This window comes from Sminthopsis crassicaudata, chromosome 4 (assembly GCF_048593235.1).
Source record: "Sminthopsis crassicaudata isolate SCR6 chromosome 4, ASM4859323v1, whole genome shotgun sequence".
NCBI lineage: Eukaryota > Metazoa > Chordata > Mammalia > Dasyuromorphia > Dasyuridae > Sminthopsis > Sminthopsis crassicaudata.
Window position 1 is genome coordinate 84,568,614 of NC_133620.1, and position 72,089 is coordinate 84,640,702.

Here is a 72,089-nt window from a genome sequence, read left to right on the forward strand (position 1 = left end):
CCTATCCTTGTCACTTTCAGCAAATTTCTGAGACCCTCTTTGGGCTTGTTTCTTCATCTGTTAAAAAAGAGAGTTAGACTACAAGATCTCTACATTCCTATTTAAGTGTTAGAAGGTCCCCAAGTAGAAAACATAAGAATGAATTTCCCTAAAATTCATGAGATTGCCTTGCAATTTAGATACTTCCCCCTATGTTTTCTTTTTTTACCCTTGCCCTTCCTGAGCACACTACAAGGTGACTCGGGGTGTTCTAACAATGTGAAAAAGGGCAAGAGTGGAGATTGATACTGCAAAATTCTATGACCCAGGAATTTTAGTTTTGGGGGTAAGTCTAGTAACTTCACTATCTGGAAACAACCTAAGGAGGCACATTCTGGCCTAACAATTGGAAATTTATTATATTATTAAGAAAGAATCGGAGAGCTATGTGGAATAGTAGAACACTGGACTTGGAGGAAGGAAGACCTGAGTTTGAATTCTACATGAGATACTTGTTAACTATGTGATCATCAGCAAATTGCTTAATGTCTTTCAGTTTCATTTTGCTCATTTGCATAGCAGGGATAATCCTGATTCCCAGTCCAGTGCTTTTGAAAAAAAAATTATTGTATCAGATGACATATACAAAAGACTTTGTAATTGTTATAATTCTATATCCAAGCCACTTACAAATATTATACACAGTGGTATTATTATAAAGCTAGCCTTGTATTTGGGCTTGAGTTATTGAAAATATTCTTTAAATTAATAATATAGGTACTAAATGAATGTCCTGTAGATGGAAAGACAGCTTTAATTATCTAGAAAAAAGACAAATGTGTAAACTAGAGGTATTTAGTTGTTGTTGTTTGTTGAGACCTTGGATATCTTAGAATCAGCAGGAGTCAGGATAAGCAGAAGTCTTTATTTTTGTTCTTTTTGGGGTGGCTCTCAGGGGATTAGATATAGGAATCTCTCCATCTCCTTCCTCTATCTCTACAGCCAAAGAATGAATCTCCTCCTCCTACTCCACCCACTGATTTCACTTCCCCTTTGTCCACACCCACTGATCGAGCTGGATCATCCTCCAAAAGTGTTAATAGAGAATTGTCCAATTGGTGATTAGCCTCAAGTGCTAAGTTACCTTTCATCTGCTCAATTGTAGCCCTTTACAGTTGTTGTTTTTTTGTAAATCATTTTCACAAGCCATGGGAAAAGCCTTGAATACATTCACTTTGATAGAGATTTAACCAAAAATGAACCTTAAATATTTATTCTAAATTATAGGCAAAATAATATCTGTTTATATGCAAAGCTAAAAGTAATTTTTAGTCTTCTGGGAGAAAAAAGTAAAATATGTGATTCTATGGTAATAGAGATCCAAGGATTGAACTAATTTCACAGACTAGAATTTATGAGATAGATAACAATATTATACTATGAATTCTTATATAAAGAGGTAACCTCTACTAATGTCTATGTGCCCTTATAAGTGAAGAAAAATATACATGGTCAGCCACTTTAGAAAAACTAGAATCTATAATCACTGACTGAAAGCAGATCCCCACATTCTGCATTACACTGTGAACAATGTTATCTACAAGTTATGAAAACATCAGCTGAAGCAGAAAATTCCAATTTATTACTTATATTACAAGAAAGAACATTCTAAAATTTAAAAAAATACATGTAAGGTGGAGGGTTGGTGAATGAAATCAGCTTAATATGTTCTATGAATTTCAAATAATCCTTTGAGTGGTCAACAGAGGTATCCATTTGATGGTACAGCTAATTCTGTACTAAAAACATTTTACCTCAAGACCACAAAAAACATGTTAAAGCAAAAAAAAAAAAAATACTTATAAACATAATGTCTGAATTCTCTTCAAGAAACTTCCCTTAAATTCCTAATCTGTTAGGAGATGAGGGACAGATTATACACACACACACACACACACACACACACACACACACACACACACACACAAGTCACAGTTCTACCATGATGAAACTTGTAATGTAATAGAAAATATAGCACAATCCTTTAATATTTGGGGGGAAAATGATGGGGTGTAAATGACAAAGGAAAAAAGGTATAGAGACTTATACAACAGTCCTCTATTCTTCAGAACCAATGCCCAAAATTAGAACCAGACAGTTTTATTGGTAAGAGTTTATTCTTCTCAGAGTCCAACTTCATTGTTTTTCAGATGAGGAAACATGTTAAATGCCTTGAACAGCCATTGTTCCACACCTATAAAATACTATGTAAGTCTTCTAAGAATCCTGACTCCTAGCCCAGTGCTTTTCCTGTTGGATATTTGCAATTAAAAAAAAAATGTCTATTGAATATATAGAATGCCTTGGTTTTCTACTGAAACACTCATTCCTTAAGTCAGGATTTCATCCCTCTAGGCATGTCTTTCACTGAAAAAGAGAAGGAAGAAATCTGGAGACATAGAAGAGTTACACAGAAGAAAAAGCACTTGAAGTAAACTTTTAAGAAAGTGAGGGATTTGGATAGACTAGGTTGAAGAGAAAAAAGTCCATTGTAAGAAGAAGAGTGCACTAAGTCTTCTCTGATTCTGACCCTTTCTAGCCATATTGGACACCAACTACAAATTTCATATTCCAACCAAAATGGATTATTTACTACTCTTGTCTCCTTCTGTTTCCATTCTATAGCATGTATAGGCATGGGTACCCTTCAACTCATCTCAATATTTCTACTTAGCAAAGTTCCAAAAGGGATCTAGGATAAAGATATGACTTTCAATCTACCTGCAATCCAAACATCCCTAGTAACTATGAAAATTAACAAGCAGAAGATAAAGCAACATCAATAATTACAACAATAGAGAAGAAAAAGTTGATAAACTTTAAACAACTATTCACTAGTGCTCTAAATCACTGTGGCCCTGTACAACTCATATGAGATATTTGAGATAGGAGGAAGTACTAGCATTACAGAGATTGGAAATAGTTTACTTTAATGATAGTACCTTAGGTAAGAAAATCAAAGAATCTAAAAGACTGGGTAAGAAAGTCTATTATCAGTATTCTGAATAGTCTGTCCAAAGACATACAGATAGAAGGTCACATAATAAATTCATGAGATATATAACAGTGAGTTGAAAAAATATTATCTAATGGGAAATAAATTTAAATAAGTCAGGAAAGTTAGGCTAAAGTCAGATTCTGAAGGGATTTAAGTAGCATCCCAAGGAGTCTATATTTTCCTTTACAAGTAATAAGAAGCTTTTGAATATTCTTGAGCAGGGGAATGACATGGGGAATGACATGATAAGATAGATATCTGCCTAAAGATCTTTTTTTTTTTATGTGTGTGGGAAGGATAAAAAAGAAATTAGCTAGGGAAAAATAAAAAAGAACACTAACTCAATAATTTTTATAGGAGATGAAGATGACCTGAATGAAGGTGGTGGTCATGTGAGGAAGTAAAATGGGATAGATGCAAGAAATATTCTTGAGATAGAATTAACAAGAATTGACAACTAACAGAATTTGAAAAGAGAAACTCAGGCACATACACAAAGAGAGACAGAGACAGGGAAAGACACAGAAAGAGACAGAGAGAAACCAAAGATCACTCTGCAGTTGTGAACCTGCATGACTAAAAGCATAGTTGTATCTTTGGCAGAAATAGAAAAGTTTATATATATATACATATGTATATATATATATATATATATATATATATATATATATATGCAGCTGTAAATTGTATACATATGATATAGTAATTGTACCCATGGGATACAATGAGTTAGCTATGAGATGGTGTATATATATATATATATATATATATATATAAAATTGCCCAGAGCACTTAGGAAACACTCCTGTTTAGGTGTTAGGAGATGCAAAATGATCCAATAAAGGAAACTAAAGAAAAACTTGGAGAAATCTGTTTCATGAAAACTGAGAGAAGAAAATGTCCATGCAGGAAGAAATGTGGTCAATAGTGTCACGATCTTCAGTGGTCAAGAAGCATGACTGAAGGTTCAAATGACATATCTATAAAGCATTTAGCATGATTTCTGTCACATAACAGAGGCTTATTAAATACTTACTCCTTTTCCTGTTAATGCAATAGGAGGTAGAGATATTGAGTGGGAAGCTAAAAACTTGGGACTAGGACTCTTTGGGGAAGTCAGGGCTGAAGATACAGATTTGATAGTTATCCTATAGTTCAAAATTTTGATATTCCTATAAACTCATAACTATGTATACTCCCTCAAATTGTTCATATCTCAACCTGAACACACTCCCATCCTATGTGACATTCATGGTCTTTTTCATAACTCTTTCACAGGCAATCCAATTATACTAATCTAATAATAGTCTTTCTCTAGATCTTTTAACATATCATGGATACTAATTACAAATGGTGTCAATTGGCTATACCTTAATTATCTTTTCATGAAAGATCTTTTCTGGTCATTGATCTTTGTGATGAAATATTTTATAATATAGATTGTCTTCAGCATTGATATTTGAAGCCTTGAGAGTAAATACATGTACCAAACAAAATAATGTAGAAAGAAAAGAGAAAAAAGGTTTAAAGACAGAGTCTTGGGATATGCCTAGATTTGGGAGAAAAAGAAAAGAGAAGTAGGAATCAGTAAATCAGTTAATAAATATTTATTAAGTACCCATTGTATGCTCACATTATGCTAAGATTTCATAGAAAGGCAAAAACCAGTCTCAATTCTCAAGAAGTTCACAGTCTAATGAGAGAGACATAATGTAAAGGACTATATATATATATATATATATATATATATATATATATATATATATATATACAAAATACAATTGTACATAATAAATTAGTAAAAGAATCAACAGAGAAAAAAAGGCACTGAACTAAGGGGGATAGAGGAAAGGCATAAGAGATGTGAAAGGTATAAGTACATCATTAGGAGAACCAGGAAAGTTTAGTGTCATGAAATGCCAAAATGGGGAAAGTGTGTTGTAAAAAGCTGAAGAAGAATATCTGAGGCTAAGAAAAGTGGGCTGGAATCTCATTTCAGACCTTTATGTGAACTTGGGAAAGTGATTTGACTCACATTGACTTAAGTTTCCTTATCTGAAAAATGAAGATAGGACCAAAAAACCTCTAAAGTTTCTTATAGATCAATATTTATGGTGCTATCATCCTGTAACTGAAAAAGATCTTTGGATTTTATAAAAGGTCATTAATGACTTTGCAAAGAGCAATGTTAGTTAAATAAAAATGCAATCCAGAGTGCAAAGTATTATTTTTGGAAATTTGTTAGTAAGTGGAGAAGAAAAAGAGCAAGAGTAGTAACAGGGAGAACAGTGGACGTGTTAAGTTCTCCTTTTGCCTATTCTGCTTACTTTATATATGATTCAAGAACAAGACAATAAGATAAGCTTGGAACATGCTGGCTTTTCTTCTCAAGTAATTCTCTCTCAGATATACTATTTCAAAAATAAAGATGAGTTATAAAGCAGATTTATTGCTTTGTTTTTAAAAGGTATATCTCATAAAGTCTTTCTGATTATATATTTATTACTATATCTTGATCTTCAAATAGCATCATGTATTAAGATATGAACCTGTTTGCCACACTTGCTAGTAAGGAGGCATAGTTTATCTTATTATCTTTGATCTTATAAAATATATTTCCAAAATACTTATAATGCTGAGCTAGTTTTGTCATTCTGGGTGACTTTACTTTAGACCTTTTCCAATATAATCTCTATTTTTCTCAGTCACTTATTGAAAAAAATACTTGTAAAATTTTTAACATGAGGTACCATATTTATTTCAGTGTTTAAAAGCATATATCTAAAATGTACACTTTTTTCACTATATCTTTGAGTTTCATTTCATAAATATCTATCTGGTTGGTCCTATTCATTAATTTATTCTACACATAATCATTAATTATTTAGTACATTTTCAGCATCCCGCTGGTAGTGTGGAGAATACAAAAATACAAAAAAAAAATGTATAAAACAGTGCATTTACCCTAGGTACCTATGATATAGTATAGAAAATAATATGTATAAAAACAGCTAGAAATACAAAGCAGTCTATGATAAATAATGCAAACCAAAATGCTATCTGATTCTAAATATGTGGGAGGTCAGTTCTATCTGGGTGATCATGAAAAGTTTCTTGAAAGAGAAAAATATGACCAAGGCATTAAATAATAGGAAAGATTTTTAGAGACAGAAATGGGATTGGGAAAAGATCTTCAGGTTGACATACATAAGCAAAGAGATAAAACCAGAAAAGACTAAATGCTTGGGAAATGGCAATTAATCTTAAAAGTGCCAAAAGCACAGTTCATTAATTGAGAGGGAGATGGAAGACTGATTATTTAAGTTAGAACGATTTTATGAAAGGGTTTGAATGTCACTGGGCAATAAAGTGGTACAATAGATAAAAGTATTGGGTCTATTAGGGAGACCTTAGTTCAACTATGACCTCAAACAATTACTAGGCTAGGAAAGAGAACAACAGAAAAGCAAAGATTTAGGGTTTTATTTTTTAAATGTATTTAACACCTCCCCCTGAAAAATACATAGATTGTCCAAAAGTTAATTGACCAAAAGCTCCCATAAATGACTTTTCAGCTGAGAAGACAAGCTTGAGCATCACTAATCACAAGATTAAAGAGTGAAAGCATTCAAAAATGACAAATTTGAGGAATTTGTTATTTTCACATTCACTGAAGCATTCATACTTGATAACTTCCAGTCTCCTTCAAAATATAGAAAAAGAAAGTTCTACTAGCAATAATTGACAAATGAAGAAAAACTCATTCATGCTGTCAAAAAATTAGATATGTGTTTATTTCTATTGGCTAGCCAGATTTGGAACACAAACTGGCAGGAATAGATAGATGATAGACAGATAGATGGACAGATAGATAGACAGACAGATAGATAGATAGATAGATAGATAGATAGATAGATAGATAGATAGATAGATAGATATTAAGGGATACATATATGTATATATACATAAGTATGTATATATAAACTTGCCTTACTCTTACCCAGACTATAAATCTATATTTCATAAATTTAAAAAAACTATTTCATAAATTTAAAAAATAAGACTAAATAATATGGAAAATGAAGTTTTATTTTCAAGTCCTACTCCTGAAAACATTTTTCTTCTTCAATCAATCAATACCAAGTATTTATTTAGTTCCTGTTATGTACCTAGCAATATTTTAGATGTCTTAAGAGATACAAGAGAAGTACAAGACAGAGTCATGTCCTCAAAGCTTGTAATCTGATTGGGCACAGAAGATTTATGTGCAAGAATTAGAAAGTAATCTAAAGTAGTATAGAACCGAATGTGGTACATACATATATTTGAGGATTTGACATAAAAGAGTTCCAGATGTTAGGGAAAATTAACGTGGAGGTGGATTCTGTGATATATTTTAATGGAGAAAAGATATGTGTGCATATATATATATGGAAAGAGAATAAGATAAACAAAAGCATGAGTTAGAGAATAGCTTTTGCAGATATAATGAAGAAACTGGTCTGGAAAGAGGGAGAAAGAGAAAATAAGATCAAATTTGTTCAATTTGTCCCTAGTTATCTGCAATTTGGGTTTTATCTTGAAAAAATCAACATGTAAATTCATAAACATGTATAATGCCACAGATTACAAAAGTGAGAGTAATGTCAGAAATGCTATGTAATAAATACAATTTAGCCATATCTTGAAAAAATAGGGAAAAAAAAAGAAAAAAATAGAGTTATGGTGGGAGCGTATCTTTAATAAAGAAAATAAACATATTTTAAGATAAAATCTCTTACTTATGAACATTGAGGAGAGTGGACCACATCTTTTTTTTGGCTTTCTTCTTTGCTGGATGATTTAATAAATTTCTTCATAAGTTTAAAAAAAATCACTTTTGGCAAAGAATACTTGAGTTTTTTAACTTCTTTTAAACTTTCTAATACTTGTCTAGTTATTGTCCCCTTCTCCTTCAGTATTTGGTATGCAGTTGTGTGTGTGTGTGTTTATGTGTATGATATATCTTACACTTATAACAAAGAGAGTTTATGGGGAATGGAAAGTATTAGGGTTGCTCATAAATGCTGAAGTAGTCTTAAAATTCAACCAATTTTGTCACTGAAAAGAATATTGGATTTATAGAGTCTCAATGCTCAAAGGCTGATCATACCACTTTACCTGTAGACACAAGCCACTAGCTGCCACAATAGATAGAAAGATGGCCCTAGAGTCACAAAGGTCTGAGTTTGAATTAGGTCTCAGATATTTACTAAGTGTGTGACCCTGGGCAAGTCATTTAATGTTCTCTGTCTCAGTTTCCTCTTTTGTAAAATGGGCTGCATAAGAAAATAGCAAACTACTCTAGCATCTTTGCAAGAAAACCCCATATGAAGTCACTGAGTATCCATTGAAATCTCTCAATCAACAAATGTATAATCAAGGAGACCACTTGACCTTAATGGTCCCCAGTTGTTCCATAGTGAACAAAAAAAAAAAAAAAAAAAAAAAAAAAAAGAATCGTATGACCCCTGAGGCCCCATCAAGTTCTAAATGTAAGGTCCTATGATCTTTTGTAAAATGTATTCATTTCTCTAAATTAAAAATACATTGACATAACTTTTAATAACCAATCAACTAACATTAATTAAACACTTTTTATGTGTCAGGAAGTACTGTGATAACTGCTATAAAAAAAGGAAAAAAATAAATAAATAAAAGTTCTTTCCCTCTAGAAGTTCACATAGACAATGACTTGTCAAAATTAAATAAGAAATATAAATGAGGAAAATCCAGAATAGGAAACTCAAGACCACAAATAAAAATACAGAAAATTGCAAAAGTCTTAGTGAATTTTTGAACTTGTAAAGCTAATGAACTAATACCCAGCATGTAGGCAATTGTATGTGTGTGGGTGGGTGGGGGGGGGTGCATTTACAAATGCCCAGAATGCTCAGCGAGGTTTTCAAGGAATGGATCCTCAATGCTTTAAAAATAAATAAATTAATTAATTAACATTCTAATTGAACAACATCACACCTGCTGTCTTGATCCTGGAGTTGTAAATGTTTATGGAGGACAAATATAGTCTTTCCTACTGCAAAAAGCAATGATTATTTTAGTTGAGTTAGGAGGTCCAAATCTGTTACTATATCAGGTAAAGTTAAATGTAAAGAAAAAGCAGTCTGCTCTACTTGTCACCTTTTCTTCAATGCCATTCATTACTAAACTCCTGGCTTCAAACTCCACATTCAAGTGAAAGTGTAACTTGAAATTTGTTAATAATCTCTTATTTCTAATTTTAATGTTCGTTTAAAGAAATTCTAACTCCAGAATTAACCTTCCATTTTTATCCAACTGCTACCTGTGTTTCTTTCTCCTCCCCCTGATTTTATGACTATTATCTCTTCCTTTAGTATCTATAAAAGAAATTACTTCTTGTCCCATTATACAGTATCAATTTTCTGGTTCCACCCATTAATTATGGATGTTTCTCAAGGCTTAGTCTCATGCTTTCATCTCTCCCTCTTTTTGGTTACCTTATGAGTTCTCATGCCTCTATCACTTTATCATCTCTATCCCATCATTATATTATCTCTATTATCTTATCATTTCTATTCCATTTAAGAACTTGATAAAGTAATTGACTGTGTCAGATACTTAATTGGTGGTGAGACTTTTGGCAATTCTGACTCAGGTTCCTCATCAATAAAATCATTATGATTATGATAGCCCCCACTTCCTAGGATAAATATTTTCAAATCATTTTCCAAACCTAAAGGACTATATAAAGGCATCTTCATCATCATCATTGTCATTGGCATCATCATTATCATCAATACCAAATATTGATATCTAACTCTGTGTCTTTCCTACATCCCTTGCAGTTGCTAAAAGTTGCATCTTAGACTCAAAATTTCTAAAATTTAAATTTTTTTGGCTCCCAATACCAACTCAATTTCTATTTCTGTTAAAAGTACCATCACTCTTTGAATCATATAGATTCAGAAGCTTAGAAATATCATGGACTTTTCCCTCTCACTCCTCATAAACAATCACTGGCCAAATCTGGTTTAATTTTACCTCTACATCTTTTCCATCCATCTTTTTTTTTTTTTTTTTTTTTTTTCCATTCACATGGCACAAAACCTAATTAAGACCATCATCAGCTCACATTTATTGTATCACAAAAGCCTCCTAATTGGACTCCTTGCTTGCAGGTTCTCTTTTCCTCAATCAATCCTCTACACAGTTGCCAAAATAATCTTCATTAATCACAAATTTAACTATGATTTCCTGCTTGAGGAGCTTCAGTAGTTCCATGATAAATTTAGGATAAAATATGGGCTCTGTAGTTTAGCATTAAAAATCCTTCACAACTGCTGTGAGTTTAACTTTTGGAGAACATTTACTATTCTTCCATTTATTATATGATACAGTCAAACTGTCCTACTGGCTGTTCCCCAAATTCAGCATTCTTTTTCCTTCTTTTTCTGCTTTTGGCTAGGATATTCCTCTTGGTTGGAATATACTGCATTTCTATCTCATTTAATTTCTAGCTTCATTCAAAGTTCAACTCAGGCACATCTTTTAAGGCATATGTTCTTAATCTTACTGTTGTCATTGACCCTTTTTTCATCTGATGAATCCAATGGATCCTTCTCATTATACACATACACATATGTGTATATGTATGTATATTTGCATACATACACACATATATTTAAAATTCATAACCAAAGTAAATGCTAAAGGCTTTTTTTTTTTTTTGAGGCCCCATGTATCTTCGACTAAGAATGCCTGTCCTAAGGAAACCTTACTTAATTTCCCTATTGGTTTTAGCTCTCTCTCCACTCTCAAGTGATTATGAACTTAATCTGTGTAAAGGTTGCTACTGTTGAAAAAAACAATTTAATTTTCTTAAAGTTAAGTGCTGTTGTTGTTTTTCTTATTTTGTCTTTTCATGCTAGGACGTTGTGAAGTATCTATTGCATAGTAGGTGTTCCATTATTTGTTTATATAATACATAAAGGACATATGTCTATTTTATTAGATTATTAAATTATTAATATGTTGCTATGCATACATTGTAAACTGAGGACTTTTAGATATGCAAAATCGTGGCAGATTCTAGAACTTAGATTCTATGTTTAATTTACTGAATCAAAAATATACTAAGTGCTAATTCAATTTTCTATATTTTTAAAAAGTTGAGACATCTTTAAAATATATCCTAATCATTTTCAGAAGATTTGGTAAGCACGGGGAAAATCCAACTAATGAAGAATGTCATCAGTTGTCATCGCTGTCCCTTCCCTGTGTTCAAGAAAAAGATGAGTACAGACCTCTAAAAGAACACTGAAGAAAAAGGCATAGGGGTTAAGGAAGCATATGATTGTTGTCTTCAGATTTTTGATGGACTAAACAATTAATCTAGATATCTCCAGAAAGAAGAAATAAGACAAGTGGAGGTTAAGGGTTCAGAACCAGTAGGTAGATTTTGGCTTAATAAATGAAATAAATTACAAATAGTTAAAATTATTCTAAAACAAAATGAATTTCTTACTAAATAGTGAGTTTTCCATTCTCTGAAGGTGTAAAATTATTTCACTGGACTGTTTTAAACTTAAAAGCTTTAGTTGTATATATATAGTTTGAACTTTATAACCTAAAAGATTCCTTTGAGTTCTGCTTTTCCATGATTCTGCAATTCAAATATGGAAGGAAATCATTGATTATTTTCTGGGGTTAAAGTATTAAGAGCTTTGCATTCAAACAACCATAATGTCTTGATGTGAACCTTACCTTTTAAAATATGATTCATTTTTCACTCAAGTTTCCTTCATCTTAATTTTTTGACAGAGAAATTATGAAAAAAAGTATATTAAAAAGTCTGAGATCCATGGTTAAAACAATATGTAAATGTACATGATTATTTCCATGAAAATACCTTTATAGACTATTCAAAATAAAAAATCTCAATACAACTACATGGGAAAGCTTTTACATATATATGTATGTGTGTGTGTGTGTGTGTGTGTGTGTGTGTGTGTGTGTGTGTGTGTGTAATATATAATACATTAAATTAAAGGTAGTTAGTTTAAGCATAAGTTGATAGAAATCATTTGTTCCTCTATCTTTCAAGATCCAAAGGAAAACAAAAATGATCTTGTTAGACTGCTATAGGTGAAAGTGTAAAAACCAAGCTGTGAATATTAAAACTCCAAATGAAATTTTCTGCGATGATTTGACTTCATGTGAAAGTGTATTCAATATAAACTGTATTGTAGAAGCATATTTAAGCTATGTCCTGGAATTTATAGAACTGACTTATTTGTTTACATTGTTATTCTGCTATTCAGAAGGTTGAAATGTGTTGACCAATGAAAAAAATAACCTGTTGAACCTTCTCAAACAGAAACTGAAACAGACCAGAAAAATATGATTTAAGCAATGTTAATTTGTAACCCAGTGACCAAGTATTTGCATACTAATTGATATGTTCCTGCTGTCATGTTACCTTCAGCTTGAAGATCAGTCAAAAAAAGACATTCTGCATCATCTGCGACAGTCAGTCAGTGGAACGAAAAATGCCAGTGAAGTGAGTTGTTTAAAGTTATTTTTATCTTAGATTATGTACAGAATGAAACACTTGACTTTTTGATGAGTCTGGGTGGACATTTTTTTCTTGTTCATGACAAATATGCTAATTATCATCATCTCTCTATTTGTTCTTTCCTGTTTTATTTCCCTATTTTCTTCCTCTTTCTTAAAAAATGCCAGAAATCTTGAGTTAGTTCAAATTTAACAAATCTAGAATCAGATACTTAAGCTCATCATTTCAGCTATATGTTTTCCTTATGGATTTTAACTTAAACAAAAATTATAGAATATATTATATGCATTAGTTATCTATTATGCATAATTATCCAAATTATGCCTTGTAGTATGCATTTTAACTTTGGAATTTTAAAATAAGTATTATCTGTTCAAAAGGAGGGAATGGTCTTCTCCTTAAATACAAGTTATCTCCTAAAAGAGACCTGGATTAGGTTTTTCATTCTCTAGTACAGAGTGAACTGGCAAAGTTGTTAGATATGGCATTTTAACAAAATATCAGCAATCTACAGCTTTGCATATCTATCTATCTATCTAGATAGATAGATAGATAGATAGATATAGATATAGATATATAGATATAGATATAGATACATACATATGTGTGTGTGTGTGTGTGGTTCATAGTACAAGATATTAAATTATATATGTATATAAATTTATGATATTAAATACAAAGATACTAAGATAGGAACTTGACAAAAGAACATATCTATTTAAACTCTGTTGAAAAAGGAGGATAAACTTAATAATATTTGTAAAATACTTAATATGCATGAAATAATTTTATCCTCACTCAACATTTTGAGATAAATACTAATATGATCTCCATTTGCTTAGCATTGAGGAAATTGACTAACAGAATGGTTAAGTAACTTGTCCCTATAGTTATATAGAGAAAACAGGCATGATTCTTTATTGGAGACAAAAGTGGGAATATTGATAGGTTTTGTGGAATTTATAAAAATTAAGAATATTTAAAGGAAATTAATCATGCACTCATAACATATTTCTGGTATGTGTTTGACTCCAGACAGACACCTGAATACAGTGTAAAAATTTGACATTATACTCATATATTTCATTCAACAGGAAATAAGATAGATTTCAAATAATATAAAGAAGGAAGGAGCTAACAAAGTGGGAATTAAGTTTACATGCCATTTACCCACAGAAACTTTGAAGGTTAAATTTTTCAAATTCAGATGTATGCAAATTTTATTAATATATTTGTTATAGAAGTAGTGAGAGAGCTAAACTTTGAAACAAAGTCTTGTTCTCAAAGCTACCCCCCTTCCCAAATTGTATCATGGTATGTATTGATTCTACTTCAAATGAGGGATTCACTGACCTATTTTTACTTATGCATAAACTGATGAAACATAATTATCAAACTACTAAGAAACCAAGGGTAAAATTAGAAACTAAGAATTATTTAGAAATTAATAAATGGTAATAAAATTTATTTCAAACACTGTAAAAATTAAACCACTATATTACTAAGTTACAGGAGAGTTCAATTATATCAGGAGATTATACCAATGATATTATCAATCATATTGCCATGTTAATAATAATTTAATGATCTATGTTGTATCCTATGTTTTCACAGAAATAGAAAATAATATCATGGTTTAAAATACCCACATGTCAAGATAAAACATAGAAACATGCTGAACTTATAAAGAATCAACATCCTATTTGCCTTTATCATGACCTCAAAGAGATGCTACATTCTCATGGCAATAGATTCTAATATCTAGCAGATTGCATCATGCTAGACAAATTGTAAAAATAATCCAAGTTTTGTTTCTTGAGGCCAGAGCATCTAAGTACAAAGAAAATTACAAAAATGTCACTTAATCCTATTTATTCACTTTTCATATAACCCCCCTCTTTCTCTAAATAATACTCTAGACCACTTGGCTGATTTTTGTAATATAGTACACTTTTTGAAATATTATTTTTCTCAACCAAGACAACTATCTAAGATTCTAAATTACAAAATAGTTGCTATTCTGCCTTTTGGGACTCTCTCCTCAAAGAAAAAGGTAGTTCTACATTCTACTATGTATCCCAATGAAATCACAAGTCTGAACAAGGCCCTCCCCTTTATTGCATCCATCAGTTCTCCTTAATGATCATTTCCCCATTGAATCCTCCCTTGCAAGAAAGAAATCCATTTAAGTAAAACTAACAAACCGTGTATAATATTATATATCATATCACCAACTCTCTACAGAAAGGAAAGAGTGCCCACATAGAAGAAATTCAGACTCCCTGAAGCATTAAGCCATTAAAATTGCAGAATGAGAAAATGGAAGGCAGAAAGAGAAATTGGTAACTAGTTAGGTAGATCATCAAAAATATTTCCTTTGTTAATTACCTATGAGAGATAGGGGTATCATTGCTGCTGAGGGCGAGAACTAATTTAATGCCATTTAATTCCATAAAGATATTCTTAAGTCAGAAAACAGAAAGGAAAAACAAACAACTTGGAAACATATTATATGGTTAATTTAAGATATTTCTATGGGAATGATAACAATAGAAATGTGAGTTAATTTCATTTAAAAGCATATTTCAAATTCTTTAATTCTCATTTTGAAAGTTTAAATTGTACAACATCACTGCTTTTCAAAATAAAGTCATCCTGCCAAACAAAGTATCATACTTCTTCCTTGTGGCATATACTTTTTGGTAATGACTGGGAATTCTATATTGGTTAAGGGATAAATGCATGAAAAAGTCCATATCTCAAAATTTCTTGTTCCTAAATACATACATATGTACATATGTACACATATGTACATATGTATGTATATATCAGAAGAGTTCACCCTCTAAAACAAGAGACACAGCTAAATTAGCCCAAAATTTGGAACATACTATATCACTATATATTACTCTTGTCTTAGGGTTGGGGTCCTGAAGAAGAATAGACAGGAATTTTCAGGATACTGGAAACAGACAGGCATTTTCAAGACTATTACTTTCTTGAAACTCTTAATCAAAACCTCATGGAGAAGAAAAATTGTGAAACAAGTCAATTTTTATACTCAAAAATATCGGAAAAAAGTCCATTTATCATTATTGCTATCATGAAAAGCCTTTGGATATTTTTTCTGTGGCAGAATAGCAGTGTCACATAAATTGATGGTTAATCCATTCATAGTTAAGAAGTAATTCAGTACTCCCCTACAGAAGAACAATGAATAATATCTCTCTTGTGCTCTGTTCTAGTTGAACCAATGGAAAACATTATTACTACTGTCTGCTAGATTAATAAAGAAGTTTCCAATGCCAAATTACATTATACTTTTAGGTGCTCTGAGATTAGCTTCACACTGGAAAAGAATGGTTATATAATTTTTATTGACCTTTCACTATTGGATTTATATTGAAATGCTAAAAGTTATTTATCTAAAACTCACTAAGGTTTTCTTTAAAGAAGTATATACAGAGCATCAAGATGACTATAGTTTGTAAAGGCAAAAGATCACAATGCTATTTTCAAGGGTAGATGTTGTTTCCACAGGTCAACGCCCACAAACACAATGGCCTGGTCCGAGTCCATGGATACTTTATTAGCCAACAAAGGTAAGATCAAGTTGTTGATGCACAGTTTTATCTAAATAGAAATAATTCTAGATAGAACAGGCTGCCTTTTGAGCTACATCATCATCATGGTTACTTTATCATATGGGAATCCCCATCATTAAAGCAAATTGCATCCAAAAAGCATATCAAAATTGTCTTGGGTTAGCAGATTTGACCTAAGAAGTCTGAAATCACAAAGCCTGATTTGCCTAGGGTGAGACATCTAGCAGTTGTCAATAGGAAAGATTTAAAGATTTTAAACACAGGCCTTTACCAAAACTAGTTCTCTATATACTACAATATATTGCATCTTCTGTGCAAATTATAAACTCTTAACACTATATATGTGTCCATACATATGTGTGTGTGCATGTTGTGTGTGTGTCTGTCGATGTGTGATGGACACCTTTGATAATATAATGAAGACTTCTTAGAATAATTTTAATGCATAAAGTAAGACATAAGCTATTTTTAAAGGTAGACAGTTACATTGAAGTATAACTATCACAATTTTTTTTTTCAAAAATCAAGTTTATGAATGACAGAATAAGGACAGGTGTAATAGTATATTCAACAAACCAATACTCTGTACTTATGTATAAAAATAGATACACACATATATATATATGTGTGTGTGTGTGTGTGTGCATGTACATATATGCACTGGACTTTGAGTTGGAAGACATGGATTCAAATTCTAGCTATACTATTTAATAGCCATGCCATATGACAAAGCAGGCCTTGATTCATTATTTCATTCTCCAAAGCAATTCCTTCTTCAAACCTTCCATATATTCTCTTCCCCCATCTTTTGCCTTTTATTGTGCTGAGAAAATTAAAGCCATTAGACTTGAGCTTCCTATCCTGTTATTTTCATATTAAAATTCTTTGACATCATCTCCAACTCCTTCCTTCTTTTCCTCAGTCTTTGACAATGAGCTGTCCTTCTCACTGAGACTAATCCCTCTCCCAAGAGCACCTGATTCCATTCAGTTTTTTCCATCATATTGAATTTTCAATCATGCTCCCTCCCAAATATTCCTATCAAAATGTTTCTTTCCTTGCTATCTTTAAATATATTCCAATGTATCTCTCTAAAATCAATCTCCATTAGATCGCACCACTACTTCAGTCCAGTATATCTTTTCTTCCTTTCTCAGGAAAATTACTTGGAAAAATCAATCTACAATTAGCTATTCCACTTCATCTCCTCTACTACTAAATCCTTTTTTAGTCTGACTTCGGAGTTCATAACTCAACTGAAACTTATCTCTCCAAATTATAGTTTGCTCAGTCCTTATCTTTCTTATCTCTTTTCATTGCATTTAATGATGTTGACTATCCTCTCTTCCTATATATTCTCTCCTTTCTGGGTTTTTGTGACAGCATAGTCACATGATTTACCTAGACATAGGCATTTTCTTCTCCCTCTACACTCTTGATAACCTCAGAAGTCCACATGGTATTACAATCACTTCTATGATTTACCAGGTTTGTCACATGCATATATGTGTAACCATATGTGTACATTTATGTGTGTATGTGGGTATATATCCAGCCATCGCCACTCCACTAATCTTCAATTCCATATCACCAATTGTATATATATTTGAATTAATTTGGTAAGGATATTAGTAGTTGGAAAATGCAGAAAAATCTTCATGTAGAAGACAACACTTGGGCTATATCTTAAATGGAGAGAGGGATTCTTATTTTATGACGTTAAGACAAGGAAGGAATGCATTCCCAGTTATGTAAAAATAGAGAAACAAGACAACACTGTGTATAAAGAAAAGAGAGAAGACTATTTTGAATGGATCACAGAATGTGAGAGGGAGAGTGAAAGCTAATCATGTCAGAAATTTAAGTTGGATACATATTGTGAGGGACTATAAAACCTAAACACAGATGGATGTTTTTATTTCAGAGGCAAAAGATAACCATTAGATTTGATAAAGTAGTGAAGTCACATGGCCAATTCTACATTTTAAAATGACTTTGGCATCTTTGTATAGAACATTATATGGAATTATTAGAAACTTGAGAGAGAAATACAAAGTATGAGGCTATTATAATTAAACCACAAAAAAAAAAAAAAAAATGAGGACCTGTGGCTGTATTAATGAAGAGAAGGATGATAATGCCTCAGAACGGTTGTAACAATCAAATAAAATAATATACATAAAGAACATCATGAAACTTAAAACATTATGCAACTTTAAACCTTTGTTATATTATATATCTTATATTCCTCTTCATATCCTATTCTTTTTCCTTTTCCCTGTATTGTTTTTATTCTCTGTCTTGTAGCTTTCATCTTAACATTCCATGACACCTCCTCTGTAATCTGTACTCATTTATAATTTTCTTCTTTCCCTCATTGCTTTTTTCTTTCTTCTGATTTTCTTTCAACTTTGTGGTTCTATGTCCAACTAATTTTGAAAATTAAAAATGTAATATTCTGAGGCCACAGGTAGTTTATACATATAACTAACTAGATAGGATTTTAGGAGTGTTTTTCTGGGAGAAGTAATTAATCCATAGTTAAATCTGTTGTTTTGTACGTAAGACTTAGGATACCACTGAAAAGAATTATAATTTGTTAAATATAAAGAGATACCATTAGAGCACTGCCTTTATCTGGCAACACACATGAAGACCACCCAGATATCTATATTTTGTTATCTAATTTAATTGTCCTTTGGAATCATCTTAAGCAAGACGAAGACATTCAATACCTAAGTCACTTCAACTGTAAAATGAGAGAGTTGAATTAGATTGAATATGAGGTCTTTTCTAGCACTATGCCCAAGATATCCTATGATCCGGTTAGATTTTCATTATCATCCATTAATAACAATACTTTAACCTTAATAGTTTAGTTATATAAGGAAATAGAAGACTGTCACAAAATTCATATATTTTCAAGATATGATATATTCTGTTTCCTCAGATTAGGATTAGCACTGTAGTTCTTAAAAGCATTTACGTTGCTAGCTGTCTATTTCTATCTTTGTAATCCCAAGAATTGTAAAGGCTTCATTTTAGGACAGGGTTTGTAAAGAATCTCAACTAGGTCATACTCACAATGTTTAAGACTTATAAGATAGGATTTTAGATTAGCAATAAATAAATAATGGAGATCCTTAAAGAAAGTATTAATGAAAATAAATTTTGTTTGGTTGTATTGGGTTGAATTTGGCATTGGCCATGGATTTCATTAGTGTAGGAAACTCCCACAAAGTAAACTTCTTCTGCCAGAGCATATTACAAAGTCATCTGTATAGTTTCAGGAAATGACTATATCAGTGGAAAAGGGATTTGGCCATGTGTACCCAGCTTGTGTGGATCAAATACAGGATTTGAACTAAGATCATCTTCATCCAAAATTAGTTCTTTTGTCCATTTTGCAACAGTTCCATTATATAAATGTTAAATAATCATATTTATAATTAGTTATTTAAATGTGATCAGCTGGCAAATAAAAGGGAAACTATTAAAACCTTATGTTTAGAGAAGTGGATAAGTGTTTATAACATAACATACATTTGAAAATATTATTTTATAGATTTTATAATACTTTTTCTTATTTTATTTTTTTCCACAGCTGGTCTAGATGCTTTTAGAACATTTCTGAAGTCAGAATTTAGTGAAGAGAATGTTGAATTCTGGCTGGCCTGTGAAGATTACAAAAAAACTGAATCTGCAGAAAAAATTGCTTCTAAAGCCAGGATGATTTATTCTGAATTCATACAACCTGATGCCCCCAAAGAGGTAAAAATAAAAGTATAGTCAAAAAAAAAATCTTAGTTTCACTTACATGTAGCAAAAAGCTATGATCAACTTAAAGCATTTTTAGTTCATCTAAAAGAAAGCCACTATGAACCCATATTCATTAAATGACCATTATGTATTTTAAGTCTTTAGAAGCAAACAGATAAGAACTAGGGAATAGTTATTAAGAAAATTTGATTATCCAGTCATCTACTAGTATGAATGCACATAGATTGAACATGATTGTTTAATGATCAGAAAATGAATAATAGTTTTCTCAGATCAAGAAAGCAAGCTGATCACTAAATAGGAAGACTTGATTTAATTTTAGTACTATCACTTATTTGACCATAGGAAATTCAATTAATCCCTCCTTAAACATTCATCCATTCCATCCAAAAGTGTTGAGAATATTCAATTTTAATAAAAATAATTGTGGTAGTTAGCATTTAAGCACTTTTTGATATACAAAGTGGTTTACAAATATTCTCATTCTATTGGCAGTCCTACCCTGAGAACTGGGACCTATTATAAGCTATACCTATTATAAGCTATACTTTCTAAAAAAAAAAAAAAAAACTGAGGCAAAATTAGGTAAAATGACTTGTCCAGAGTCATACAGATAGTAAATACCTGAGGATTATTTTGAATTCCGAAATCTAAATCTAGAATTCTATTCATTGCACAATTAAGTCTAAGACTTATGCTCCTTAGTGATAAAGGATCATTGATTTTAAAATTGGAAAAAACTTATAAGGTCATCTAGCTCACAAATAATTAAACTGAAAGCCAGAAAAATAAAAAGACTAGCTCAAATTCACCAAGATATTTAAGTGGCAGAGCTGGCATTCAAATCCAGTCACCTGATTCCAGATTTGGCCATCTATCTATATAGCAGCATGCTGCTCCTCTTACATACATTGTGCTAAAAGAGGGCATCAATATGATTAGATTAGAATTGAACATAGAAATTAATAGAAAGCCCCAATAGACTATAGGGTATCAGCTAATGTAATCTCATCAGGTCTCATCAAGAGTTGTTCTACTGGTAGTTATCCTCATTAGTTTAAGATTCTAGCTAACTATCAGTGATTCCAGCATATTTTATTAGTCTGACCCAGATATGGCAAAACAGATGCAAATGGCAAGAGTAGTAAAGAGGCAAACAAGAAGGGGAAAAATAACAAAACTTATTGCATTTTAATACTCATTTCGTACTTCCCATTTAAGAATAAATAAATTCTGGAAAATTAAAAAGTTACCATTTTTAGTTGATTAGCATATTACTTATCAAATAGCTTTAAAACCAACTATTAAGACATCCTACTTATTATATTGCTTTAAAACAAAGACTTTTTAGTCCTTATAAAGTTTATTCTGGTCAGCTTAAATTCCATAATGTTGAATAGGATATATGAAAAAATCCAGTAGCATGTCAAAAAAAGCTATTTCTTTTTATAAAAGTAAATGACCTCCATTAGATGTCAGAATTGTGATTATCTAACAGTATTCAACTTCCTCCTTCCAAAAAAAATTATTATAAAACCCAGATCTTTATTATATCATTTTTCCAAAATGCATAATCATTTCTTAGAAAATCAAACAAATACATCTTTTTTGTTGTTGTTGTTTGTTTGTCAACTTAATTTACTTGAGCATTTACTCCAAACTAGTTCCCATGCTACATACTGGGCATAGAGATAGGAAAAAAATGAAATTATCTAATTCTAATAGGATTAGACAACATATATAAGGAAGTTGTACTTGGGAAAAGGTGTTTTGATCTGAAAAGTCACAAGTGTGGTAAGTAGACTCACAAGGAAATTAAATAACACCTTTCTAAAAATGATGGTGTCTTCCAAGAGAAAAAATGTGGGATGGGGAATGATGTGTATGCTTTATACAACATGGCAAGAATGTGGGTAGATTGAATTGGGGTAGATTGGGACATCTGGATATAGTAAATTTTTTCACCAAACAGAAGATAGGCTCCTACATTTAGGACAAAGTACAGGGTCCAAGTAGCAGGCAGAGCACAGCAGCATTGCAGAAGCAGCCAGGATTTCGTTATTGTTGTTCCTCGGTTATAATTTCTTTTATGGCTTTAGTCAACGATAATTGATTGTAATGTTTTTTGGAATGCTTTCAAAAATAAAATTGTATTTCTTAGAATGTGCCAAATTTCAACAAAACCAAAGAACTGGGTGTATTTGAAATAATCATACTTTTCATTCATTTTGGGTTGTTATTGATTTTTCTAAATTGAATTACAAGATTACACATAAGTAATCTTTCATAGGAATTTGAAGATTTTAAGACATATTTACCTATCCTTTCTCTTTGTAGTCTATCAGATATTTTCCTCCTCTCATAAACCAACCTACAAATTTTCTCTTCTGACAATTCTCTGGTATTTATTAAAAGCTTATGTATAGAGAAAAGCAACCAAGTCAAAATCGAGATGAGAAGATGAGTTTTTTTTGGATGTTCAATTCAGCTAGATAACTGACCTTATATTGATCAAGGGGCTTCATCCAGCCAGTTTTACAAATTAAAAAAAATCAGTTTCAGTAAATTGAGTTAGAAGAAACTGTTATAATAATAATGTAGTAGAAATGATCAAATTATCCTGAGTTATATTTAGGTTATGGTATCATTGTTTTCAGTGTTTTGTAAGATTTTTGTGCCTCATTTTCTCATCTGTAAAATCAATAAAATGTCATTTAGTGATGCATTTCTGGCACATAAGCAAGGACTAAACTATTAAAACTAAAACAACACTCTCTATAAATAACCATGAACTGTGGTAATTCTTGATCTGATTGGCAAAACACACACACACACACACACACACACACACACACACACACACACACACACACACACACCACACACACACACCTGAGATTAGTTCTCACATCCCAATTTCATTTGAATATAGAATGGAAAAAAAATCATAATTTCATGCAGATCTGGTAAAGTGCTCCCATTGTGCTCAAGTGTCTGATGTTACTTCCAGGTATATTAAGGTTTTTATTTATCTTGCCTTTCCATTAATTTCTACATACACTAATTAAAAAAGCTAATTTGTGCTAGACCTATTAGTGATACCAAGGCAGAAATAAAACAATTGCTGCTTTCAAAAAGTTTATATGATATTGAAGAAATCCAACATGCCTTTAGATAAGTAAATACAAAGTTGGTATCTTTAACTCTCATTTGTTAAATTACACTATTTCTAATATAATAATAATAGCATTAACATCAACAAGAAGATTAATAGCAAATATATAGTATCTTAAGTTTTTAAAAAATTTCTCTGCAACAACTTTATTAATGCCTAGTATAAATATGACTATTACTATTTGGGAGAAAAGAGAAGAGAAAAAGCATTCACATACACACACACACACAGAGATATATATATAGATATATCGATATATCTATAGATAGATATATATAGACATATATATATATGTCTATATATATCTATCTATAGATATATCGATATATATATAGATATATATAGACATATATATATATATGTCTATATATATCTATATATATATCGATATATCTATATATATCTCTGTGTGTGTGTATATATACTTACTAATTACATGACCCATATAGAGAGAGTTAATATAAATATATATTTATATATTTGTCACACAATAAGCATAGGAAACCAAATTTGAACCCAGGTCTTCCTAACTCCAACTCTGGAACTCTGTCCACTGTGCCATCTGGTTGTTCCATAAATATCATATAAAATATTATGTATAATGTTGATATTATACATGATATATAAGAAAATGGAAGTACCACATTTTAAACTGTCTGATCAGGGACATGCAGCTACAAAGTAGCAGAGCTAGGATTATAATTTGAACTCAGTTTTTTGAATCTTTAAAGATAATATGCTAGAAAAAACATGTGTGCATATATAAATATAGATGCTGGTTATATTTCAATAATACACAAAGCTGAAAGCACTATACTATATTTTTTAATGGACCTCATAGGCCATTTTACATTTTGGTGGAAGTGACAATTGTCAGGAAAAACTGAATACAAATCTACTTTCAGACACTTCTTAGATATGTAACCCTAAGCAGATCACTTAACCAATGTTTTCCTCAATTTTATCAACTGGAAAATGAGTATAATAATAGCATCAGTCTCCTAAGGTTGTTGTGAGGATCAAATGAGATAATAATTATAAAGTACTTGTTAAAATGCCTGGCACATATTAAGTGCTATATAGGTGTTAGTTTACTGTTATTGCAATCACTTTGGAAATAAGAACAAAAGGAATAGCAAAATTATCAAGATAACAATGTAAGAGAAAATACAAAGGTATTCTATAAATTTTAGTTATTTCATGATCCATTTTACTTCTAACAACTCTTTTCAAAACCATTTGTACTGATCACAAGCTCTGTGATAGCATGTTTTCTTTTCTTTTTACAAAGAATTAATCTTTTAACAAATAGGAATAATATAACTGTCTTTTAAACAGACATACTAAAGTTTAGATATCCAAATGGGATTCAACCACTTCAAAGTAGTTACTTTGGGAGAATATATAGTTCAAATGATACTGTCATATTTCAAAGCACTTTTGGAATTACTGTCAAAGCTTTTGTCACATTCTTCTGAATATCCTTAGTGGTCACACATCCTTTGCCCTCTGAGAATAGATATGATTAGTAAAAACAGCCAAAAGTCAGTATCTAGCTTATTGAATTAGATGAGGGGTTCATGTTACATATTAAATAGCATTTGGCTCCAAAATGAGATTTGACTATAAAGTAATGAAACTATGTGTTCATGTTTGTCTGTGTTTCTGTGTGTAATCAGTGAACTGATTCCAAAAGCTATTCTGAAAAAAAAAAATAATGATTTTGAGCCCAATGTCATAAAAAGCTGAAAAACTACAAAGCTTATTAAGAACACTTCAAAAAATAATTGTCATTTCATAGCATTGATGATGTTGTTTTGGTCTTCTTTTATGGGCTCATTGATCAAGTGTTATTATGTATTGTTCTTAACATTCCCAAAACTAGACTCAATAAGTATAAAAAAGATAGGGGAAAACAACTATTTGACCAAATAGGGCAGGAGAAGGTGAGTCTGTAGTAAAATTTTAAAAGAGCCAACAGCAAAAAAAAAAAAAATTGGAAAAGTTATGGAAGAGACATGACCAATAAAATAGAAAAGATACAAAGAGAATTTAGACAAAAAAAGGAAATTATATATTTGTTTTTAAAAAGATAGATAGAATTAAATAATCTGGTAAAGGTGAAGGAAACTAAAGTTCATGATTAGTAAATTAAATTTTACTAAAGAGACAACTAATAATTCTGACATCTGGCAAAAAAATCTTTCCCATTCCTCCTTAATTTTAGTGTAATCCCTCTGAAATTACCATATTACTATTTGTTTACTATTTAGAAAGGAAAGACCAGAAGCTGGATTATAGATGGAAACTAGATTTATGACTATTGGGACCAAGATACAATAAGCATGTTTCAAAATTGGAATAAGTTGGTGACAGATTAGGTATGAGGACAAAATGAAAAGTTTTTCACTTCTCTCTTTTCATATGATTAAAAAAAAACCTTGCTGAAAAGTAAAACCATTTTGACTTTTTGGGGTTTCTGAACAATTTTTATGATAATTTTTCCACATTTAGCTGAAGAAAAAACATTGAATGATACATTGAAAATTATTTTAAACCATTACTTTATCAGACCCAAGAGAAAAGTAATCATCAACAAAGAGAAGAAAAAAAATTGACTTTTATACTCTACTTAAAGAATAGCTGTCATACCACAGGTAGAAATTATGAAACCCCATATGAACCCAAATATAAATGATTGTCAGTAGCAGAATAGATAATTTGGCAGTTACATAAAAATACAAGTTACTCATAAAAAGCTAAAGCAAAGTAACCTAGCTTTTTAAAGTCTCTTATTCCATATGAGGAAATCAAAATTTATGTAATACAGGGGAATCCACAGATTAGAAAGTAAAAGTCATGACAAAAGATCAATCTTGACTACTAGCAGCAAACTACTACTGATATAATCTCTTATTATTCTTGTGTCTTTTTTTCAAAAAGTATTATCTTATTCCATCTATTTAGCAAATATTTACAAGTCTAACTACTATGTGCCTTCTTTAAACACAGCCATAAATAGGATAAGGCTATGAATATTTTGTCACATAATAAATAACTTAGTGTCCTGGAGTTTCTTTCCTATAGTTGCTTTCTTGATTGGACATTCTATAGCCATATCTTTGGTCTGATACACCCATACTCCCCTCTTTCTTATCTCCATGTCCAGCTTAGACCCTAGAACCTGGGGGCTTTCCCCCCTTCCTGCCCTACTGACTGCCTGATCCCAGAGGATCCCTTTTCTAGCATTACTTCTAACACTATGAGCCTGAATTTTTATTATTCTTCCCAAGTCTGGTTCTTACGCTAGTGGTACATTCTCTGTCTTGTCTTTGTACTTGTCATCTCTTGTATCTCCATCAGATGTATTTATCATTAGTTCATGCTTGTATCAAGTTGGAAATGTCAAAGTAATGCAGATATCCTTTTGTACATCTATGGCATCTTGCAAAATCCCTGTCAGCCTGGCCTTATCTCAAATAAAAAATTTGCTGGTTATGGGTCATGCCTATAAAGCTGCGTAGTACCACAAAATGAGTACAAGCTGGAGTCTTATTCCTAAAGAAGCCTGATTTTATTTGGATTAAAAAAATGCACATGATCAATCAAGTTTTTCCTAAAAAACTACTATGTGTTAGGTGCTTTGCTAAGTGTTGAGGCTATAATAAAAAACAAATGCTAACAACTCATGGAGGCATTAAATTCTGTTGGGGGAGGCAAGAACCAACATACATACATAGCATATATATACGTGTGTGTGTGTGTGTGTGTGTGTGTGTGTGTATATATATATATATATATATATATGCATATATATGCATATGTGTACAAAAACGTGCATATTCATATGCAAATTTATCTGTATATATGTAGGCACAGCGATACACATATGTTTATATGTATGCATCTGTATATGTATGTAGCTACACAATAAATGAAAAATGAAGTTAATCTAAGTAAATATAAAGTACTTAAATATATTCCTTCCTGAATCACTTTTTTTTGTTGTAAAGTGGGTTGCATAGCTCAATGAAAGTATGAGTTATGCTATGCAAAGTTTCCCAAAATGGAAAGGGTTATAGTGAAGTCTTTTGACCAAACATCATCAACTGGAAAAGGAAATTACAAACTACTCCTGAATCTTTGCCAAGAAAAACCCATGGACAGTGTTAAAATGATAAAATCAATAACACAAAAGATAAACCCCTGAGGTTGGAATGTGTTCAATATGTTATTGGGGAAGAGAAAAGGACAACTACAAAACCTTCTAGAAAGGAAAAAAAAAAAAATAGCCATGTCAAAACAAAAAGGAAGCTCCACTGCAGATGTATTCGGTGACAAAAGGAAAGTCCAATACTATAATGATCAATTGCATAGGAACTCAAATGTAAAATCTATGAACCTATGAACCAAGGTAAGGTAGATGTTTCCAAAGAAAAGATGGAAAAATTAAATTTTTACATCTTAAATGTATGGGAATGAGGGAATTTATTCAGGTGATCATTACATATATCATCACATCCCTTAGAACAAATGGAATGATCCTCACTATTAATAAAGAGCATGGGGGGGAGAGGAAGCAGTACTATGATATTGAATTCAAAAATAAAAGAATGATATCTGTTTGAATCCAAGGCAAATCATTAAACATTACAATATCATGTATCTGTGTTCCAACTGCTGATGTTTATCATAATGATATGGTTACTGACCCAGAACCATACACCCTGAACAATGAAGTCAAATTGCATTAGGGAAGAATTGCTAACAATAAGGCAAGTTGAATTCCATTTGAGCTATTTAAAATCCTCAAAGATAATGATGTTAAAGTGCTACACTCATTATGCTAGCAAATTTGGGAAATTTAGCAGTAGCCACTAACCTGGAAGAGATAGGTTTACGTTTCACTCCCAAAAGAGGGAAATTCCGAGAAACATTCAAATTACCAAATAGCTATGTTCATTTTATATGCCAGCAAAGTTATGTTTAAGATCCTGTAAGCTAGACTTCAGAAATATGTGAAACAATCACTGGATTTTAGAAAAATCAAGAGAATTCCAGGAAAAAATAGTTCTGCTTCATTGACTATTGAAAAGCCTTTGACTGTGTGAATCACAGTAAAATATGGCAAAATCTTATTTGTTTCCTGAGGAACTTTGCATTTGGGTGAAGAAGTAATAGAAGTAAACATGGAACAACTGATTGATTGATTTAAGATTGAGAAAGAAGAACAAGGCTATATATTGTCACCTTAATTATTTAACTTATACATAGAGTATATCATGCAAAATGCCAATCTGGATAAATCAAAAGCTAGAAGGAAGGGTTGGCAGGAGAAATATCAGCAATCTCAGATATGCAAATGATACCACTCTGATGGCAAAAAGTACAGGAGAATTGAGAAACATTTTGATTATTGTAAAAGAGAAGTATGTAAAAGCTGGCTTAAACGTTAACATTAAAAAAAGGTAAGAACATGGCAACTGGTCTTATTACTTTCTGGCAAATAGAAGGAAAAGAAATAGTGGAAGGGAAATAGAAGGGAAGCAGTTTTGGATTGTATTTTTGGGCTCAAAGATGACTGCAGATGATGACTGTAACTATGAAATTGAAAGCTGCTTGTTCTTTGGAAGGAAAACTATGGCAAATCTAAAAAGCAGAAATATCAGTTTGCCGACAAAGGTCTGTTTAATTAGAAGTGTAGTTTTTCCAGTAATAATTTATGGCTGTGAGGGTTGGACTAAAAGGAAAATTGAGCATCACATAATCAGCTTTTGTACTATGGTGCTGGAGAAGACTTTTGAGAGTCCCTTGAATAGTAAGGAGATCAAATCAATCAATACTTAAATAAATTAATTCAGGCTATTCATTGGAATGATAAGTACTGGAGGTGAAGCTTAAATACTTTGGCCACACAATGAGAAAACAGGATTTATTGGAAAATTACTGCTGTTGGGAAAGACTGAAGGCAAAAGGAAAAGGAGAAAGCAGAGAATGCATAGAAACAATGAGCATGAGTTTAAACAGTCCTTAGGAGACAATGGAGAGGTGTTCTATGATGGCCCATGAGGTTAGGAAGTCAGATATGACTAAATAAATGAGTAATAACAAGTTAAATATATGGTAATTTGAAGAGAAAATACAAGCAATTGGGATAATCTTAAAAGATCCCATATAAAAGGTGATGTTTGGGTTGTATGTTAAATAAAGATGGAGAGTCAATAAAGCAGAGATAAAATGAAAGGCCATTCCAAACATGTATGAGAAGTAGAGAAAAGGCCAGGTTTTTGTTGTTGTTTGTTTTTTAAATTGCAGAGTAAGGAAGGGTAGAGTATATGGATGGGTGTATGGCAGAGAGGATTAATATTTAATGATACTAGCTTGATCAATCAGGAATAGATCATTTAAGACTTTAAAAGATGAAAATGAAAGTATTTTTGTTTTATCCTCAAGTCAACAGAATTTGCATGGTCAGCTATGTGTTTAAGAAAAAATTACTTTGTTAGCAATTTATAGGAAGGAGGAATTAAGAGGCAGTTTTAAAAATCTAGGCAAGAAATGATAAGGGTCTGAAATGAAATGGTAAGTGTATAAGTGGACAAATGAGTAAGATATGAAAACGATTATAAAGGAAGAAGTGTAACAATTTGACCTCTTTAGATTTTGAATAACCACAATTTAAACATTCTCTATATCTTTTTTTGAGAATTGGCTTCAAGTTCATTGGTCTGTAATTTAGAGACCCCATTGATGTTATTATTACTACTATTATTATTGAAATATTTTCCCTTCTCTAGTCCTATGCTGCTTTCCATAATCTCTACAATCTTTCAAAGGTCATTAACAATGGCTCAACAGTTTAAAATGTCATTTCTTTATCCTGAGATACAGTTCATTTGGATCTAAAAACTTAAAATCAACAAGGGCTGTGGTGATTCTTCTTATCTCCTTAATTCTGTATTAATCATTTTACTTTTTATTTTCTATCTTTTAGTCCCAAATTATCTTTCCTGACAGAGAAAATAAAAGCTAAGTAATTTTGCTTTCTCTTCATCTTGCATAGCATTCTATCCACATCAATTTAGCAATGATTTGTTTTCCCCCAATGAAGTGTATACACACACACACACACACACACACACACACAGTTTTCCTTGGCTCTTCTTGATATCTAAAGATATCTTGATATTCCTTGGCTCATTCTGAACTTCAGTACTCAACATAATAAGAGGTCTAAGCCAACTCATTGCTTCCACTGTATTTCTAAGAATTTCTTCAATTTGATTACATTTTCCTGAACTGTGAAGACTAAAGGTAGTTATAGCATGCTATATGACCTTTCTGGCACAGAGAACTTCTATGACTATGCAGGCAGAATGCTACAATATAAAGAGCAGAGTCGGGAGTCTCAATTTCAGTTCAGAACTTTTCACTATCTTTTATTGACTTTGGGCAGTTAATAAATCTGAATTTCAGAGAGAAAATGTATATATATAATTGAGGGTTGTCTGATTCTTTTCTCTATTCAGTTTCATCTTCCTGACTTCTCTAATCAGCCTACTTCTATGCTCTAATGTATAACTCTCATAACTTAATGTTACCTGTTTCCCTCTCAGAATTCTAGGATGGCAAAAGAATAATTTTCTGATCTAGGTTGCTTTTAAAAAGACCTTCCCAACTTCCTGTTTCTTAATTCAAATGCCTGTCCTTATGAAAATATTTCAGTATGTAAATCTATCAATAATGGTTCCAAAGGTTAGTAATATTAAGAAAGGGAATTGTCACTAAATAAAAATGTGCAGAAAATAAATGTGTGTGTGTGTGTAGTCACAGGTAATTTTCATTAATATGGTTTTTAGAGGAACTATTGTGAAAGAAGTGGAAGATTTTCTGTATTCATTTTCTGTGAGATCTTTTGCATATGCATGTCCACATCCCCTTTGCATAATGGAAAGCCCTTCCTTAGATACATGCTAACTTAAATGAGAGCAGCTTGGCTAATTTGAATCTAAAAGCAGTATTGCACTCTTCATTCAAATTATGCAAAACTTTTTTTTTAAGGAACTACTTCAGGGTTAAAGGTAGTCAACAGGTTTACTTGGAAATTGGTGCTTACCAGTACAATAACTTCCCAATTGGAAAAAAAATAGGGGGAATTTTTTTTTTTTTTTTAAGTTAAAAGAATTAAGAACTGCTGGTGTAAAGAAGAGGGATTTTGTTTGCATATTTTTCCTGTTAAGAGAAGCATATGAATATTGCAAAGGATACTCATCTCAGAAGATGCCAAAGAGGATAAATCGCCAAGGAATATGCACTCAAAGTTAAGCTTGTTTTTGAACATATGCCATAAACAGACTTTAGTTTGCAAAATGTTTTAAATCAGCAATATTTGAATATAATGCACTGTGTTAAATCAGAATAAGCTGTAACAATGCTGATTTAGAAGCAAACAAGATTTAAAAACTTCATGTGAGGAAGTAATTTTTTAGCTCTCAATTGTCTTTTTGCATTGTGTAGTGGAAAAAGTATTGATTCTGTAGAAAGAGGACCTGGGTTCAAATCTCATCATATCCACATTGATGTTTTCTCTTAATCATCAAAGGTTATTTACCACTCTAATTACTGATTAATCCCATCTAGATTTTTTTTTTTTTTTTTTTACTGTATCAGGGTCTTCCTTAAAATAAGACACAAAATGAGCACACTGATCAAGAGTGCTCAAGCTGTATACAATGGCACTATCACTTCTTTCTTCTTTGTCAGTAACAGAAATTGTGCCTTTCTTAAATCAGCCTAAAATCACATTTTGCTGACAAATTATTGCTCAATCATATTGAGCTTTCAAGTCACTTATATTCCCAGATTTTTTTCAAACAATTCCATCAAGCCTTATTTCTCTCATCATGTATACTATTGATGAGGTTTAGATTTGGGGTACCCAAATGAAATTAGGGTTTTTGGTTGTCAGGGAGTTAAATAAGGTCTAAATGTGGTCTAGTGGTATCACAAGGGTAGGGAGTTCTGGGATTCCCTTCTGGTGGTGCAAGAGTCCCCTGTAAAGGAATTTCCAGACCTGAAAACCTAGATTGATAAAAGAGGTTTATTATGGAGTTTGGAAGAAAAGTTAAAGTCTAGTTAGTAAAAGGAGTTAAGTAAAGAGAAGAGGGCACCAGAAGCAGTATTCCAGTTTGCAGAGGCTCCTTGGGATGCGAAGCATAGCATAGCTGGCATGTTTGGAACCTCTGCTAAAAAAGGGTTTTAGTTTGGCTCTTTTATAATGGGGGTTTTGGCTACAAGCTGAAGGGAGCTCTTGGGTGGAGTCCCATGTTGGCTCATAGCTGGGTTTCATCTGGGATTAGAATTTGAATTAAATTCAATGGTTTTTGGGACTGAGCTGTCCCCACCCAGATAACAAAGATGAAACTGTGCTTGAGGTGGAGTCCCCTCACTGAGGCAGAGTGGAAGGAGGTTTTCTCCTTTAAGGATTTCCAGTTTGGGGGTTCCCTCTTCACTATCTTCAAATGCCTCTCCATTTTCATCTCCAAATGCCAATGTCCTTTCTTTCAGGCATTTCCCTGGACATGATTCTGCCTATCAGAAAGGGAAATACTTAAAGGAAAAATCTTGAAAGGACCTTGGCATTTGGCATACGTTTTTTGAGACAAGAGCTAGAAAAGATGGCCACATCGGGTTATACAGTTCGGGCATATTCTGATACACATAACAAAATACAAGAGGAAAATAAATGGACACGTATCTGAATTCTTAGAAGGGATAATAAGACCATTCCTTGACTAGACTTAATTCAAAGCAAATCAATAAGGATTTATGAAGTACTTACTTTGTGCAAGGTATTTTGCTTAGAGCTAAAGATATAAAAGCAATATATGCCTAAAAGGCAAGACACTGGCATTGAGGAAAACCAGGAATGGTTTCTTCCAGGTCTCAGTTTAAGTCAAGACTTGAAAGAAGATAAGAAGAATGTATAAAAAGGGATAACATTCTACATGAAGCTCTCAGTCAGTAAAAAGACACAGATCATAAAAGTAATATCTTATATAAGAGTCAAAAAGGAATTCAATATCACTAAGATTGCAGAGACAAGCATCTACGTATGTAGATGTTTAGACTTTTTGCATCAGAAACTGATTCCTTCAGGATTTTCTAGATCTATTTCTAGTAGTCCTCTCAAATTCTCAACAGTTTAATGATTCCATTGCTTGAAACATTCAAAATTATTCCTTTGAGAAACTTTGAGAAATTATCCTAAGAACAAAACTATTTTAAAAATATCTTCAATTTGATTTCATTTTTTGAAGCACCAATAATTCAGAGTTCAATATGGAGAATAGAATCAATGATTATATTATTAAGACTGTAAGAATCAGAAGGACAGTGACTTTATCCAATAATCATAGGCTCAAAGGTAGATATTTATAAAAATAATCAAAAGACAAGCTTGCTGGATGTGAGGGCCCTCATTCAGAGTCAGTGGGAATTGAACTTGTAAAGGTTGGTCGGAGCTAGATTATTAATGGAGAACCAAGAAAATCATGAGTCCACATTTAACATCACCCAAATCACCAGGTTTTGTTTAGACTATCAAGCACACTACACAAATTAGGTGATTAATTAATTAATGTTGGCTGACTTTTGAAATCTGGTGTCCGTATACTTGAAATGAAAATGAGAGGAATGAACTTGTGAGTTTCACAGTTTGTCTTCTCAGCTCCAAATCAAGGATTGTGTAATGATAATGATGGGAAGCCTATGAAGATTTCTCATCAGAAATCAACATGATAAAAGTGTAAGGAAGAAATGCTTATAGAAATAAGGGGTATGCAGATGTGGGGATACAATGAAAGAAAAGAATAACTTAGAAGATCAGTGTCAAATGATGAAGAACTATGAATATCATATCAAAAATTTAAACTCTGTTCACTTGAACCTACTTGATGTCTTTGAAATAATATGGGAAGGTGAAATTTGCTGGAGTTTCCAAGACAGATAAGATAGAAATGATTAGAAACCAGGCAACCAATTAGGGGAATGAAATAATAATCGTCCAAATTATAATAATCATAGTGGGAATGGAAAATAAGGCATGAATTCTAGAGAAAAAGGTAAGAAAGACAAAAGTAAGAATGACAAAAAGTATCATGGAAAGTTATCAACTTGTGACTATCTGCCATAAGACTCACAAGTAGATTCAAACCATATAGAAATATAATTTAGAAATATTTTGGAAAATAAATAAAAGTACCAAAACCAGATAATTTTAACATGTTTTTAAGTCAATATGTGCATGTAGAGATATTTATGTAGGGTCGTGGCCACTATTTCTATTTGAATTTGACACCAGAAGAAAGTTCTGGGTTCTAATTCTAATTCTCTCCCTTACTCACTATGTAGTAAATGTTTTAATACCACTATGATTTAGTGTTGCTCTTTTATAAATAAAAGAGGTGTGGGTTAGATTGTTAAGGTACCTTGTTCAAAAGATATAAGATTGTATTCTTCTTTATTTGGATATAAGGAATAAGGAAAACAAAGCACGTAAAAATGAGTCCAGGATTTTAACCTTACATGATTATTACAAATAAAAAATAGATATAGACTAGATAAAAAGACATTTTTCATGTAAGAAAGTAAGAATAGAAATTGAGACTTATAGGGAAGAAAAAATAAAGCAAATAGTTTTAGATCCATTTTAGTAGACCATTTCATAGCAATAATTAATGTACACTGAGAGTTAAGAAATTGGAGAAGAGCAGTAAAGATTGTAAATCTAGAGGCTTAAAAACAAAGAAAAAAAATCTTGTTGACATTGGAATAATACAAGAGATATTAATCAAAAAAAAATAGATGTAAAAAAGAAAGGGACTTTTGACAAGTCCAGCAGAGTACTGCTTTCCTCTTTCTGTTATCTGACTTCAAGCTTACCCAGAGCTCACACAGAAGCACCCAAGCATTGTAAATCAATGTTGAGTTTCTGCTAGGGACTTTACTTAGGTTTTCACTGGTATTAGAAGCCCTCAGGCTACTTTGGGTCTGAGAATCCTCTGGATTCCTTGACCTTAGAGCTTGCTCATGTGCACACACACACACACACACACACACACACACAAACATAGATGCACAACTTTTTGCTGGTTACCTTAGTGATCTTCTTCCTTCAGGCATAATGCCTAATTAGAGGCTTACTCTAACACTGCAGCTAACACCCCACTCAGGGAGTGTATTTGTCAGAGGAGTCCTTGCCTGACTTGTGGTCTTAGCCCTGCCAACCTCTAGGTCATAATTTTCTGTTTTGGCTGTTTACAAATGGATTAAAACCTCCAAAGAAAGAAAAAAGCTACTGTGAAAGTCTCCTTTTAATGATAATTCTTTCCTCAAACACAAATGACCTAACAAAAGTGTCCTTACTTCTTAGCTCATTCCTATAGCATACTAAAATTAATATAATAATAAATCTTGCATCTACTCGGCCTTGATTTATCAGTGTTTTTATAGTGTGGAACTTTCCCTATCTCCCTTTATAAGGGTGTTAAAATTTTCTCTTTTCCAGTTCAAATCGGATTGTTCATCTCCTTAGAGCATTACAGTGATGTCTGGGGTAATAAAAGTTTAAATGACTTGTCTATGATCACAAAATCCAAATGTGTCTATATCAGGACTTGAAAAAAAATTCTTCCTAATACTTACACCAGCCTACAGTTATATTAAGATCAATTGCCCCTCAACATAGATGTACATAATAAATTAGCTAAGCTTTTTTTTTTTTTTTAATTAGAAATATTTCCTCACAGCAAACCATAGGAGAGGGTAAATGAAACAGATTTAAGCTGTAGACTGGTCTTTTTTATCAGTCCAGAATCAAGACTAAAATTTCTTTCTTGTTACATTCTTCATTGTCCAATATTTTGAAATTTCAAATGAACAAATAATTTCAACATGGGAATTTCATGTCTTTACTAAAATGTCAATTACCTTCATAGCAGAAGGAACTTAATGTTCGACTAGGCATTTGTGGCTTGGTTATTTGGGCAGCCTATCTTCTCTGAACCCAGATTCCTCTACCTTGGACTGAGAAGATTCTCCAAGGATTAATGTTATGTCTCAGAAAAAAGTGTTGCATTCCATATTCAACTCAGCTTTACTTCAAATTACAAAGATATTAATGAAAAATAAGATACTAAGCTCACATTATATTCTAGGCATTATTCTAAATTCCGAGAATAAAGACACAGTTCTTACCCTCAAGATCCCATTTCTGTGAATAGGAGAGGAGGAATAGAAAAACAGATCATGAGAATCTGAGCATTTAGTAGATTGAAGAATGGGAATTTGGGGGAAGTTTGAGACAATCAATATGTATTCTGAAGTTTCCTATTCAGCAGATGTGTGAGTATTTTACTTAGTCCAATAGGAAGAGGCAAAGAATTAGAAAAAAATAGAAAAAGATAGAAGTTCTTGGGGCATGGGAATAGGAAGGGATTAGTGGAAACTATGGGAAAACATTTTTGATTTTGGAAATATTTCAATGACTTTTCAAAATTTGTATTTATAACATATGATTAACTTTCTTCATTTGACAATTATAGGAAATGCTTTTAACTGTTTCTTGTTAATGTCATCTCTCCCAAGCATTATAAAAAGTGTCCATCATATCAAGTAATAAAAGAATGACCTTCATGCTATTTTCATGACATCTCTTTGTGTTTTGAAAATAAATTCAAAACATATTTGCTTCTATAGAAAACTTGGAATCTTCAATACCACTTAACGCAATGTTATGTGACCTTATTTCTCATAGATTAACATTGACTTCAGTACCAGAGATCTCATCTCACGAAATATCTCAGAACCAACTCTCAAATGTTTTGATGAAGCTCAGAGGTTAATCTACAGTCTCATGGCCAAGGACTCTTTTCCTCGTTTTCTAAAGTCAGAGGTTTATAGGAAATTGGTAAATAGCCAACAGGATGGAAATCATAAGAGATGGCTCCCCTTTTTGTGAACAAGGTAAATATTAACAATTGGAGTTTGCTATTAAAAAAAAAAGTGATTTTGAACCAAATCTGAAATATTCATGGATAAATTTTAGAAATATAAAATTTCAATAAGATTCTATTATAACAGAGTTTAGAAACTTTTACTATACTGACAGAAGAGGAAAATAAATTTCAAAGTATCTATCAGTTCTAAATTTTGAATTCATTTTAGATTGTTAAGAAGGGGATTTTATAGAACTATAATAAACTCTTCAATGACAAGTAGAAATTTACCTAATACTAAAATATCAAAAAGCTATAAATCTTCATATTAGATACTAGGAAGCTGTGTAAAACCATGCTTTTCATTCTGAGTACATATTCATGTTTTGAAATCTTATCATTTTAACATTTAAACCGAAACAGGTTTTTTTAATATATATATTCTCCAATGTTCATGGGAAAAATGATAAGATCTCCAAAATGGGATGTGTAAGTTACCTAGCCAGACACTTTCCCTAAGGTGCTTAAGGATAAAGTAGCAAAGCTATTTATAGATAAAGAAAAAGGTTACCTGTATATAATTGCCTATATCTAATGTTCACCAAAATTCATGATTAATATCAGTTCAATGGAGGCTTAGTAGGATGATTCTATTTTATTTGAACACTGACTCTAGACTCAAAGGATTAGAATTCAAAGCTTGCCTTTGACAATTGCTATGTTGTTTGGGGAAACATTTCTTAATCTCCCTATTCCTCAGTTTACTCATCTGTGAATTGGAGTTGAATAAGAGGGCTTAAAAGGTCCCTTCCAATTTCAGTCTTATGATGCTGTGGAGACAGCCTTAATGTAGAAAGGTAGCATTGAGCTAAAGTGAAGGATGTAAACTAGAACTAATTTTGTGAAATTAGGAGGTTATTCAACTATTTTGTGGTAGTATAATATGAATAAATGAAATAAAGGACTAAGAAGAAGTAATAGGACATAATTGGTATCCTATCATCCAAACCGGCACAGCTGAATTTTATGTATATGTTATCTAGTCATTTTCAAGTAGTAAGCAGTGATAGATTATCCATATAATCATAAAGTTCCCAGATACCTTTTATCTAAATCAGTTCAAAATCCCACCTCTTCTCACAATTAGGAGTAGATTTACTTATTCCTTGTTTCATTCATTCTACAAGGTTACACTCCTTTTATGTGGCAGGTATTATATTAGTGTTGAGTGTACATAAAGAGAAACTAAATAGCTCCTGTCTCAAAGATCAAAAAGATCTTTGAAGTTATTAGTGTCCCATTGGTTAAATGTACCTATTGATTTTCTACTGTCTTAATGGAGATGAAATGAGTAGAAGATATTGCTATAAAAAAGCAACCAAAACAATTAGTTTAATATAACAAATAAAAGGAAAATGTTGGATCTTGGAAAGGATGTGGGAAAACTGGGATGCTAATGTATTTCTGGTGGAAGTGTGAATTACTCCAACCATTCTGGAGAGTACTTTGGAACTATGTCCCAAGGGTTATAAAATTTTGCCTACCCTTTAATCCAGCAACACCACTGCTAGGTTTATTTAAAAATAGAAAAAGACCTATTTGTGCAAAAACATTTATAGCAATTCTTTTTGTTGTGGGCTAAGAATAAGAAATCAAAGGGATATCTTTAAATTGGGGAATGGCTAAACAAGCTGTGGTATATGATTGCAGCAATTTATTATTATGTTATAAGAAATGACAAGCCAGATAATTTCAGAAAAACCTGGAAAGAATTACATGAATTGATGTATAATGAAGTAACCAGAATCAGAATAATATGAAGACCTGTGAATGACTTAATTATTCTCTGTAATACAGTGATCCAAGACAAAACCAAAGGACTAATGATGAAGCATACTATCCTCCTCCAGAGAAAGAACTAATAGTGATTGAATTACAAACTAAAGCATGCTATTTTTCACTTTTTTTTTCACTCTTCTTAAACAAAATGACTGATATGGAAATGTTTTACATAAATACAAAAAATTAATCTGTGATTTATCCCAACATTGTTAACAAAGCAGTACATGAAGAGTATAAGATAAATAATAGATAGGTCTGATCATGATCCAGTATGGTGAATGAAAATAACCTTGGCTTTAATTGTAGCAGCAATGATATACAATTATTAGTATTCAATGAATATGATACTAACTAGGTTACAAACAAGCCTATTGAAGATATGTAAGCACTCTGTTAAGTTTTCAATAGAAAAAAAAAAAAAAAGTGATAAACTTCATCTCACCTCCATTTAACTTTATTCCTGCATAATGTTACTCAAAAGGGAAGTGTGAATGAATGACAGAATTGGAGTTTACACTTCCTGAGTTTCAATTACATGAATTCTACAAAAATAACGAGTTCAGAAATATAGTTAGAGAATAATCTTTCTGAAAGGAAAATTATATTGAGATCCTACATTCATTTATTCATAAACAAAATATCTTTGTAAAACTCAAATGGAATTCACATCTAAAATTTTGTAATTTTGAAATGATCCTAAAATCATCCATGTCCTCTCCCTTATAGGAAAAAAGTAAAGTGTATAATTACTATAAAATAGTCTTTATTATTTAAATATAAAAAGGCTAAAACCAACACAAATTTTAAAATAACCTTCACATTTCTATTTCCATTTGTATAATGTATCAGTAATTCCAGTGCAACACTACATATAAGAGAGATAAAAACAGAATGTCTACTTTTATTTTTCCAAAAGGCATCAATTTGATAAGCAAAATCATGTTTCCATATTCACATAAATAGTAAACCTTGAAGCATATTGAAAATGAAAATTCATTCTACATTTTTAAGTCCAAGTATAGAAAGTATAATGTCAAGCAGGATATGTTACATTATATGTACACCAACCTATATTCCTTCAAGACAAGGAAGTTTGTTGGGTGACTCTGGCTTCTGCTTCTCCCTCACTCCTTCCTCCTTTCTGTCTCTGTCTAACTCTGTCTCTGTTTGTGTGTGTGTGTATGTGTGTATGTGTGTTCTCCTGTTAACATAGAAGTAGCTTTTATAGCCACAGTACCAAAAAACCTTCTTTATGAAAACATAATTTCTTTAAAATTCATTGGTGAAACAATGAAGCAATTCATTAAAGTGAAACAATAGAAATTGGAAGTGCCAAAAAATAAATAAATATCAAACCCTAGTATTATTGTTTCTTTTTTTGGTAAGTGATAATCTAATATATGTCTTAATATTTTTTTTAAATTAAAATTCTAAATCATAAGGAGACAACAAATCTTATTCTAGATCAGGGTAGTGGTCAGTTTACTCAAATAATTTCTGTGATTGTGGCACCAAAGTTTAATTTGTGTAAAAACTATTTATCTTTCATGGTATTCCAAATGATCTCTACAATTCCTTCCAGAATTAAATGTTTAAACCATATTTCAACCCACCAAAAAAATTAACAATTGTTGAATATGATATCAAGCTAATGTTCAAATAACATAATGTTATTATATAATATTTCCTAAATAATCCATTAACTTATCTAACCTTCATTTTGGGAATTGTTCATATTTTTAACCTCTATTGTAACTCATATTATTGAATTTTCCAAGTCATGCCTTTTTATATAATGTAAAAAATGCTATTTTTATGATTTATATATAATATTCTTCTAATTCTAGTTTTCTGTGCCCATCAAAGGTAATTTTTTTCCATATCCTCAATAATTTCAGAAAAGTTATAAATCAATTTCACAAACGCCTTTTTCTGAATGCTATATATTAGTTGTTGGGGTTTCAAAGACAATGAAAATGTTCACTGGCCTCAAGAAGTTTACATTCTATTACATTTGAAATATTCAAGTAAATAATCATATCTTTTAAAAATTTTATACCAATACAGGGCCTTTAGTTTTGTTTGTGTTTTTTTTCTCCTTGAATATAATATATTTTTTTTCTTCTAGCTGGACTTTCTCTAGTTTTTTAATGTCTTCTTTGAGTTTCATAGTCAAGGAATTACACATATCATTCCACTTACAAAAGGCAGATAAACACAGGCAGGATAGAGAAGTGAAACAGTGAAAGAAATTAAAAGATAGTTAGATTTAAAGTCAGAAGATGTGAATATGATTCCTCACTCTATCATTTACCAAAAATATGACCTTGGAAAAATAATTTAACGTTTGTCCCTCAGTTTTTTTCATATGTGAAATGAGGAAGTTAGGCTAAATAAAATTTCACATCCCTCCCAGTTCTAAATGGAGTATTATTTTCTTCTTATCCTATTGTAAGATTATTAATTTTTTTTGTTTGCTTTTATTTGTTTGTTTCTGATATCTTCCCTTATGGCATCCAGAATCCTTTATCTTGAACCTAATAATACATGAACCACTGTCTTTAGAGAATATCATATTTATGTTTCCTCAAATCTAATGGATAACTTGTCACATTATGTCATCTTAAAAATATAGATAATTTTATCTAAATGCATTATGCTCTGGTTTTTTTCATACCTGCAACTTTTCTGAAATCACACAAGCTCTGTGTTAGCATACAAAAAAAGAAAATAAAGAAATAAAACAAACCAAATACAAATCACTATTACAAAGACAAATTTAAAGAAATGGACACTTGGTATAAACACTATTGGCCCTCTACCCTCTATTTTCAGTATAATAATTATGACTTTGATGATTTCTAATATGGTACTAGTTTTCATTATTTTCATTTAGACACATAATTTCTTTTACCAAGACTGCATATACTTCAAGGGTAACTCTATAGTCATGCCAAAGGTGTTAGGCAAAGTCAGAGAGATATAATATTCAATTATGATCTTCTAAGAACAAAGAGAATATACACACTTTTTTCTTCTCCATGTTTTCAATTATCATTGAATTTTTAATGGTATATTTCAAGTAAGACTGTTTTAACATTGCTCCTCCAGGTGGGATGTATCTCAGTTAAAGATTATTATTGTTTGCAGTGCTGATTGGACAAACTATACATAAGTTCTGAGAACAAATTAGCAGAGTTACCTCTGCATTTCCAAATGAAACAGATGGTGAGAAATCAAAACAAAATAGAAAGGTGGAATTAAAAAAAAATTATGTGAGCAACACATTCTATTCTTTTCTTTCCTTTCTGCTCTATCCAAGATATTTTTTTAATTGTCCTCAAAATAAAAAAAAATATATTCATTTGCAGCTTAGTCTGCTCTTTTGACTATTGAATATTTATGTATGTCATGTGTTGTTTCTATATTAACATCATCTGTGAATGTTTCTGAGAAACAAGAGCCATCTTGTTGCTATTCACATTATTTCCTGGGTGATGATTGTTTAATTAACTATTTCTGCATATGTTCCATAAAAAAGTTATTGTACTTATTTTTATTTTTTCTAAACAAGAATGTTTTGGCACTTCTAATTAATTCCTGAAAATGTTATGTTTGCCTCATTGTCATTTATCACTCTTGTATATTTAGAAAAATATGTTATAATAGCTAAGTTAGGATGATTACTATGCAGATAACATTTAATGCATATACTGTTTTCTTATAATATGGTAATAAGAACAAATTATTTTTCATGATGTCACTATCTTGAATGTTCTTGGCATTTATTTCATTTAAATATTTCATTGAAATATCAAATTTTTCAATCATTATGTTGTTCCTAAAAAGAACAAATATTTTTGTGTGCAGAGTTTTTTGAATAATTGATTTATTGTTCTTTTCTTTCCCAAACATTCTGTGTTTGCTATAAAACTGTAATAATGAATCGGCTGATTTTCATTACCTTTTATAAACAGGAAAAAATGGGGGAAATGTCTATTTTATGCGGAGAAAAACAGGTTCCAAAGTTAATTATCCAAAGCAGAACTTGCTTAATACACAAACATAACAATTTTATGGGGACATACAATAACCCATTATTAATGCCATGTGAATTTCCAGGGAGATTTTAACAGTTGGTTTATGATCAATCTACCAGAGCACTCCTTTTTAAGGATCATTTGATGAGCAATAATTTTTTAGTGGCCATTGCATCCTTTCTCCTACTTTCTTCTTTACTATTATTTATTCATTCCTTTTTTTTTTCTTACCATCCTTCTGAGGTCATTATTTGTTAGAAGCATTATTTTTAAAAGAGTAAAATATTTATAACACTCAGAGTTAAAGATTGATTATAAAAGTCACATCATATAGCTGATTTCTATTTAAATCTAAATAGAAGGTTATTTTCCTAAAGCAAATTATTTGAGTAAGCAACTTAAACCATCAAAAGGTATCACTTTGTAGTGACTTGAAGGAAATTTATAGTTTTATTAAAGGCATCCTAAGGTTTTACATTATGCATGTTAATATGTTCTCTCTAGACAGAAATCATGTAGTAAAAAATAAATGCTATAAAATTCATGTGTTGTGCTTTTATTTAGTTTTCTCTTCTGAAACATATTGATTTTTATTAGGAAAGCTAACCAAAGGACTTGTTTCATTTAATAGGCTTTATATTTGTTTTTGGTTTTGTTTCCCATTTTGAGTGAGTATCTTAGATTATAAAAATATTCTCACATGCTATTATTGGCCTTAATTAAGGCCAATGTTTTAAATTATTTAATGATTAGCTTTCAAAATGGAAATCTCAATAGAAAAAATATAATTTTTTTTTATTGTGCTTCTCTCAGTATACACATTAGGCAGAATTTCTGTGTAAATAGCTATATATGGATTGGCAAGTCAAGGCAATAAGCATTTATTAAGATCCTACTATGTGTCAGGTATAAATGTAAGTGGTTAAGATATAAATACAAACAAAAAGAGGTAGCCCTTGACCTCAGTAAACTCATATTTTAATGATGACTTCATAGAATGGAGAAGAAACAGGTAGGAACATGGTGTTGAAGTCTATAAAGATACAAGGAGAGCCAGAATGAAGGTCTGCCTTCTCCAAAATGAAAGCATTGGGAAAAATAGCTGTTGGGAGAAGGGAACTGACACTGGCAAAATATTTAAATAGAGGAGGCCCATGTTCTGAAAGACATTACAGGGCAAAACTGCAGCTGAGGCATAATGTTGAAATCCAGAAAGTCAGAAACACAGCTTCAACATTGCTTATGTTGAAGAAACAATAATATACATACACTTGATTTTCAAAATTATTGAATTAAATTTTCAAGCTTACTGAAAATCTACTTTTCTCTTACTATTGTGCTAGGTGGCTTTGTTGAGATAGTCCACTGATTGCACAAATCATTATTAGATATTATGTGGGACAAACAGCTTCAAAGTTATTTGGGAAGTTCATAAATAAAAGTTTCACTTGAATACAATACTTTAGAATATTCAGAGTGTTTTCATATTTATTTTCTCAGTTCATTGTGATGATACAATATTTAAAACAATAAGAGAACAAGACATTTCTGAATTGATAATGAAAAGAGTTTGAAAAGAAATGGATAGATGAAGGGATAGATGCATAGAGGGATAAAAAGATAGATGATTGGCAGGATGGAGAGATGGTTAAAGAATTCCTGTTGCCCAAGAAACAATGAGAGAAGAATTATCACTCATGGTAATTTGTGTGGTTTTGGCTGTTTTTTAGTTGTTTCTTTCTTTCTTTCTTTTTGTTTTCATTTCTCTTTGCTTGAGGTGAGAATCAAAAGAAGATAGAATAAGAAGGTAGAGAGTTTACATTTGATCTGTGAACCAGTCAACAATCAACAAGTATTGATTAGTCCTTCATTTTATGCATTGCCCTATACGAAGACAGTCAAAAATAGTGCATGTCCTCAATAAGTTTACATTTATTTGAAGGAAAAAAAACATGTAAATAAGTTTAATATTAGAAGGAAGATAATCTGAAAGGGAAATATACTAGCATAGCAGTAAGGTACAAAAAAAGATACTCCTAGAATTATTAAATAATATCATTACCAGAGATATAGCAAAAACAGAAACACTGAAAGTGTGCCAAATTATATTGCCCCCCAACTTGAAATTGACCATAATTCTTTTTAAGGTATTTATAAACTTATCAAATTTGCAAGTGACTCAAAGTTGGAAGCAGGAGGTAACACTTTCGATGACAACAGAATCTTAATCCATAAAAATCCCAACATCTTTGATGGACTAGAGTTAAAACTATGGGCTAAAAACTAACAAACAAAAAATCTCACATTAAGAAGATCTGGATAGATTTAGCCAATACTGGTAACTTCCTATTGAATAAAACATAAACCCCAATACTTGACATTCAAATCCCCTCACACCACAGCTTCAAGTGATCTTTCTAATCTTAATCTGTGTTATTATCCTTCAAGTGCAATAGTCAAACAGGCCATCTTGCTGTTCTTCACACATGACATTTAATTTCCTATCTCTATGCATTTACTGCCTCTGGTACCTGAAATGTACTCCTTCTTTGCCTCTACCTCTTAAAGTTCCTAAATTTGTTAAATGCCCATTTCAAATGCCTACTACATGATTTTTTTTTCCTATATATATATATATATATATATATATATATATATATATATATATATATATATATATATATATATATATCTTTGAATCCCTGATACTTAAAACTAAACTTGATACATAGTAGCAGTTTTAAAAAACACATTGCTTGATTGATCAGAAGTACAATGTGAATTATGTGTTACAAAAGAAGTAAAATATTTTATTTCCTATTTGTAAATATGAAGTATTGAGAAGGAAGGAAGGATCACAATGCTGTTTTCTGCACTTAAGCAATATCTAGAGTGCTTCATTCAGTTCTAAACCACTGTTATAAGGAGGACTTTATCAAGTTAAAATTTTCAGAAGAAAAGCTAGTGAAGAAAGGACTGGGAACCATGTTATTCAAGAATTATTTGATCAAACAGCAGACTCAATTTGGAACAAAGAAGAAACAGAAAGTAACATTAATGGCTACAATACATAATACATATTAGACTTTTATTTGGTCTTAGAGACAGACCTAGGAGAAATAAATGTCACTTTTAGGGAGGAAGATATTCACATGACAGAAGAAATTTCTAACAGTTTGAACTATGCGAAATAATAGCAATTATTACCCAGGTGTACTTTAGGAGGTAGGAGTTTCCTCAAAACTAGAGGTCTTCAAAAGAACAATGAAAAAGCATTTTAAGTTGTTATAGGCTGATGCCATTCACTTTGATGGCAGCCAGATAATCCCCACAGCTCAGTGTTTTTTATGCTTGTGTGTTGACTGCTCAGCCCTATCTTATGGAGCCCATCTATCTTGTGGAGATTCAATGTCCAGAGCAAGGGGTTGGAGACATTTATGATGTCCTGAACAGGAAGCTAAGCCATGTGATTGAGGAGTTGCAGGTTTCTGGCACTCCTGTATTTGTTGTGAAAGTTTATCTGCCTGTCAATGAATCTTTGGGCTTCACAGCTTATTTGAGGTCTAATACAGGTGGCTTAGTCTTCCCTCAGTGTGTATTTGATCACTGACAGATCCTGCCCAGAGATCCCGTCAACAATACTAGCTGCCTTTGCCAGATTGTGGCAGAGACCTGCAAACGCAAAAGGCTGGACAACTTCATGAACAAATTGTAAAAACTCTCTCCAAAATCTGGTCAATCTCCTGTTGGGCTTTAGCATAACAACAATGCAGCAAATTGTTAAACTTGTAGTAACATCTCTTTATATATACTTAATCAGCTCATAGCAACTTGAGATTTCCAAAACACATTGATATTCAACGTTATAGGTTTCTGTGTTGCACATAACACATTTGGGGCTCACTCAGTGCCATAACTTGAAACATTTCCATTTGATGCAATTTGAGTTGACTGTTTCCATATTTATTCATGTGTTCAGAGATAGAAAAAGCAGACTCCTTGAAAGGTATATGTAACCAGGGGGGTTATTTGGGATGGGAACCTAAACATTTTTCCCTTTATTTTCTAAAGGGAAGCATAATGCCCAAAAATATGGAAATGAGTGCATTAAGAAATTTTGCTTGGGTAAATGTCCTGTAGTGTCTCTACAAGATAATGATGGAAAGTTAAGGAGATATTTTCTAGTTGGCCAGAAACTAGAAGGCAAGAAAATTTTGTGCAGTGTGTTTGTCATCATGAACATTTACATATGTATTAGTGCCATTGGAATAATACATTTGACATGATGATGAATATCAAAAAAATAAATTTTATAGAAGAAATTACTATTATAGTCTTGATATTGTTGTTCATCATTTGTTCTCAAAGAGGACCAACAATAACACAACCATGTTGTGTTATTGAATCTTTGTATCACTGAAGTCCAGCAGCAAGACAAAGGTCAAGATGGTTCGTAATGATCCAGGAAGCAGTAGTTGACCTTGGCCTTTTTAAATTAAAGTTTTCTCCAAGTTTGAGATTCAGGTAATCGCTGAGGTATCTTTTAATTCTGAGAGTTTGTAAACTAGTACTAAAATACTAATAATAACCATATTTTCCTTACACCTACTCATTATGGGCAATGTTACAATTGTATAAGGTGTTTACCACTTTAGAAAATTATTTCACAACATGCTTTGTAACAAAAGAATAAATACATCAAATGTATTTTCCATGTTTTTACATAATTTTAATCATTTTCATATATGACAATTATTTTATCATCTATACATTTTGAAATTGAAATTGTTTAATAACTTTATAATTCCTTAAAATATACAATATACAGAATTTCTAAATCAAAGAGCTATATGAAAAGAGATATGTGAAAACATGGCCTAAATCATGCTTCTTAAAATTTTAAAGAAATTAAGAAAAAAAGCCTTTACAAATTAAGAAATAAATACATTATTTAAAATGAGCATAAGTTTAATAATGCCATTATGTATAGTCATGATTGAGCTCATAAAATTGTCTGAATTTAAACATATAATTAAACTACAATAATGCATTCTTTAAGAATTTTCACACTTTTGCTTCAGTCATTTTAAATAATGTTCCTGGAAAAGTGATGGCTTCCTGAAGAGGAAGAAACATCAGACAGTTATTGTGTACTCTAATTCATAGAAGGAGATATCTGATGAATGTTAAAATACAAGAAAAAAAATCATGCCTTAATTTAGGAATATTACTTTTCTGTCAGGGGATGATGCTATAATGTAACTCTGAAAAGTAGAAACTTTTCAATAAAAAGATGTACTATCCCTGTTTCTGAAACCTATTCAATATATTATCCAAATATAATTTTACACTAGCTGGAAAAAAAATAGCTGCACACAGTATATCATAGTGAAACATTCATTTGTTTGCTGTTTAGGCACTAATACACCACAATTTAACCAAATTGTTGATAAATTAATTCATCAGAATATAAATGTTTGTAGTGAGGAAACATTAATTAAGACCATAATACCATAGAGTTCCCTAGTACCTGGTATTCACATTACTACCAAAAGAATACAAAATACCAACAAAGATTAATACTGAATGTGGGAAGAATGCTCAGAAATTCTCAATTATGGGAGTATGATTATGAGCTGTTTTTCTGCTTTCAGAAAAAGATTCCCTGAGGGTAGGAGATAATAGCCACATAGAAAAGGTAACAGTCATCTTTTGTTATGGCCAGGGCCAATATGCTAGATGAAAGTGTGTCAAAGAATATTACTGTGTGTAACATCACCTTTTTTCCCCCTTAGAAACTATGAAATAGCTTAGAGAAGTGCTCTGAAAAAGGTCTACATTTTCTAAAGATGGCAATCTTACTTTTAGAAGAATTGCATTATAAGTGTGTATCACGATTAAGGTGACTCAGTTGAGGCTAGCAGGCTCCCATATTTGCAATTTGCTATCATTTAATAACCTACTACTTATCACAGTGAAACCTTAAATCCATTCTGTATGATTTTACTTATGTCATGTTGCTCATGATTCAATTATGTAGTTATACAAGATTGTCCATTTAAGAATGTTTCATTTCTGTTCAAGTAATGCTCATAAAAGCTCTATAGAATTATTACTATGTCAATAAGAGCCCCTAAACCATCATCGCAGAAACAATCTATAAAGTTGATGAGGAAAGTATTATTCATTTTGAATTTTATTAATTTCAAAAGAAAATGGTACTTTTTTTTAAAGAAAATTTGATTTGTTCTAATGACTATGCTGACAAAATATAGGAATGAATTTTTAAAGTGGCTCCCAACCAGTTTAGAAAATACAATTGCAGGCTCTCATCCATGATTTTTTTACATCATTTAGGCAGTTCTAATCTTTTGGACTTTAAAAAAAAACCAAAGTACACTTAAATTATATGCATTGTTCTAAAATGAACACTATGAGTATAAATGAATGGATGAATGAAATTAAATAAATTTTAAAATTTATCAAGCATTTACTATATCACAAGTTTTATACTGATCTCTGAGTATATATATGTATATATACATATATATATATATATACATACATACATATAGAGAGAAAAAAAAGAAAGAGAGAGAGAGAAAAAGACAAAGAGAGAGAATCTTATATTCTAATAGGAAAAAAAACAACAACAACACAAATAGGGGATTATTCATCAGAGAGTAAGTTTTATTCAAGAAAGGAACAGAGATGATGATAAGTTGATCTATGGTTAAGTTGATTGACACCTTTTCCAGAAGCAATAGTAGTATTGTTTTGATACTATGGAAAAACAATAGTTAGAACATGGGTGAGGTCTTTATGGGAAGAAAGTAACAATACAACTTGAAAGCCACCTCAAAACTGATTTAGGAATGGGAAAGTAGTTTATTTTGAGCAGCAGGAAATAGCTGTCTCATTGGAGAGAGAGGACAACAAGTTCTAAGACTAGCAATAGTCAGCCTCAAGTTACAAGGAGTCTGCAGCAAAGTTCCAGACCCAGAGCAATCTATCAGCTACCTAGGCTCTACCCTCCTAGAAAACAACAGACCCAGAGTCAAAGCCAGCAGTTTGTGTAGCACCATGAGGTACCAACCCCAGGAATCCTATTACCTGAAGAATATGTCCAGATATGCCTTATCCCCATTGGGGACCAGTAGTGAGGCCCTGCAGTAATGAAAATAGCTCTTTAAAAAAGAGAATTGGTCAAATCAAAAAGGTAATATGAAAGTTCTTTCAATTATTCTTTAAAAGTTAGAATTGGACAAGTGAAAGCTAATGGCTTCATGAGAAAACATGATAAAACAAAATAAAGTAGCATAAAACATTTTAGAAATAGAAGAGTATGTGAAGTTTTTCATTGGAAGAAATGTTGACGTATAAAATAGATCCATGGGACAGGTAGCTGGTTAAGTAAATAGAGCACCAGCCCTGAAGGGAGGAGAAAGTGGGTTCAAATTTGGCCTCAGGCACTTAACACTTCCTAGCTGTGTGACCCTGGGCAAGTCACTTAATCCCAACTGCCTAAGCAAAAAAAAAAAAAAAAAAATCCAAAAGAGGTAATGTAATAAGAATTGAAATACCTAAAAGCCATAATCAATCCTGGACCATCATCTTTCAAAAAATTATTAAGGAAAACTGCTTGATATTCTACAAAGACAAAAATAGAAATTGAAAGAAATTCATTGATCACCACCTAAAAGAGATCCCAAAATGAAAACTTTTAGCAACAAAATAGCCAAATTTTAGAACTCCCAGATCAAGAACAGCAAACAGCCAAAAAGAAATAGTTCACATTTAACTGAGGTGCAGTTAGGATTAGAAAGGATTTGGCACCTTTCACATTAAAGAAAAATAGAAATTAGTATTTGATATTGCAGAAGACAAATGAGCTAATATTACTACCAAGAATCATGTATCCAATAAAACTAAATATAATTTTAAGAGGAAAAAGTGAAATTTAACAAAATAGAGGATTTTCAAGCATTCCTAATTAAAACACCAGCACTGAAGAAAAAAAAAAAGATTCCTAAACTAATCTATTTATTTAGTGCTATACCAATCAAACTCCCAAGAAACTATTTTACTGAACTGGAAGAACAAAATGTCAAGAATTTCAAAGGAATTAATGAAGAAAAAAGCAAATGAAGGTGGCCTAGCTCTACCAGAGCTAAAACTATATTATAAAATAGCAGTCATCCAAACAATTTGGTACTAGCTAAGAGAGAAGTTCATCAGGGGCAGCTAGGTGACCCAGTGGATAGAGCACCAGCCTTGAATTCAGGAGGAGCCAAGTTCAAATCTGGTCTCAGACACTTAACACTTCCTAGCTGTGTGACCCTGGGCAAGTCACTTAACCCCAGCCTCAGCAAAAAAAAAGAGAGAGAGAGAGAGAATTTGGTCAGTGGAATAGGTTAGTTTCACAGAACAAAATAGCCAATGACTATAATAATTTAGTATTTGACAAACCCAAAGGCCCCACCTTTTGGGACAAAAATTCACTATTTGTCAAAAACTGGTAGGAAAATTGGAAACTAGTATGGCAGAAAGTAGGCAGAGACTTACACCTAACACCATATACCAAGTTTAGGTTGAAATGAGTTCATGATCTAGACATAAAGAATGATAATATAAACAAATTAGAAGAAGACAGGATAGTTTAACTCTCAGGTTTGTGGAGGAGGAAGGAATTTGTGACTAAAGAAGAACTAGAGATCATTATTGATCATAAAATAGATAATTTTGATTATATTAGGTTAAAAAGGTTTTATGCAAACAAAATTTATGCAGACAAGATTAGAAGGAAAGCAATAAAGTTGGAAAACATTTTTACATCCAAAGAATCTGATAAAGGCCTCATTTCTAAAATATATAGAGAATTGACTCAAATTTATAATAGTTCAAGCCATTCTCCAATTGATAAATGGTCAAAGGACATGAACAAACAACTTTCAGATGAAGAAATTGAAATTATTTGTAGCCACATGAAAAGGTGCTCCAAATCACAATTGATGCAAATTAAGACAACTCTGAGATACCACTGACAGGGAAAGATAATGATGAATGTTGGAAGGGATGTGGGAAAATTGGTACACTGATACATTGTTGGTGAAACTGTGAATGGATCCAACCATTCTGGAGAGTAATTTGGAACTATGCTCAAAAAGTTATTAAATTGTGTATAACCTTTGATCCAGCAGGGTTTCTATTGGGATTATATCCCAAAAAATATCCTAAAGGAGGGAAAGGGATCCACATGTGCAAAGATGTTTGTGGAAGCCCTCTTTGTAGTGGCAAGAAACTGGAAACTAAGTGGATGTATGTCAACTGGAGAATGGCTGAATAAAGTATGGTACATGAATGCTATGGAATACTATTGTTCTATAAAAAATGACCAACAGGATAATTTTAGAGAGGATTGGAGAGACCTGCAGGAACTTATGCTAAGTGAAATGAGCAGAATTAGATCATTACACATGGCAAGAACAAGACTATACAACAATCAATGCTGGTGGAAGTAGCTTTTCTTAATATTGAGATGATTCAAATCCTTCCGCTTGTATAGAGAACCAGCTACACCCAGAAAGAGAACTGTGGGAACAGAGTGTGGAACACAACATAGAATTTTCACTCTGTTATTTGCTTGAATTGTGTTTTCTTTCTCAGTTTTTCTTTTTCTTCCTTCTTGATCTGATTTTTCTTGGCAACAAGATAATTGTATAAATATATATACATATATTGGATCTTACATGTATTTCAACATATTTAACATGCCAGCTAGAGAGAGGATGGGAGAAAGGAGGGGAAAATTCACAATAAAATGTTATGTAAGGGAAAAATTACCCATGCATATGATTTGTAAATGAAAAGCTTTAATTTAAAAAATTGTATTAGAAATATTAGCTAATGAAGGAAAAGGAATTGAAGGAATTAGAATATGAAATGAAGAAACAAAACTATCACTCTCTCCAGATGACATGATGGTATATTTAGAGAAACCTAGAGAATCAATTAAAAAATAATTAAAATAATCAACAACTTTGGGAAAGTTGCAGGATAAAAAATAAACCCATGTGAATCATCAGCATTTTTTTTTATTGTTAACAATATCCAGCATCAGGAGATAAAATAACTTTATCTGCCAAGACAAACATAGGAACTATGTGAATAAAATTACCAAAAAAAAAAAAAAAAAAACTTTTCACATAAATAAAATCATATCTAAACAATAGAAAAATATTAATTGTTCATGGTTAGGATTAGCCAATATAATAAAATGACATTTCTACTTAAATTAATCTATCAATTGGCATACCATAATAATAAAAAAATAAAATCAATAAAAAATTATAAATGAAGGTAGTCTAACTATATCAGATCCCAAACTGTATTATAAAGTGGTAGTTATTAAAAATGATCTGGTATTGGCTAAGGAATAGAGTGATGGGTCAGTGTATTAGATTAGGTGCACATTACATTATAGTAGTCAACCATAGTAGTTTATTAATTTAGTATATGATAAATACAAAGATCCAAGCTTTTGTAACAAAAGCTCATTATTTAACAAAAACTGCTGGGGAAATTGAAAAAAAGTATGGTAGAAATAGATTTGAACTAACATCTTATACCATATACCAAGATACAGTCAAAATGGGGTACATAATTTACAAACAAAGGGTGATACCATAAGAAAATTAGGAGAGTTGTAATAGGTTATTTGTCAGATTTATGAATAAGGAAAGAATTTAGGACTAAAGAAAGTACAGTATGTAAAATAAATTTTGATTATAGAAAATTAAAAAGGTTTTGCACAAACAAAATCAATGAACCAAAAATTGAAATGAAATCTAAAAACTTAGGGAAATTTTACAAGACATATCTTTGATAAAGGCCTTATATCTCAAATATATAGAAAACTGAGTAAAATTTATATAAATAGAGGCCAATCCTCTATTGATAAGTCATCAAAGGACACGAGCAGGAAATTTTCAAACAAATCAAAGCTATGTATAATATTATTTTTAAAATGTTCCAAATCACTACTGATTAGAGAAATGCAAATTAAAACAACTCTGTAGTACCATCTCATATCTGTTAAGTTGGCAAATATGACAGAAAAAAGGTAAATGACAAATGTTGTAGTATTTGAGAAAACTGAGACAAAAATGCACTTTTAGTAGATTTGTGAACTGATGTAACCATTCTGAAGAGCAATTTGTAACTATGACTAAAAGATTATAAAACTATGCATATTCTTTGATCAAACAATATCACTGCTACATTTATATTCCAAAGACATAAAGAAAAGGAGGGGGGAGACCTTATTCTTACAAAGTAAGTTACAGTAGCATTTTTGTAATACTAAGAATTAGAAATTTAGAGGATGACAATCAGGGAATGACTAAACAGGGAATGATTGTAACAGTGTTATCGTGCCATTAGAAATAACATAAACAATATGATTTCAGAAAAACCTGAAAAATTTACATGAATTGATGCAAAGTGAAGTTAACTTGCACAACCAGAAAAATATTGTGCTCAGTAACAACAATATTGTATAATGAAGAACTATGTATGACTTAGATAATTTTATTGCTGAGAATAGCTAAGACAATCTCAAAGGTCTAATGATGAAGCATGCTGTCTCTAAAGAAAGATCTGATTTTGATTGAATACAGACTGAAGTATGTTTCTTGCTTTTTTTTCATCTTTTTTGTTTGCTAGTTTTTATTCAAGTCTTTTTGTTCAAAATAATTGATATGGAAATATTTTATATGATTACATGTGTACAACCTATATTGGATTGCTTACCATATTGGGGGGAATGAGAAGGAAGGGTCAGTTAAGATTTAGAAACTCAAAAGTTTTTGAATTTTTTTTTTAATTTACCATGTAACCAAGGGAAAATAAAATATTATATTAAATGCATTAGTATTTTGGGGAGGGAGAGGAAGCTGTAACATCATATCTTTTATTCATCTTTAATTTAGTCTGTTAACACCACCAGAACACATATAGTCCATAATATATAAATGTTTTATATGATTAGCTTATATCAGTTAATTACGCATGTACAACATATATCAAATTATCTTTTCAGGGAGATGCAGAAGGAAAAGAGGATAGAATTTGGAATTCAAAATTTAAAAAAAATTATAATTGCTTTTATATGTAATTAGTGGAAAGTAAAATGAATGAATGAATAAATGAATGAAATAATGAATGAATGAATAAGTAAAAAGAATATATAGTTCAATTAAGTATCTTCTCTTTTGTGCATATTATTTTGATCTTTTAGACCCATGTAAGACTTTCCATTTAGTCCTCTTAAATTTCACATTACTTGATTTAATCTAACATTTTAGCCTGGAATGTGTTTTTGGATCCTAACTGTCATTCATTGTGTTAAGTCTCCCACTCAGCTTGGAGAAAATATTCAAATTTCATGAGTCTGATAATTATATACTTTTCAACCACTTCATCTCAAAATATATTGTGTCCTTAGAAAGACTGCATATTGGAATATCTTGAGAATATACAACTTATGCTACCAAACCTCTTTATTTTTCTGCACCAAAAATAATTTATTAGCATGATTTGAATAATTCTACCCACTAGCATTAGAAAGATTATCCTGGAATACAAAAAGATATCATTGAGAAACTTGTGAATTTCTCAACTCATGTTCTTAACAAGTAATATGTATATTTTCTTAGACTTTGAAAGTCTCCTTCCTTTAGGACTGCCAAAATAAAAAGGATAAAAAGATTTGAAGCCTCCATATTAAAACATGGTATTATTAACTCTCTTAAAAGGAAAAACCATGGTGTGGCCTTGTGTTAGGTTCTTACTAAGTGCTAATGAGATAATGAGATATTAGGTTCTTACTAAGTGCTAAGTTGGTACTAGACAATTCTTTAGTTTCCGGCCTTTCCTGGGGAAGAGCTTGCTGCTTAGGAGGAGCAAGTTCATTGGTTGAAGTAATTCTTCCCAGAAGCCCTTGCATTATCCCACAGCCCATTCTCTGGGAGGATAAAGAGGGCAGCTCTGGAGGAAAAAGGGAGTTGTTTCTGGACCAGTCTTGAGGCTGCTGTCTGCAGGAAGGGAAGTCGGCTCTCTACAGGAAGAAGAATCTGTCAGAGACATTTGAGTTGACACAGCAGATTTCCTCCCAGAGAGCAATCGGCAGCTTCCGGAGACAACAGCACATTATAAATTGGAAGAAAGGAAGGGAGGAAGGGAGGGAGGAAGAAAAAGAGAAATGATAAGAGTTGAAGGGAAAGAAGGGAGGAAGGAAGAAAAGAATAAAGGGAGGGAAGGAGAGAAGAAAGGGAAGGAAAGCAGGAAGGAAGGGAGTGAGGGAAGGAGGGAAGAAGAAAAGAAGGAAGGGAAAATGAGATTTTATATCTTTTTCCTACTTATTTTTGTTTTTATAAGAGTGATCAGTTTTGATAGTGCTCACAGAGACTGGCATTATAAAAGAGTCATTAGTTGCATTATTTTTGTGTGTTCTACCCACCAGTGATAAAAAAAAAAAAAAAAAAAAAAAAAAAATTCAAAATCCGTCTGAAGCTCACCAATCAATTTCATGGAAAAATCATCATTACTCTTTCTTGCTGTCATTCCCTTAGTGCTATTCATAGCACTCCTCTCCCCAAAAAAAAGAAAAAAAAAAAATGTGTGCTCTTCATAGATCCAAGTAATATATAGAAATAACCAGGAAAGATCAACATAGAGGTTTTGCAGTTGTAGTTTAATCAAATTCCACATCTAAATTCTGAATGGAGCCCACAAACAAGCTCAAGATATAAAGCAGGAATTTTTGTTATAGAGACATCAGAATTTTACTTGGTCATCCCTCATCAAAATTCAAGCCATTAGAAGAAAAAAGTTGCATCTCTAAGCCCTCAACCAGTTCAAAGTCCAAACTTGGGAGAAAGTTAGGGAGTACCCTACTGGAAAATCAACTGCCTGCTGCTAATTAGGCATCTCAGGCAATCCCCTAAGGAAAGCTTGCTAGCCAATTAAGCCTAATTGCTAAGAGCCAGAGCCTCAGGTGTCTAGTCTACAATGCACTAACAGCAGCAGCTACATGGACTTCTAAATGCTTAGAGAAGGGTTTTAACCCCATGTTTCTCAAATCAATCACAGTGACACTCACCCTGATGCAGGGGCAGCTAGAGAGCAAGTTCCACCATCAGACCATTTGCCATATTAATTAGAATTGAATTCCAATTAATTCTCTTCTCCTAATTTCAGTGGTGTTGATGTTTTCAAATTATGCTATTTATCCAAATTCATGATTAAAGAAAAATGGTAGAGAAAAATAGATTTGCTAGGAAGAGAGAGGAAAATAGACATTACAAAATCCAAGGCAGTTTATTGTAACAAAGACTCAAATTCATCATGTTTATTTTTAAAATTTATATGAAAAGTCTTCCTAATATGCAAACCACAAAATAATTACCAAACTATTGTGAGCAAACTGCATACTACATCTATATTGATGTGTATTTGTGTGTGAGAGAAGTAGAATCATTGGGTAGAACTATAAAGCTGAATACATATTGCTAATATGAATCTGTAAAAGGAATTTCTATAGGAGGGAATTCCCTACATAGCTGGAATTAAAAGTTCATCCAAATATATGTGCATGCATATGTGCAAACATAGCTTACAATAAACATATGTAAATTTTGGGCATCCACAACATATATAAGTGTATGTATATATGTGTATTTTAATATGTATTTATGCCTGCCTATTAACTTATGAAATTCTACCAGTGCACCTCATTCACATCTCAGAGAACTGAAAGATTTTTTTAAAAAAGAATCTTCATGCAACAGTGAAAACAGTAAAACTGTAAACTGTGTCTGGCTTGCTCCCTTTTCAAATTTAGTTTATAAATAAATGTCATAGTATCATAGGATCAAAGATTTGGAGCTGAAGGGACCTTAAAGGCCATCCAGTTGAACCCTCTTATTTTACACATGAGGAGTCAGAGTGCTTCCTAGTCACCATGACAGCTTTCTGTAATTCCTGAAAATAACCTTTCTTCACTCTGATTTTCAAACCCTGCTCAGATTTCACTATTTGCATTTAAAATGGACTTATGCTGAATTTTATAGGTTTTCAAGGTTGCCTGCAAATAGCTTTGCATCCAGATTGATCCAGAGTGTGAAAAATTTCCATACTGAATTCATTAGTCTCAGAAACAAGCAAGTAAGATTCATAGGAAATTATAAGATCTGTAAGCAATTTTTTTTTTCTAACGGCATTATTGATTTCCTTAAAGTATATGAATTTATTTTATTCTCCTTTCAAGAATACAAGTTATCTGCAAAGAAATCCCTGAAATAAATTCAGTGGAGATGATTAAACAATCACTATCTTTCAAGAGAGATGTGTGTGCACATTGATACAGGAAATGTTATCTGACAAGGAGAGAGATGTGCAAAGGGAAAGAGAAATTGAAAAATAGGGAGGAAAGGATTAGAAAGATAGGCCCAGAATGTGTTAACTTTATTGTACAAGATCTGAATATAAAGCAAGAATTCTTGATTTGGAGTCCATAGATCCCTAGAGGGTATATGGATATATTCCAAAGAGTTCATGAACTTGAATGGGGGAAAATTACATATTTATTTCAACATAAGTATTTTCCTTTGTAATCCTCTATACTTTATTTTCTACATATAAAAAGCATTATTCTGGAAAGGGGTCCATGGGCTTCAATATCTTAAATTCTAGTAAGAGATACAATATGATGTGTATGTGTGTGTGTGTGTGTGTATGTTTGTGTGTGTGTATACATATATATATAGATATATATGCATATACATGGTATATTCATATTTTTAAAAACTGGCTGTAAGGACAAAGACCAAATAAGCAAAGAACAAACAAAAATACTCTGCTGATTCCCTATCGACTCCATGATCAAATAAAAAATTCCTCTGGAATTTAAATTGTTCCAAAGTCTTTTAGGCTTCTTCTGACCTCTCTATATAATCCAGTGACATCCTATTCTGTGTGCTCCTGAGCGTGTACACATACACACACACACACACACACACACACACACACACACACACACACACACACTTTCATGCTTTTGAACTATTTCCTATTCATTAACTGAACTCTCCTTACCTTCACTTCTTGGAACACTGGTTTCCTTCAAAACTTGTCTCAACTAGCTTCCTATATAAAAACTTTCCATAATCCCCTAATTTAATATTCCTTCTCCTACAGCCACTTTGTTTTCTTTTTTTTCTTCTCAAATTTTATTCTTTAAATTTTTGATTTTTGCAGTAAAACAAGCATTTCCTCAATATAGTATAATTTTTATTTGTTAACATTTTTGAGTTCTTCTGAGATACCACTACACAACTGTCAGATTGGCTAGAATGACAGGGAAAGATAATGCACAATGTTGGAGGAGATGTGGGAAAACAGGGAGACACTGATACATTGTTGGTGGAATTGTGAAAGAATCAAGCCATTTTGGAGAGCAATTTGGAACTATGCTCAAAAAGTTATCCAACTGTGCTTACTCTTTAATCCAGCAGTGCTACTACTGGGCTTATATCCCAAAGAGATCTTAAAGAAGGGAAAGGGACCTGTATGTGCAAGAATGTTTGTGGCAGCCCTCTTTGTAGTGGCCAGAAACTGGAAACTGCATGGATGCTCATCAATTAGGGAATGGCTGAATAAATTGTGGTATATGAATATTTTATGGAATATTATTGTTCCGTAAGAAATGACCAACAGGAAAATTTCAGAAAGGCCTGGAGAGACTTATATGGACTGATACTGAGTGAAATGAGCAGGACCAGGAGATCATTGTATACTTCAACAACAATACTGTATGATGATCAATTCTGATGGACGTGGCCCTCTTCAACAATGAAATGAACCAAATCAGTTCAATAGAGCAGTAATGAACTGAACCAGCTATGCCCAGTGAAAGAACTCTGGGAGATGACTATGAACCACTACATAGAATTCCCAGTCCCTCTAATTTTGTCCGCCTGCATTTTTTATTTCCTTCACAGGCTAATTGTACATTATTTCAAAGTCTGATTCTTTTTGTACAGCAAAACAACTGTTTGGTCATGTATACATTTATTGTATTTAATTTATGCTTTAACATATTGAACATGTATTGGTCAATCTGCCATCTGGGGGAGGGGGAGGGGAAGGAAAAATTAGAACAAAAGGTTTGGCAATTGTCAATGCTGTAAAATTACCCATGAATATATCTGGTAAATAAAAACTATTAATTAAAAAAAAAAAAAAAAAAGATTTTTGAATTTGAGTTTCTCTCCTTTATTCCCACCTACAATTAAGAAATCACATGTGATATTATGTAAAACATTTCCATAAAAGTCAAATTGTTTAAGAAAACATAGATCTCCCACCCTACTGAAAATAAAAACCCTCAAGAAAAACAGAGTTAAAAATAAAGAGAAATATGGGGAAAGAAATAAAAAATACTTTGACCAGTATTCAGACTCAATTAGTTACTTTTCCGGATATGAAGTGGATTTTTCATTGTAAGTCCTTCAGAGTAGTTGTGGATGATTGTACTGAGAATAACAGTCATTTACAGCTGGTCATTGCAGAACATTGCTATTACTTTGTATATAGTATATTTCATTTTGTTCACCAAGGGCTTTCCAGAATTTTTCCCCTCAAAAGCCATCTGCTTATCATTTCCCAGAGAACAATAATATTCCATCAGAGAAACTTACCTTGAATTTTTTTTTTTACACTTGCTGTTGTTAATTGTATTCCCCTTGTTTATTCCCTCTCTCTTTTCATCTTGTCTTTACTTAAGTGATTTTTTACTGTCCTCTTCCTCTCCTAATATGTCCTTCCCATTTCCCATTCTCCTATTTTCCTTCAGGCTAAAACAGATTTCTATACCCCTATTAAGTATATGTATTATTTCCTATTTGAGCCAATTCTGATGAGACTAAGGTTCACTCACTTACCCTTTCCTCCCCCTTTTCACTCCACTATAAAAGCTTTTTTTTTTTTTTTGCCTCTTTTTATTTTTATGGCAGATAATTTGCACCATTCTACTTCTCCCTTTCCCTTTCTTCCAATACATTCTTTTCTCACCCCTTAATTTCAGCATTTAAAAAAAAAAAAAATTAATTCCTTCATATTCAACTCATACCCAGGCCTTTTATCTCTCTATATATAAGACTTCTAACTGCCACAATAAGGACAACATTCTAAAGACTTACAAGTATTATCCTTCTATGTAGGAATGATGGGGGGAACCCTGAAGCTATCCTCTGACTTTGGGGGAATGCTCGAGAAATTCTCCTTGAACTTTCCTGGGAGAGGCCTATCTCAGGGAATCAAGATAAAGTAGTTTCATTGAGTACAGGACAACTCCCTACTTAGCTCAAATTTAAGTAATCTCATTTAGCTGGAGATCTAGATTTCTATTAACTCCTATTGAGTTGAAGATTGGCTCAGGACCACTCCAGTAAATAGTCCCATTCTACTAGAAATCTAGGCCTGGGGGCAGTTATCTCATTCCATTGAAACTTCAGTCTCAAATCTTTTTTAGAAGAGCAATTTTGAAGCTCATTTCTTTGCAGAGGACCTAAAAGCAGGACCATGCCAGGCCAAAGGACCTCTCCTTCAAAGACCCCCTGCCTGCTGAGAAGTCACCCTTTTCTCAGTGTTTAACCCTTTTTATCTCTCTGCTAGGACTTCTCTGTTAGACCTTTACTTTTCTGTCAGGACCTTGCCACTGAGGAAGTTAGCCTCCTAGCAAAAGCTTACTTCCCAGTGGCAATAAATTACTTTTTGTCAGTCCAACTTTTGGTGAATTCTTTTATGAAGGACCTGCACGGACCAGAAGGGGTTCCCACAACTCTCTGTCCTGCATCAAACCTCATCAGATAAACCTTATTAAGTCCCTTATGGTATCACTTTCCTGATTTATCTCCTATGCTTTTCCAGAGTCCTGTATTTAAAAATCAAATTTTCCATTCAGCTCTGGCCTTTTAATCACCAATGTTTGAAAACCCTCTGTTTCACTGAATGACACCTTTCACCCTGAAGGATTATATTCAGTTTGGCTGGGTAGGTGATTCCTGGTTGCAAGCCTATCTTCATTGCTCTCTAGAATATCATATTTCAAGCCCTCTATGTGGAATCCTGTGATTCCAATATACGTGAATTGTTTCTTTCTGGATGCTTGCAATATTTTCTCCTTGACCTGGGAGTTCTGGGATTTCGCTACAATATTCCTGGTAGTTTTTATTTTGTGATCTTTTTTAGGAGGTTATCAATGGATTCTTTCAATTTCTATTTTACCTCTGGTTCTAGAATATCAGATAATTATCAATTCCTCAATGAGCTTTTGTTCTTCCTTTCCCAATTGTCCAATTTTGCCTTTAAAGGCATTCTTCTCCTCATTAGCCTTTTGTATTTTCTTTTGCACCTCTCTTTGCTCTTTTTATATATCTCCCTTACTTGATTTTCAAAGTTCCTTTTGAGCTCTTTCATGGTCTGAGCCCAATTCTTATTTTTCTTGGAGGCTTTGAATGTAGGAATTTTGACTTTATCATCTTCTGAGTATGTGTTTTGATCCTCCTTGTCACCAAAATAACTTTCAATGGTAAGAAACTTTTTGTTTCATTTTGTTTTGTTTTCTGATCATTTTCCTAGTTCATTACTCTGCTTTTAAGACTTTATTAAAGTAGGGTTTTTAGAGTGGAGGTTCATTGTCCCAAGCATTTTTAGAAATCCTTCTAGGAATCTGACCACAAACACTCTTTTCTGTCCTGGAGGTTAGGTGTGTCCCTGCCCCACTGTAATTGTAAGATCTGGTGGGCTGGCCCATGCTGGACTCCCCTGGCTGCTGACAGGGGCTCCACTGGGACTGCACACTAGACTCCCACCCTGTTTGCCATAGACCCTCTCCACTGACCTTACAAGTACTCCCTTTGGTCTTCCAGCTGAGAAATCCAGAAGCCTCCAGGACTGCTGCTGCTTCAGAGGTCCCCTCTCACTACTGCTAGGTCTGGACCTATGCTAGAACTGCACACAGGCTTCCCACTCTGGTTCCACAGACCTTTTCTGCTAACCATTCTGAGCTGAAAGGTCTGGAAGCCACAAGTACTGCTGCTGAATTCAGAGGTTGGTTGGGCCATCGGGGGCTGGGACTGGGTCTGGGGCTTTTCTGCTGAGGTTCTAAATTGCCTTCAGCTGGAAAATGCTCTACTCCATCTTTTTAGGTGTTCTGATGCTCTAAAATTGGTTTATCATCATTATTTAAAGGAATTTGGAGCAGTTTGGGGAAAAGGTTGGGCCAACAATATAGTATAATTTTAAAAGATTTCAGCACAGGAAACTACAAATGTATTACATTAAGTGTACTATTCATTTTAAATATATAATAAAGTTATATAAATTTCTTTTGTTTCATTTCCTCTCCCGACCCTAGAGATGGCTATTAGGCACAAATTTGTGCATGTGTACTTCTATGTACTTCATTCTATGTGTACTTCTATTTATCAGTTCTTTGCCTGTATGCATCTTCCTCCATGTATCTTTAGTAGTTAATTTGATCCTTTATAATAATAAAAATGACTTATTCACTCAAAGTTTTCATTTTGACTCTGAGAAATGTCACTGGTGACACCCTTATGTCTGTTATGCTTTCCCTCCTTGTCTCTGGATTCCATGACTTCCTCCAAGTTTTACCTAAGGCCTCATTGTGTGTAAAAAGTCTTTCATATTTCTCCTTAATCTTAATTCCTCCCTCTGAGATTATCCTCAAAACAAAGTTTTATTTATACAGAGTAGCTTGCACAATAGCTAAGTGCATAGAGCAAAGAATTTGTAGTTGTAAGGAGTTCAAATCTTGTCTCAAACTTTTTTTTTTTTCCTTGCTGAGATAATTGAGGTTAAGTGACTTGCCCAGGGTCACAAGTGCTGTTATGTTCCTAAGGTCAGATTTGAACCCAGGACTGGTGCTCTATCCATTGCACCACCTAGCTGGCCTTGTCTCAAACATTTACTAGGTATCTGATACTGCACAAGTCACCTAATCTCTACCTGCCTCAGTTTCCTCACCAGTAAAATGAGGATAACAATGTTATCAAAAGGTTGTTAAGAAAATAAAATGTGAGTATGTTCATAAAGCATTTTTCAAATCTTAAAGTGTTCTATAAAAATGTCAGTTATGAAAATGATGTTGCTGTTGTTGTTTTCTCCCCGATTACACTAGGAGTCCCTTGAGAGGAGGGACTGTTCTTAAGATTGGGAGGTCATGCTTTCTTTATATCCCCAGAGTTTAGCACAGTTCCTAAAATATAATAAGTACTTAATAAGTGCTAGTTGAACTTTCTAAAGCCCAAGGGAGACATTAAGGCTGGCTATATAGATTTAAGATGTTTCTGTATAAAGATGTTAATTGAACCTTTAGGAACAGATGAAATCACCATGTGTGAGAGAATGTGCCAAGATAAAAGAAAAGCTCTAAGACACAGCCTATTGAGGGTGGGTTTCACAGAACACAATATCACTGTTTGACATGAGATTGTACCTGGAGAGGGCCTAAAATTGTCTAGTCACTTGCCTTCCTTAACACTTTTTTCCAAGCATTGATAGTTTCTTCCCAGTCTCACTCCTCAAAAGTTAACATTCTCCCATTCTTTCAATCATTCTGAATCCCCAACTGCCAAAGTATAAACCTTATTCCGCTCCATTCCCAATTCTCTTTATTCCCCTTCCTTTCTACCTATCTCTCATTAAAGCATTCCAAATCTATTCATTATTTCCACCACATTCTTTGGAATGCCTGATCCAATAAAGTTTAATTTTATTTCCTTTCCAACTTTCCTACCTTCACTGAGAGGGGGTTCCTTTCTGAAGACACTGCATTTGTGGCCACCTTTTTTAGTATTGGTCATATTTTCAAACCTATTCCCCAATTCCCTGAATTTGGTAAAGTCTAAATAATTCTAGTTTTCCCTCATCACTTTCATAATTCTCCTCTACTACATTATTACTCAGCAATCACTTCTTTAAGATTCGCATCATTCAAAATCATCACCCAAACTAGATTTGGTAGCCATTATACACAAACCCCTAAGAAATTCTCCATTATCAGTTCCCATGAATTTAATTATCATCTCTACAATGATGATTCTCAAATTACTTATCTCAATCTCTGCTGACTTCCAGTCTCACATTTCCAGCTGCCTATTGGACATCTCAAACTATATGTTCCTAAAGTACTGGTCTTATCATTTCACCCCCCAACTCGGTAAAATACAGTGCTTCCTTTTCCTCTCTTTGATAAAGAAAAAAATTCTGTTTATTTTTCAAAATCCTTTATACATTGTTCCCTCTCTTTTCTTCCTAGTTTTCTTATAATTTATACTACCACATATCCACACCCACATCTACATCCATGTTGGCTTGTCCTATCCCAGTCACGCCTTGCTGAATCCAGACTTTAGTTTATTCTCACCTTTTACTCCTTTCACTATTATTTACATGCTTCTAAACAGAGCTGGAGGAGGTCATGAAAAAAATGCTGACTGAATCCATTAAAATTTTACTTTTTCATAATCTCAACTTGACCCTTACTAGAGCAAGACAATCTATTAGCCTCCCTAATCAATTCCCTTTTGCACTCTTTGCAATAACTAATCCAAATTTCACCCAGTGAAAACAGCCCCCATCCAGAATGAAAGTATACCAACATTAAGAGATCCAGATCCTGGGAATTAACCATTTTGAACCTGTTTTTGGGAGGATAATTGTGCTATAAACAATTTAATTTGAGATATCTATGGGAATTCAATTTGAGATGTTCAAGAAAGAGTTTGGAATATAAAACTAAAGTTCGGGAAATATATTACAATTAAATTTATAGATCTGTGAATCTTCTACATTGTGTTGCTATTCAATCATTTCAGCCCTCTCTCTTTGTGACCCCATTTGGGAATTTCTTAGCAAAAATATTGGAGCATTTTTGTCATTTTCTTTTCTAGTGCATTTTATAGATAAGGAAACTGAGGCAAACAAGGTTAAGTGACTTATCCAGGGTCACCCAGCTAATGGGATTCTAAATTTGAACTCAGGGTTTCCTGACTATAGGCCCAACACTCTAAACATTGAAACATTCACCTTCCCCAATTAAACCTATAGGAGCTGATAAGATCACCAAAAAAGAGCCGTGGATAGAGCTTTAGGAAGCTTCCATACTCACATGGCATTTACTGAAGACTAAGAAACAGGGACTGAGAAGGTAGGATGACAACCAGAAAGAACAGTGTTATGAAAATCTGGAGAAGAAAGAGTGTCCAAGAAAAAGAGTGATTGGCAGTATGAAAAGCTTCAGAGATTAGGAAGGATGATTATGAAAAGGCTAAAAGATTTGTCAATGAAGAGATCACTGATAACTTTGGAGGGAACAGTTTCAGTGGAAAGGTGAAATCATAAATCAGATTGAAGAAAGTTCAGAAGAAACAGAAGGAAGAAGTTAAGGTACCTAATGTAGGTGTTATGTTTGTTTTATTTGTTTGTTTTTTCCTTTGTTTTAGGTGTTTAGTCATGGAAGGAAGATAACATATAGGATGATGGATAATGAGTATTGGTAGTATCAAGTGAGAGTTTTTAAGGGTGGGAAAACAAGTATATGCTTTAAGTAACAGTAGGTAGGGAAATGTTAAAGATTGGCGAGGATTCTTCAGATCTTTCTAAGCCATCCCCCCCCCCCACATCTTAATACCTTCCCTCTGAAATTAGACAATCTACTCTGTATATTTATTCTGTGTACATAGTTGTTTGAATATTGGCTCCTCACTAGAATGTAAGAGTAGAGTTCATATTCTTGCATTTTTATAGTACCTTATTTTTCCAAACACACACATGTTGTGTCCTGCTTTCTAGAGTCTCCCCACTGGGGTGATTAAATCCTAGTGGAGAAGTGATAAGGTGGGATTCCTGAAGATGGTGGAAAAAATGGAGTCTGTTTATTCTAATGACTTTCCCCTTTTACTACCCCTCATATCCTTATGTAACAAAAACAATGTGCATGTGGCCAGTATATACTGCGCACAAGGGACCACATAAACAATTTGCTATTGTATGTAGTTTGCCACCTGGTATCACTCTTCCACCTGGTATCACTGTACTTCAGTCACAACACAGGTTGTCAGCATCCTTGTCAGCATCCCCTGATTTCTCAGGAAGGCTGAGAGCACTTAGGGGAGATGGAGAACTGCACCAGAACTTGTCAGCAAGTTCCCTCTGGGCTGAAGGCTCTTAAACCTCACCCAGAGCTCTTATACCTCACCCAGGGTTTCTCCTCCCCCCCCCCCCCCCCGTCTGTGACCCTCTAACATACACAAAGATAGTTTTCAACACAAAGCCTTGTGTTCCAAATTTTCCTTCCTTTCCCACCACCCCCATTGCAACCAATTCCATACAGATTAAACATGTTGCTTTTTTTTTTTCTATTCCTGGGATTTTATACAATAAATGCTTAATAAATACTGACTAACTGACAATTTGTATAAGTGCCTATTGCATTTCTTACAGAGATATATTCAAGGTTCCTGACCCCCCATTTCTCTAATATTTATAGTAAACAAAATTTTATGTCTAATCTTTATGTGTTGTTTTTATGGACTAGATATGTACCAGTAGTTCCCATGAATTCAATTATTATCTGTAGGATGATAACTTTTAAATTGTGTTTTCTTATTTGCTGCTGCTGTTGCTGCTATTTGTTTTTATTGTTTTGTGTGCACACAGGTTATGAGTTCACTCTTCTAATCCCAAATAAAGGGGACAAGAAGATCAAATTTCCAGAGGGATAAACTGGAAATATGGGAGTTGTATATTTTCATGATTTATAATTGCCTGACAAATAGAGGAGTTTAATAAATACTTATTGACTTACCAATTAATGACTTCTCATATGTTTTCAATTTCTTCTGGCTAATTAATATCAGTTTTTACAAAGAGATATTTATTTAAAAAGTAAATTATTTACAAAATCATCCACACTGAATTGGGTGTGTTCTTTCTTCTCTCTATTCTCATTTATTCTCTGAGAGAATTGAACTAGAAGCCAAAGAAGTAACTATCAAACATTTCCCCTATATATACACACATACAAATCACTTCTGGATTTAATCTAGCCAATGGACAATCTTTGTCTTACTTGCAGAATATGATGTCTCAGCTATCATCAGGTCAATTTATTTCTGAGCTGAGTCACTCATCAGATCTGACTCCTTAGCTAACTACTGTCACGACTACCATAAGATTCTGATATGGATTATAGTTGCTTGGCACCTAATCACTTTTCTGGCTTTTTGAGTTCACAACTTATAACATTGTCTGTTCCATCAATGAGTCTTTTTCCTAAAATCAGAACAATAAAAATACGAACAACAACAACAAAAAACAAAGATAAAAGAAATAGAATCATTATGTGTTTATGGCCACATGGCAGTCAGATTTCAGAAGGAGAGATTAGGAGTACAGCCTTCTGTATCCACAACAGTTGCATAGTGTTAAGTATTACTAAAGAAAATAAGTTAATATTTAGAAAGGTAAATAACTTAATGAATCAGCATGGTTTTGAAAAAAATGGAAATTGATTAAGCAAGCAATAAGCTTTTATTAGGCATGTATACGTTATATGTACTAATGATACTGCGGGTGGAAAGGCAAAAATTAAAAAAAAAAGTTCTTAGGTTTAAGTAATTTTTCATTCCGTATGGAGTTATTATATGTACATGATGAGTATATTCAAAATCCATTTAATATAAATAAAAGGTGGGGGAGGTACCAGTATCTAGGAAGATGTCACATAGCACTTAAACTGAATTTAAAAATTTTAAAGGAATTCTTAAGAAACTAAGGTGTGTATTCCAAACAGAGGAGATAACCAGTGCAAAGACACAGAAATGGAAAGTGGATATTATGTGTGAGAAAAAGCAATACTCTTTGTCTAGACCTTAGTGTCTGGAAGAGAAAGTAATGAATACAAAGATTTGAATAGTATTGTGAAGACATGATATGAAGAGCTTCAAAAGCCAAATATAAGAGTTTCTCTAAATCTAAACTTCTTTCTCCACAATTATAAAATAGCCCTTTTACCCTGCAAGATCATTATTACTCTGTGGACCTTCCCAAAGACTAAGTAATTAGGCCCAAGAATGTATTATGCAGTAACACATAAGAAAACCAAAATGTAGAAACAAGTCAGATTATTAGGGCTTTTTCTTAAACATTTTCTTTCTGGTTATACACCTATTTAAACTTTTTTTTTTTTTTTAAATACACATTTCTTTGTGAATCATTTTGAGACAGAAAAATAAGAACAAAATGGTAAAAATCCACAAGAAAAACAAACAAACAAACAAACAAAAAAAAACAAAACAAAAACAGAGACATAGCATGTGTTGATTTACATTCGGTCTCCATAGTTCTTTTTTAGATGTGAATAATATTTTCTGCCCAAAGTCTGCAATTGCCTGAATACTGAGAAGAATCATGTCTTTTCATAGTTGATCATTATACAATCTTATTACTATATACAATGCATTTCTGGTTCTGCTGGTTTCACTCAGTATCAGTTAATGTAAATCTTTCCAGGGCTTTCGAAAATCAGCTTATCATTTTTATAGCAAATAATATTCTATTAACTTCATATAATATAACTTGTTCAGCCATTCCTCAACTGATGCCCAGCTACTCCTTTTCCAATTCTTTGTTGCTACCAAAAAAAAAAAAAAAAAGCTGCTACAAACATTTTTGCACATGTGGGTTCTTTTCCCTCCTTTATGATTTCCTTAGCATATAGACCCAGTAGTGACAGTGCTGGATCAAAGAGTATGCACAGCTTTATACCCTTTTGAACACAGTTCCAGATTGCTCTCCAGAATGGTTGGATCCTTTCACAACTCCACAACAATGTATTAGTGTTCCAGTTTTCCCATATCCCCTCCAAAATTTATCATTAGCTTTTCTTGTCATCTTAGCCAATCTGAGAAGTGTGAGGGGGTACTCAGAATTGTTTAATTTGCACTTCTCTAATCAATAATGATTTAGGGCATTTTTTTTTCATATGGCTATAGATGGCTTTGATTTTGTTATCTGAAAATTGTATATATCCTTTTGACCACTTATCAATTGGGGAATAACTTGTATTCTTATAAATTTGACACAGTTCTTTACATATTTTAGAAATAAGACCTTTATTAGAATCACTAGCTATAAAAAATTTTCCCCAGCTTTGTACTTCCCTTTTAATTTTGTTTCTGTCAGTTTTGTTTGTGTGAAAATATTTTAATTTAATGTAATCAAAGTTGTCCATTTTGCATTTCATTATGTTCTCTGATTCTTTTTTGATCATGACTTCCTCCCTTCTCCAGATCTGATAGGTAAATTATCCCTTGCTCTCCTAATTTGCTTATGGTATCTTTACACCCAAATCATTTACTCATTTTAACCTTATTTTGGTATGGGATATATAATATAGGTCTATGCTGAGTTTCTGACATTATTTTCCAGTTTTCCCAGCAATTTTTGTGAAACAGTGAGTTTTTATCCCAGAAGTTAGAGTTTGGGTATTTATGTTATTAGGACTTTAAAAGCCAGACACTATATTTATTCTAGAAGTGATCAATAGAATTTATTCTAAGTGGGGGAAAAAGTGACATTATCAATTTCACACCTAGGTGGAGGATAGATTGGTGTAGAACACAGAACTTACTTAGCACATAACAATTGCTTAATAAATATTTGTTGATTTGTTTATCCTATAGGCATTGAAGATGTATTCAAGTTTTTGAACAAAAATATGACTTTGCCAGAATTACATTTTAAGAAAACCCAATTAATAACTACATGTAGGATAAACAGGAAATAAACTAAAGCAAGACAAATGAAAATCTTTACTAGAGTGGTTTCTATGGAAGTAGAGAGGACAAATATGAGAAATGTTGTAGAATGACATGTTTGATACAAAGCTATGGCAGTCTAGCAAATTTCCTTTTCTTTTTATTGGACAGAGTTCCTATATCAAAAAAAGACTAATGAATATGAGGAAAGAAGACATTTAGAGCATTCATCAAAACTTGAGAAAAGTATTTGATAAAATTTCTCATAATCTTTAAAAGAAAATTTTTAAAAATATAGAGTAAACAACAAGATTTTACGAATATTAATTCTGATAGAGATGGTTCTTTTCAACAATGAGATGATAGACCAATTCCAAGGATCTTATGATGAAGAGACCCATATGCACACAGAGAGAGAAGATTATGGGAATATAGATCACAACATAGCATTTTCACTCTTTTTGTTGTTTGCTTGCATTTTGTTTTCATTTTCATTTTTTTTCCCTTTTGGATCTAATTTTTCTTGTGCAAGATAATTGTATAACTATGTATACCTATATTAGATTTAACATATTTTAATATGTTTAACATATATTGGATTACTTGTCATCTAGGGGTAGGGGTGAGAGGAAGGAGAGGAAAATTTGGAACATAAGGCTTTGCAAGGGTCAATGTTGAAAAATTAACCATGCATATGTTTTGCAAATAAAAAAAATGTAATAAAAATATGGAGTAGATGAAAGCACAGTTGGATTATATTTGGATTTGATTTAACAGATACAAAGAAAATGAACTAAATTTTCCATATTAACTTACAAGATGCTGTGTAGTGAACAGTCTCCAGGATTTCTGCTTGACCTTGTGTTAACTTAACATTTTTATCAATCTTAAGTGGTTTTCTCATCAAGTTTGTAGATGGCATAGACAGGAAAGATAGTTTGGCATTAGAGCAGCATAGGAAACAAGTGGTAAAATGACAGAAACAAATTCAAGTTTGGTATAGCTATGGAAGAGGATGCTCTGGAAAGTAATGGGCTCTATTTTTTCTAGCTGATTCAAGACCTGAGCCACCACTATCTTCTTACCAAGCTAAAGTGCAAGTCATCCATC

At 32.3% G+C, this 72,089-nt stretch overlaps 1 protein-coding gene across 1 annotated transcript; it reads left to right on the plus strand.

The window, feature by feature from the left end:
- Positions 1-12,606: 12,606 nt before the first annotated feature.
- Positions 12,607-41,685, plus strand: RGS21 (regulator of G protein signaling 21). Its single transcript, XM_074264678.1, has 5 exons — positions 12,607-12,617; positions 16,158-16,234; positions 19,842-20,008; positions 37,009-37,217; positions 38,900-41,685. Exons 1-4 carry the CDS (start codon positions 12,607-12,609, stop codon positions 37,210-37,212), a joined length of 459 nt encoding a protein of 152 aa, XP_074120779.1. The 3' UTR covers positions 37,213-37,217; positions 38,900-41,685.
- Positions 41,686-72,089: the final 30,404 nt, after the last annotated feature.

Bases quoted from the DNA above. Each gene is read 5' to 3' on its own strand.
- RGS21 (XM_074264678.1), top strand. The intron at 16,235-19,841 runs GTAAGATCAAGT...TTTTTTCCACAG, and splicing joins TACTTTATTAGCCAACAAAG to CTGGTCTAGATGCTTTTAGA. The intron at 20,009-37,008 runs GTAAAAATAAAA...TATTTCTCATAG, and splicing joins AACCTGATGCCCCCAAAGAG to ATTAACATTGACTTCAGTAC.